The 72,089-nt window shown below is 44.7% G+C and overlaps 3 protein-coding genes across 4 annotated transcripts in view; 2 read left to right on the forward strand and 1 right to left on the reverse strand.

Annotated features, from left to right (window-relative positions):
• LOC135914663 (tetraspanin-33-like) overlaps positions 1-456 on the forward strand; it is a 1,521-nt gene extending 1,065 nt beyond the window's left edge. Inside the window, exon 1 of the mRNA XM_065447595.1 lies at positions 1-456. This exon is cut by the window's left edge and continues 1,065 nt beyond it. Coding sequence (XP_065303667.1) covers positions 1-61 — 61 coding nt within the window. The 3' untranslated portion in view covers positions 62-456.
• Positions 457-6,765: 6,309 nt separating this feature from the next.
• Positions 6,766-29,924, reverse strand: Dnz1 (DNZDHHC/NEW1 zinc finger protein 11). The gene is made up of 8 exons (XM_065447631.1): positions 29,580-29,924; positions 28,852-29,014; positions 28,218-28,324; positions 27,027-27,088; positions 26,831-26,927; positions 23,638-23,710; positions 19,548-19,656; positions 6,766-17,388 (listed from the first exon to the last, which is right to left on the reverse strand). The coding sequence occupies exons 1-8, from the start codon at positions 29,696-29,698 to the stop codon at positions 17,315-17,317; spliced, it is 804 nt and encodes a 267-aa protein (XP_065303703.1). The 5' UTR covers positions 29,699-29,924; the 3' UTR covers positions 6,766-17,314.
• A 5,451-nt stretch (positions 29,925-35,375) lies between these two features.
• Positions 35,376-37,353, forward strand: LOC135914687 (uncharacterized). Of its 2 annotated transcripts, none has more exons than XM_065447633.1 (2): positions 35,376-36,410; positions 36,486-37,353. In XM_065447633.1, exons 1-2 carry the CDS (start codon positions 35,436-35,438, stop codon positions 37,200-37,202), a joined length of 1,692 nt encoding a protein of 563 aa, XP_065303705.1. In that variant the 5' UTR covers positions 35,376-35,435; the 3' UTR covers positions 37,203-37,353. The 2 variants fall into 2 exon arrangements, with proteins under 2 accessions (XP_065303705.1, XP_065303704.1); XM_065447632.1 differs by having other exon boundaries at positions 35,376-35,918; positions 35,994-37,353.
• Positions 37,354-72,089: the final 34,736 nt, after the last annotated feature.

The raw sequence follows: 72,089 nt of genomic DNA on the forward strand, positions 1-72,089 counted from the left end.
GCCGCGGAACAAGCCAGCCGACAAAAGCCCCGACAAGGCAAACGACAAGGTGGCCCAATAGCAGAGGAGGACGGTGGGACGCTCTTGTGTTGGGCCGGCCCTACATGATGAACAATTACACAAGACATATGCCGTTGTTTTCCTTTCTTATTTTGTTCGTGACTTATTCGGCCCTAGCCTCCACTATTTTGCTGGATTTAGCAGTTATACGGATTCTTTCGTTTAGAGAATGACACTGCTGTTCAGAACTGTATGGTACTCTGCGTAATTTCCCGTGAAGAACTATGTCATTTTTTACTGTGTTCACTTATACTGTTTTGAAATGGTTAGTGTGTCACTCTTTGTCTTACTCTATAGTGACACCCATGAACGCTTATTTCGGATCGCAATGCGTTGCCGTTGTTCATCCTGGGAAAGAGGCTGTTCATTAAAGCTGGATATGTTTGCCTGGCTGCACTCCCAGTATGCTAATCCTGGTGAACGCGATCATAAATGTTACACACAAAGCACACGGCACTTAACACACACAACATGCAGAATTAAACTATCGTTGACACCTGCAGAGCCTTGCAGGGAAGTTAAAAGCGCATTCATGTTGCACAGGATGCCCAGGCTTCACTAGTTCACGGTCCAACAACATGTTGTAGCAGCAGGTGTGAACCAAGAGATTTAGCTGGGCCATTAGGACGGTCCTCTGGAGTGCAAGGAGGTTTTAATTGCAGTTTAAGTGTGCTATGTCCTGCATAGTACATTGCGCGCAGTGAACAATGGCGATACCACCCACTGGCCATTACACAAGAATTATTTTGCATAGGCAATGTTCAGACGAATATTGTCCATCATGCCTATTTTATCTTGTGAGTGCAGTGCTAATTCACATGTTTCTGCCTTTGCACTTTGGTAAGGGTCTTGTTGAGTGCACCTTACCTAGTTTTGTTGACAGAAAGTCCCAGTTACTCATCCATATTTATCGCAATTTTTTTAAGGAAAGTGTGTGTGGCCTATACTTTCCTTTCCTGTCCTTACCTTGCCTGCACAACATGACGCAAGCAGCTCTCTGCAGACCCGCCATGGCAGTCGCGAATGTTTAAAAAACAGTTGTCGCTGCCCACACCGCGGTGCGTAATTGGACCGAGTCGCTAGGTCACGAACAACCATGTCTGCTAACCACTCGCCACTTTCCCACTTCTTGTTTCTTCTCTTTATCATGTCGACACTTCACCTTTTGTTAACCTTTTTTTCGTTGTTGTTGTTTTATTGTTAACTGCGACATTGTCAGAAGAAGCTCGGCTGATGCCCACTATCCCATAATAGTAGCTAAAAACAAAAAAAAATAATAAATGAGAGAATGATACAAATAGAGGAAACAGAAATAAAACCTGTCTCAGTCAAAGTAAAAGAAAACAATCCTGTTACAAAATAAGAATTAGACAAAGTTGCAAACATATACACATTATGTGCACTGCAGAGTCATCTCTTCAAAGTCAGTTCACACCAATGCGTATAATTTTCACTAACCCGGGTAAGTTACAATGCCATCAAACTGAGGTGAAGAAGTAATCCCAGACCAAAGTCCACAAACCGTCACTGACACACGATGTACGCCTCGCACTATTTACAACGAACTAATGGGGTTATGGTACGCCAGAAAATTGTGCAAGGCCCTCACAATTTTTTATCTTAGAAGGACGACACCCGGGTCTTAGCTCATTGCAGAAATGTCAGCAGCTCAATGTTACCAAACAAGCCACTTGATATATCAAGTTTGGGATGAAACGATTTTGATTTTTTAGTCTGGCCGCAATTCACAGAACTGAACTTTGTATACAGCCCCTCGCAAACACATAGCGCACTCCACAGTCGCCGGAACGTTCCTGCTCTTCTGCATCGGCGTTGTGCTTGCTGGAAGTCGTTTGCAGAGAAAGGGGTTTCTTATATCACAACCAAGGGTTGACCACCACCGCTTAAACATGTTCGAGGTCCTGTCCAACGGGGACGTTTTACAGATTGATTGATTGATTGATTGATTGATTTCCGTATGCAAATAGACCCATTACCCGTACCACTATCATATCTGGTGATATGAGTTAATGTGGAAACATACGGGTTTTCCTGAATAATTCCTTATGATCAGACAGAACTATGAACAGAGTGCATATGCGACATACGTTTTCTTCCTTCCTTATGGGGGGGGGAGGGGGGGAGGGGGATTTTAACGTTCCAAAGCAACCAGGAGCTGCCGCAGATTTTTAGTTGAGGAGTGGAGGACTCCACACTCAGACAACTTGGTCCGCATTATGAAAAAGCTTGCTCTTAAAGTGTAAATCGAAGCCAGCGTGTTGTTTTACTTTTTTTTACTTTTATTCTTTTTTCTTTTCATTCAGCAGTCATATCATCACAATGCGTCTACTGCGGTCGGTTATCAATTCCTCGACCAGAGGGTCTACCTGAAGTTATCTTTATGCTTTCTCCAACAGATCGTGTAATTTCAGCGCACATGTCGTGTAAAACAATATAAAAATGCATAAAATTGAAGTTAAATAATTTCAGAAATAATTTACGCACTGAATGCCGTAAGAACATCTATCTGCCATATTTTCATACAAAAAAATAATATCCGACCATTTATATGCTTCCTGCTAAAGCTTTTGTAGTTTTTTTTATATATACTGGTTATTTCAGGGGCACTAAACAGCTAAAGCGAGTCAGAAAAGCACTACTATTCCATCTTACCATAATAATGACTCACATTTCGATGTTTGCCTATACTGGTTACAAGGACACAGTTCTGACCCTTTCTGTTCTATGGCAGACAACATATCACGCGACAACATGAAAAAGAAGCGTATCCAGGATCCCTATTGTACCGGACTCATTATCCCCTATCCTACTCAACAACAACAAAAAAGAAAAAAATAACCCTCAGGCACGACGCATTATCTCTTATTTTTCCCCATGTGGCCGAACCTCTCTCCGCAACCTCACAAGGGTGGAGAACGTTTTCCTGAGGATGTGGGCTGTGGTAGCCTTCACCCTTGCTGTCACCTGCAAGTGAAAGGGCTTCACCGAGGATGACGCCACCTTCCCCAACCGTACAACCCTGGCAAAATGCACCGATGTGTAACACTTGTTGTAGACTGGCCCAGGTGCGCGACACATCTACGAGACACTGCAGTGTTCCGACGGTCTGGCCTCCGCACTGGCCGCCACGCTGACTTCAGCAAGTATGTTCACGATGACCGCCATTAGAGAGCCTTACTGGACTTCTAGTAGAGTATAAAATACGTCTTTTAATTATTATATAATAAAGCAGCCAACCTAAAAAACAAGGATGGAAAAGCTTATTGAGCGTTGTTTCTGCCTCTCCAATTCATTAAAGTTCCCGGAACAATCTTCCATTTTATCTCGATCATCGAAAGAGCTCAGTCGGTGGGGAAGCGAATATAACGGTACAGTGCAATTACCTGCTCTCATCACTACACCGTCCACAGAGAGCACATTTTTCTAGGCAATCACACCATATGAAGGAAGAGGAGGAGGATGATGAGGAGGAGATAGGCACTCCACATTCTGCCATTCTTTCTAGACTCATTGTACACTGTGACCAGTACTAGTCCAGCAGACTTTCACCGTCTGCACTTACCAACAGCACTCGTAGCTGCTCAAGCTGACGAAAGTTTGTAAACCAATAGGCGCCTTCGGCGTGCACGCAGTAAATGTCGTACACTTGCAGAACTTCATAGCAAGACAGGGGTGCGGCCTTATAGGAGCGCAGACGGAAAACCCGGCGCAAGAAGCTGAAGAAGGAACATCTAAAACAAGCAGCGCTGCCTGTTTTAGTATGCAAGCTACATACTTGCGTGTTGAATTCGAAGAAAGGGAGAGAGAACGGAGGAAGGAAAGGCAGGGAGGTTGACCAGACCGAGTCCACGTGGGGAGTTGGAAGGGGGAGTGAAAGAGAGAGAAAGCATGAGAATTGAGTACCCGACTGCAGACATCCTGCGCCGAACTTAGTGCATGTGAAAGTCGAATTCGAAGCAAAACTAAACAGACAGGGAGTTAAACCTTGTTGTCCCGGCCTATGACCTCGTTCATATATTAGGGGTTGGCGCGCTCTCAAGTCGAACGTTACTGAGCTCTCACACTGTGAAGGCTTTCGAAATTCCCCCTAGAGTGCGCATAATGTAACTTGAATCGAAGAGCAGTGTCTCGCCCACTTTTAACTGCACTCGTCTTGTGTAGCTCCCCAGGTGAAATCGGTACAGACGAAACGACAATATCGGTATCCCGACACTGATTTCCTGGCAACGCCACCAAGTCTGCGCCCGTACGACGGTGCATGTGCTCCACGTTCGACTACTCTTTTATCAGCAGCAGTAGCAGCAGCAGTGCACGTGCGCCGGTACGCGCGGCAGTTCGCTGAATTCTCAAGAACAGACGAACTCTCAACCACACCAGACGCAGCCCCACACGGAGCTCGATATGGTTCGCTTTCCTGATAAGGCGTACAAATGCCTCAGTCTACGGCTCTGCCGCACAGAAATTTCGAGAAGCAAGAAGCCTTGTTTCGAGGCAAGTCATTACTCACAATCACGCGCCTTCCAAGAGCCACCATACAGTAGGCCCCGCTCCTGTACTGGGGCTAGGCGAAAGTTTTGAAATCCGGGAAGCCATCGCTTCCGGCGCCGACGGAGTCATCGCGAGGGACCTAAACTAGAATGAATGTCGCCGGTGTGACCGTAAAGCGCCACCAACTCCCGAGAGATAAGGGAGGGGATCGGAGAGGGGCGTCTGGCTGAGTGGACTACGGTGTCTGCCGTCCCGGCTTGAACGCTTTGCAACACGCAGCCGCGATCGCTCAGGCAACGTAGATGTCAATCGATATCCGGAAAATTGCTAGAAATTGCACTTAGGATAGAAAATGTTGTAAGCGTCACTACCTTTACATTGCCCTGTCTGCTCAAGAACTGAAACGAAATTCTGTGCTTTATTGTATATAAAGCTGCCCCATTCACCCCACTTGTTTATATTATATTAAGCATGGCATAGAGACCAACTTGACGAAACTTTGATAACGTTTACGCTAGACACATGAAAGGACGTTCTCGTACCGAATAAGGAAGGGATAAGTTATTATACAGTGATTCATCTATAGAAATATATCTAACTAAAAATTATATTTTTTCTCTATCGCAAACGAATCTCACGGGTCGCCTTTCTGCTCGCTATAGCGCCACAAATTGTGGTCACAAGCGAACTTCCAACAAATAGGGCTGCTAGTTTTTCTAATGTCAACATGCCTTACCTATACCTTGTGAATAGATCTATTGTTTATGTGACCATACGTATGAGCCGGTCATCTTGGACATTTCAGTAAAGTAGGACAACTTAGTAAAGTAGTAGGCGGCCCGTATAAAATTGGTGATCTAATACCATTATTGCTAAAGAAAGCAACATACTATTCTGCTTCTTATTCGAAGCTAACTTGTAGTGCCTTGATTTGAGGAACAACTACAGCAAAGAACTATGAGAAGTTATTAAACCTGCAAAAACGAGTAGTCCAAATTTTTGAAATCTACCATGGGAGGTCGCGTGACTTACCCACACACAATCTTTTTGGCAAACATTCATTGATCCGAGCAAACCAAGTTTTTTTTATTATAGATTACTTTCATATAAAAAGAACTCAGACTCCATGTTGTCAGCTTACCCTCTTTTCCTCCTCGATACCCACTACGTAATCATTTACGCATACTAACTATGGATGTCATTATTTAAGCTATCAAATACCTAGGCTACTAAACATCGTGGAACCAAAAATTGATTTTTATGCACGCCATTTTAAACAATGTATAAATACCTTTTTCCTACATTCTCAAATTAATTATAAATAAAATGCTATTGCACTAACATTTTTATGCACTATATATGTATGTTTCAATCTGCGCTGTAATGTGAATGTACACACAAAAAGCTTTTTTTTAAAGCGCAGAACATTTATTCATGTAATAATTGTATAATGTACAAACTATCTTGTTTATCTGTGTTTTCTACATCGTACTTATTTGTTCCCGTGCTATATTTTTTTTTCTGCATTGAATTATCATGTATGCCGAATGCGCTGAGAAGCGAGAGCCTCTGTCAGGCCACATGGCCATTGGCTCTTCTTGCTTCTTTCTGTAACAAAGAAATAAAAAAAAAAACTTCGAACTTCAAATTGAAGCGCTCGTGTTATCGCACAAGATACAATGTGGATGTGGGTACATTATTTTGCGAATTCCGAATACTACTGCACGTGTACCATGATTATCACCGAGCACCTGAAGTAGCATGCCTTGCAGACAATCAGCCAGGCTAACATCTCCAGCTTCTCATTAAGGTGAGCACCCCCTCTCTCTCTCTCTCTCATGACAGCTTGTCCACTTACTGCATACCCATATTATTGCGATAGCAATCGACCTTCCAGGCAAGCTTAGCGAGTGCGGTAACAGGATGAAGCACACGCCTGCCCACCTACAAGGGGGGGGGGGGGGAGGGGGAGGGGCCAGGTGAGCGCATGTCTTTCAATAAAATTACAGGCGATTTTCCCTGATAGAAGCGCAAATTCCCCGAGTTTTCCCTGAGCTTTTCTAGACTACTCAAAATCCCTGAGAATTCCTGGTTTTCACAGTTTTCCCGGTTGGTAGACACCCTGGACCTTCTGCTAACTAGAAGAATACCACAGTTGATGGGCAACAGCAGAGACAGTTTATGATACAAATGAACTACAAAAAAAAGAAAACTTTATTACCAACAATCGGGTGACACAGTGCAGGATCACGAGTGCACTACAAAATCAAGCATGCATTAGGCATGCTTGATCTTGTACCGCAACAACATCCACAACATACTTGTGACAGGAACATCTGATGTCTCGGGAAAGAGTTCAGGTGAACATTAAACAAACAGAGCAGAGGTTTAAGTGACAATATTTTTGGCAACACATCAGTAGTGGTGGCGGATGTCAGGAACCGAGACACTATTTATGAACAAATTCACTAAAGCTCAGCCACTGACTTTTTATAAATTCCTGCACTGCATAGCAATGCATTTTGCCAGACCTCATGAGTTCATTCTTTCTTTTTTTTGAAGAACTGCTCAAAGTTGCCGCTAAGTGCAAGATTTTTAACAAATGTGATATGGCTTTGTACTATGCATTGACGGGCTTCAATGTTGCAGTTTCAACATGCCCCATAAAGTTAGTTGAGAAAATGGTCAGCTTTAGTCATTCAATTCATAAATAGCTATTGCACAATTCATGTATGCTACTGTGAATTAGTTATAAAAAAAAGCCTAAAAGTATTTTCATCTCTGCAGCAGTGTGTTTCATAATTAAAACCTTCCCGAAACACATGGCATAAGAAAGCTGCGAGTACAAAATACAGAAAAATGCAATTACACGAACAAATAACACAAAGAGCTAGAATGTTTGTTGCCTACTGCCCACCTTACACATAAAAGCAAGTGAGATCAGAGCAGCTTAATAGGTAAATCAAAATACCTGAAACTCACTCATATGCAATTTTATTATTCAGACATACTTCAGTGCTAATACTCAAGCAATGCCGGTGACAGCCACTCAAGCATTAGTATTTTTCCCAACACTGTATGCCTGCATAATAACATGTTCGCAAATTCATTGAAAATAAAGAAATTTCATCAGGAACAAGTCTGCCTCATGTTCTGGCCGGCCACAAGGGAGTTGCAGCTAGGTGTGAAATGTGCATCCGACATGCAAAAAATGAAATCTGCGCCTAGTGCCACTGCAGTTCTGGCGATGATGAATTGCAGCTTTTTCCCGAGTTTTGACAACATCAAAGCAAGCAACATGATAAAAGCTCCTCCCTTTGACAAAGCAGACAGAGCATATACAATGACTTTGCACACGGAAGAGGCTGCAGCTGTAATATTCTATCAATCCACTGCCTCTCTGCTGCTTTAGGACGTTTCTAATGCGGCCGAATTTAAGAACCCAGAAGAATTTGCCAACAAAGAACAAATACAGCAGAAGTAAGATAAAGAAAGACTATTTCAACAGACTCAAATTACACCTAATGTGCACATGCCTTCAAGCCACATTCATACAACCCAACAAGATGTAATTTACCCAAGAGTAAATTACATCTTTTTTAATTGAAATGTAAAAATTAGAAATTAAAGGAAAATGAAAGTGGATGAAAACACAGCTTACCACAGGTGGAATCACATCCGAAGTTTTTGCATTGCAAATGCAATGGTCTCACCAATTGAGCTACCGCGATGCCATTTTCCCATCCACTTTCTTGGAAGCTACATAAAGCGCATGACGTCACTGATGTTATTACAGTGTTAAAATAATTTTCAAGAATTAACAGCACATAAAAGCAGCAGCTATGAGTATGCTCAAAATCAGTCACTTTATTTTCTTCCAATAAAAGTTTTTTTCTGTATTCACCTGAGCCGCATGACATCTAGGATGCCTTTTTGATATTACTGCTGTCACGCAAGACGACAGCCTTCATCTGAGTTTGCTCTCTTTTGCAACTATGCTAGGTCACGGAAGTGGTTAAATCATGTTGCGTAACTGAATATGAATGACATCATGCTGTTGAGTATATAAACTCAAGTAAGAAAGACTAATGGTTAAGCTAGGTAAGCAGATATCTGCAGAAATTCTGGCTTTCCACATCTGCAACATCCTCTGCTGGGCACCAAGATGTCATTGCATCTTGGAAGGATATGGTATTGAGGCTCCTTAATGACAATCTTCGAAAGAAATTAACAAAACATCAAAGGGCACATTTCAAATGAGATTACAGAAGAGCTGTACAAAATTACAGCTGTCCCACAAGACCATACCCCATATTGCTCCCTGGCAAAGAAATGTTCAACAGGCTGCACACCAATTTACACTACACAACACTACAACAAACTCAATGGCAATTTGCAAGAAAATACAAGGTTAAGATAGATTTGAAAGATTTGTACATACTTTTTGGTTCTAGCACTCAGAACAACAGTGGCACAGATAAAACGCACACTACTAATTCCACTGCACTCGTACATTCACAAACAAGAACATGAATATAAAATGTTTTGTGGAATATTAACACAGGTGGAATTCTTTTCTGGAGAACATTTTAATAGGGTTACTAAAATCAACATAAAGGATCATCACCGGTGTCCTTTTCAGTGATTAACTCTTTCCCCACACAATAACACATTGAAATAGATTACTCGATAATATAGCCAAGTCTTTACATTGCACAATCTTTTGTGATAAACTAAACTCTTACATCCTCTTGCTCTAAAATTTGTCTATTATTGTATGTATGCATACCAGTGCTGTTTTATTTTTGCTCCATTATCTTGTGTTTAAAGATTGCTCTGATCATTCCTTGTTTTTTTTCCTTTGTAGTTACATTGTCCTGCATTGTTCTTTTCTGTATTACCTTCCGCTTTTTTTCTATCACATGTGTGAAATTAGCACTTCATTGCAACACTCTACTATGTACTACACTCCATGCTGTGTTCATTGAAGTTTAAAAATTACACCAAAATCTACTTACTTTGCACATCATGGGATGACATATATGTGACATATTAGCTTTTCTTGCTTTTCTTTTGTGTATGTGTTTCCACTGTTTATTTGGATTGTTCTACATAAAATGGCTTGGAGCATCCTACCTTCAATTTTCTTGAAATGTTTTCTATTCACTTAGTTCTCTTATATACACTTAAAGGTTCGCACATTGCTTTCTTTTTTAGCATGTATCTTAATGTATACCTTGTACCCTCAAACACACTTTCATTTAACAAGTGCAACGCTATAGCTAGAAAGTTGCCTATTTTTGCTTTATGTCTGTATTGTTGATATGCTTTCATAATTTATTTAGATAAGTTCTCCTTTCTTGCACTACCATATCATTGTACCAGCCCCTCCTAACCCAATGCCTAAAATAAAGGCCCGCAAAGTAGTTTGAATAAATAAAAATATATCAGCTGTCTCATTTCCTCTTCCTGCTCTTTGTTCCTGAAATTACGGTGTGCCACACACTTGCGTGCCCCTCTTATCCTTACAGAAAAATAAATGAAGTGAAATATTATCAGCCTAGTTTTACAGGCTGCTGTTATACTGCAGTCAACAAAATATAAAAATGATGTACGAAATTCCCCAACTGGAGAACTCACTGGTGCAAAACGCAAACCAGAAAAATAAAAGAAGCCTAGCTCAAGCTTATCACCGGTTCCCTGTGGCACGCACAACTCTTTCAAAGTATAAAGAAAGGTTAGCTCCCCCGTGTTCACCCTATGTTCACCTTCCCTGCAGATTCTGGATGCAAGTAAGTTACAAGAAGGAAGGGAATAAATGAATTTGAGGCAATACCATAGTTTATAGCCATCAAACACAGTGTGTCACAAAACAGTGAGAGCACTCCAATGCTTCTTCGAAAACACAGGCATGTCTGATGAATATTTACTGCACAGGACCATGTGTAATTGTGTCCCATTTATACGTTAGTGTCAAAAATACTTGTGCACCTCCAGCATATGAGGACTTTGAGGCATAGCGCAAATAAGATGAGATGAAGAGGCACAGAAAAAACACCCACACACTGCTAACTTTCAACAATAGACTTAATTCAGCGATGAGCAGCACATATATCCTCCCCTAGGCACTTTACTGGACATGTGCTCCAAAAATGTCAGCAAACGTAAAAAACACAAAACGCGCAATAACAGCAGGCTCGTGGTATGCATTTATGACATGCACAAAAATTTTAATTCTTTTCTTTTTGATAAAGCAATGAAAGGTTTGCTGACGCAGGTGTCACCATACATGGCTATGTATTGTCCTTCAATGATTACCGTGTGCTTCAATGATTACCCTAGTCATTCCATTTGTGCTCTTGCCCAGAATAACAGTTTCGCTAAAGAGGGGTCAGCAGGTGCACTTATTGCAGTGAATTTCAAGGAAACCATTGGGTTAGTATGTTTCTCCGTGTTTTTTCTCACAGTTTGTTTCATTAGTATGCTCTGGCCTAGTTTACCAGCAACGACTGCTAAACCTGTTTGGTGCATAAAAAGCAGCCCTAATATTGCCACATTGTGAAATTTTCTTCAGGTTGTGTGACACATGGTGAATATGAAGGCTGACGGCTACCCTTTTCTTGTCAGAAATAGAGCGCACTTGTGCATCATCTTTTGCTCGAACCTGCTTAAGTAGTTCTGCTACTGAGATCATGATATGATATGAGTATCGGGAGTCATAGACACTTCACCTGTTGCCAGAACGTTAAGTGTACCAGATGATCACATGATTCTTTTTTCAATGTATTACTAAGGTGCAATTTTACTATTCCCCTCTTGACAAGTTTAGAATGTGCTGAATTAAATGGGAGGAGTGGATTGTTAGTCTGAGGATGATAAGACCAGCACATGTGATCATCAGTTAAAACTTGTAAGTCTAGTTGTAAGTCTAAACACAGGACGACACCATCACATGGCATTTCAAACATAGTTACAAGCGGATTTGGACACTCATGTATGACAGATCGAACAATGGCAGACGGCTTTTTTTTAGCTATGTTAGACAGAGCCCTTGAGGGAAGGTTGAAAGATTTGTCAAGTGTGTAAAATATTTTGCTACGTGGACAATTTTTTAATATTTATTGACAGCACTTCTGAACATTTCAACCATGAGTTTGCAAAGTGTGCGACTAAGAGCGCAAATGAAATGACTAGGTTAATCATTGAAGCACAATACATAGCCATGTATGGTGATGCAAGCGCCAGCAAACCTTCTATCGCTCTTTCAACAAAAGAATCGGAATTTTTGTCCATGTCATAAATGCATACCACAAGCTTGCTGTTGTCATGCGTGTTATGCGCTTTTTAGGTTAGCTGACATTTTTTTAAGGACGTATCCAGCAACGCGCCTAGAGGAGCATATATGTACTGCTCATCTCAGAATTAAATCTACTCGTGAAAGTTAGCACTGCGTGTTTTTTCAGTGCCTCATCGTCCCATATTATTTGCACTATGCCGATGGCCATCAATATCCCATAGGCAGCCAAGGATTTAATATTCATGATTTAGGTAAAGCAATTTATTATACTTGAACAGTCTCACAATGTTCTCATGTTTTTTAAGATGATGTGCAATGCTCTATTACACCTTGTACCATCACCATCTGCTAATGTACTTAGTTCCTGCGTTTCAGTAGTCATTATCATGGTGAGCAAGGTGCAATCATCTTTCAGTTGATTCTCATTTACAAGTTCCTCGGTCATTTAGAAGTCCATTTGTAAACTGCATTACATGTATCAAGTATAAGCCTGCCTCTTCTTTTTCATTTTCAACTAAACCAACTCCATGCAACCTTTTACACTTCATTTAAATATAAGGAAATATTTGGTATTTGGTCAAATATTTAAAGGTTTCTTTCTTTTTTTTGAATGTTTGCATTTGATTCAATTACTGCTAATTATCAGGCTTTGTTACACATATCAGAACAAACTTAATTTAGTAATAAAGCTTGGTTTCTACTTCACAAAACATTTGTAATTTTGCAAGTGCAGCCTGAAGGAACCAGTTGAAGATGCCAAAAAGTTTCATATTAAATGCCTGAGGAAATGTGCAGCTTTCAGTTACACACAGACTCGACAGTGTACTGATGCACCCACACGAAATGCATGTTAGGTATCATGGTAAGAATGCTATGTAAAGTGCCAAATAGAAACCTATGTGAAATCAAATTATGTGAAAACTGCTGTCGTCATGTAAATTGACTAGAACCATGTACCAGGGACTACAATTCAGTTAATTGGGCAAGTAACTTATCCTACAAATAGTCAAGTAATCATGAAATAGATTATGCATGTGGCATAAAACCACCGGTCATAATTTCTCTGGCCAAGCCATGCACAAATAAATTACAACATAAGTAAATGTCAACATAACAACATCCCAAGATTGAAATACTTACAGCTAAAATCAGCATGGTATTTTGCCAAATAGTAAGCATACTTAAAAACTCAGAAATAGACACTTTCCAAATTTTCCAAATTCTGCCATTTGCCTACCACATTTCCAAACAAATTGGCGAGGTGTGCACTGTTTTCTTAGAAAGGCAGGTGATCTTTAAAATAATCAGTTACACAGCATTCCAACTTTTCTGCTCATAAAACAAAAATTTAATCCCCAAGAATAAAGCTCAATGCACAAGACACCATAGCTGTTGTGTTTCTGTTTATTTACTCTACTGCTAAGGAAAGAATTCCTAACATTATATATGCTTGCACATTAGGAAATGGCTCAATTTCGACAACTCACCCTGCCACAATAGTGTACAAAACTTTAGTTCCAGAAATATTGTGAAATGCTCATTTCTGTTCATTTTGTGAGCAATTTCATGCATCAATCACACACCTACCTGTATGGCCATTTTTTTTCGAAACCTAACTATGACGTAAATGCAACTTCACCATGTGCACAATGTGATGAAAATTTTAAAGTGTCAAAGTGAAAAAAAAGTGTATGTGAAGTGTGGGAAGTCGGTCATGTGGTAAAGGTACATAGGTATATATACATCCATAGCATAGAAGCTGGCATTTTCATTATCTTGCAGCCTTAAACCAGCCTCTCCTATGCTGATCCGTTGGCAGCTGTAGTCAGCACAACAGCAATGCTAGGACTAGCTGCTTCGATATACGCTACCAAGCTTCCTGCTGTTTGGTGACGTCTTTTTCATTGAAAGAAGTCACTGACTGCTGTCTACAATGGTGTCAACCCTGCCTTTGAAATACTCTCCGCTAGCTTCAAAGTGCACAAATTACGGCAATTGTTAAGCTTTGCATAAAGCTATCTCCCAAAAGTCAGCTTCCCCACACTACTTCAGTGTTACATGATGAAACATATGTAATGTATTGCGGTGAAGTATACCAAGAGTAGAAAGGGGCCACTAACTCGAGACATATATATTCCTGAAGTACACATGTGTGCACCCACCGTCTCCTGTCACAGTATGAGCACCGATACACCTAACAGTTGTATCTGCAGGTCATCATAGCTATTTAACATGTGCTTGTGGCAATTTGAGCCCTTGCAGGCAGTAAAAGGCATGCATTAATTTTTCAGATGTTTTCATGGCTCCTACGGTGCCCAAAAAATCAGACGTCGCCAGCACATAAAAGACAACTCGCTAGACTCAACTAGCATATGTGGCAGCTGGCCGGCAAACTTTCTGTTATGGGAGAGCAACTATGGACTGTCTGTACTAGCTTTGCACCTTAAAATTTTCTTATAGTAAAGATTAAGCGTCCAAGCTCTTGTTTTCACTTGACAGTAGGACTCATGTTCGTTAAAAACAAAGCAAAAGTGCTGACCATATATTACAGGTCAGGAGAGCTACAACTGATGGCATCAATGGAACCAAATCAACATTTTCTCTTTGCTGCCAACAATTGCACATGCATCGATAGCTTTGTGAAAAAATTCACCGACGGTTACAATACTTCGTAATGTGAAATTTAAGCGCAGCTTATACGTGTTTTCATTTCACGATATATTGGCTGGCGTGGACAATCTGTCTTGTGTGGCACGTTGCCAATGGAGCAAAGTGTGGTGGGACTGCCTCGCCAATCGGGAGATCATGCAAGGCAGTGCGTGAGTGACGCATGGGCACAATTCGCAGCATCCACTGCAGACAGGCCTTTGCTCATGCAACGCTTTGTTTCCATATATGGAATCGATGGACACACTCGTCGCATGCCTTATCAATGGCGTCATCAGTGAACAGACGATGGAAGCTATTCCAGCACCATCCCGTAGCGATCGTCACCACAGAACACATTTTGCGTAGCACTACTACTTTTCTTCTCACGCTTTTGCCACACCCTCCTCCTCCATTTTCCTTCTCACATCCTTTTCGCTATTGCTGTCTTTCATTCCCCGCTGTTCTCTGCATTCACTTTTTCATCTTTCACTGTGCTTGTTCGCTTAGTTACGCCGAGGACGCCAACACTTGATACAGGAACAGGCTTTTAAGAGCTGCACTCTAAAATGAAGAAAGCCTGACATATGTTCGTAAAGTTAATAGTTTAAATTCTGTAATTATGAACCACCTGTACTTGTCACATTATGACTCCTGTTCACCTTATGATGTGAGAAATTTGAATTCACCAACATGTGCACACCTTACAAGTAATGCCCATGCCTTGGAAACATACTTCTACAACAGGTGCAAAATTTCATCTTCATGGTATCGGCTACAACAATAAAAGGCTTTGTGAACTGTGTATCAGACCAGATGTTTATGTATTAGCAATGAAGAACACCAAGAAAATAAAGAGGGTGTAGGAGGCAGAGCAGAGCTAGCGTCGATCGTGGTCGGAAGGTTGACACGTTAGGTGTCATTATTAATGATAATGTGCCTAATGCCATAAAAGTGCAATGAGCTCTAACTTAAAAACCACCATGCTCATACTCGGCACATGCTGAGCATAGACACGACATTTTTACAAGGTGTGCAAGAGTAATGATGCTTATTAAGAGCATTTATTGAAAGTGAACTGCGAAACAAGACTCCACTTTGAGATTTCTTATGTTCAGCAGGAACACAGCTAAACAATTTATTGTACAACAGAATTTTTAAGTGGAGTTACCAGTACAATTAATCAAGAATGTGAAGGAGCACCTCAAGTGTTTGAGTTGCATGCAGCCTAGTTGGTACAGCACCGAAGGCAATGTTTGGCACAAAAGCCTTGAGACAAGCACATAAAAAGATAGACAAAACAGCATAAACTTTTTGTTATACGTTGGTGTTTGTGTGCCTTCTCTATATACTATCCTTGTCTCAGGGTTCTGTGCTGAACATCAGTTTCTGAGTTATTAAACTCTTTTATGAGGAAAAGATGCCCTAAAACTGGGTTTACATTACTGGGAGTGGTTGAGACTGCTGAGGCTGTTACACCATAAACCAGTGCTCACTCAAAGTCAAAGGGCATTAAAGAAGTCTTGGAGAAGCTGCATTTGGCAAAGTATCTACATTAGAGATGATAGAGGAGTCGAGTGAAACGCTGTGTTTCCAGAGAACAGGTAGAGCTGCCTAAAAGTTACCAAAAGAAAAGGTAAATGCTTGGCAATGGCTGATACTGTATAGCATACTAAATTTTGCAGGACAAGCACTTAACACAAAACTCCTATTACCAGTTCAGCATATAAAATTTTTTCCTAGCAAAGGTTCCACTAAAACAATGTTCGAAACCTGCTAGAATACACCGGACATTTTTTTGAATCAGTTAAAATTTACTGGAAAGACTTTTACTGTAAACCTACTACACACCAAAAATCTATATTAGTTGTTGACATTTGTGGGGAAACCAAATTTCCACTAAATCTAGCAGGAAATTCACTGAAATGGCATCAAAGAAGAGCAATCAGTGTTAAACATTTCTTCTGTTTACCATAGGAGCAGCTAAAAACAATATTCCAAATTGCCACGCTGAATTGGTATCCACAAATGAAGGACACATTAGGAAATTCGGTTAATCAGCATGCATATGTAAGCTTCGTAAACAGTGAGCAAGTTGATAAACAGAGCATCAAACCACTTATTGTACCTCGGCATTTTCTGCTCCTTTCATGAGAAGGAATGGAATGCATACGAGAGCACTCATTAAATTATCATACACGCAGCATTCAATCAAAATCATCATCATCATCATCATAATCTTCCTATAGTTATGTCTACCGCAAGACGAAGGCCTCTCCCAGCAACCCTGTCTTGAAACCCCAGTCTTGTGCTAGCTGATTCCAAATTGCGCCTGTGAATTTCCTAAATTCACCACCCCACCTAGTTTTCTGCCATCCCTGACTGCACTTCCCTTCCCTTGGCACCCATTCTGTAATCCTAATGGTCCCCGTGTTACCTGCCCTACGCATTACATTACATCAAAATTATATGTGTCTGCAAATTCCTCATTGTTCTTAACAATAACAAAATATGACATGTGTCAAAAACTGCCGCGTGTTTGTAGGTTTTAAAGTCCAGTGGTGAGAACCAGACCGTCAAAACAGTAAAACTATTTCAAAGCGATTATTGTAAACTGACGGGCTACCCATGTTCAATAAAGTACTGCAATAGCAAACACATGTGCTACACTTAGTACTTATGCGATCAACACAATCCAACAAAAAAAACAGTCGGGAACATGGGACAGTTGAAGATGAGACACTATTTCACAGTTCACACATAAATAACTGCACGTCACCGGATACTCCACTGAGAAAGGCATCACACATCATATGACACGGCGTCGAGATTCGTGGGTGCAGAATCGCAAGGGAACAGCCACAGGAAGGGGGTCCCTACAAACAGATGATGAAACATGAAACCACTATGGCTAGGAACCAGACAGAACAAACTTAAAATTTTTTAAAATAAAGAACAGATTACAATAAATATTTGTCAATACTAATACTAGTTCAGTTATAATTCAATACTAATTCAGTCGAGTTGACTCTGAAGTGTGTGCCTACATTATATTCATATATTATTCTCCATGAGCAATAAAGCATCAATTGAACATTTGCATGTCTTTTGAAGAGACAGCACAAACTCTGTCGTTAACACATACTGGACTGAATATTTTTTACAACAAGGTCACAGTCTATTCCCATAAATAATTTTAATATATATGAACTATCAGTGCTGACAAAATAATCACCTGCAGCCAAGTGCACCACCTATGGGAGCCTTTAACCACTGCCCCCATTACACTCCGTGAAATCAGTAGCAGTTATTAAAATCTTTCATATCACTACAGGCCATGTTTTAAAAACAAGAGCACACCAGGTCAAATACACACCCCAAGAAAAGGTCCTCTTTTTATTAACAGTGTGGCAGCCAAGAGACTTCTAAGCTTGATTGGAAACTGGAAACTACACATTTAGGCAAAAAGCCTAGATAGTGAGACAGGGAAGACAAGGAGGCATTTTGGCTAATATAATTTGCAGATTTCATCTGCTGCAGCAGTCTCCACCTAGAAGCTGTGGAAGTTGATGTTATGCAAAGCATTTTACTCATAGTTGGCTATCTAGCTTTGTTCGAGGTTCTTCAAAAGGTCGCCAACATGTTTGTGTAAAGCATGCAATTGTGTGTGTGTGACATGAGCAAGACAATGACGACGATAAAATGACGGAAGCAGCATAGCGACAGTTTTGCTGTTGCTCGAGAGATGTAACGCTATGACCTTCTGTTACAACCTGGGCTCATCCTAAATGCGATACAATATCCCACAGCGTTCGCACAGAAGCATGCATGCACACAGTGTCTTCGTAGCGTTGTCTGCTACAAAGAAAGAACTGGGGAATGTGAGCCGATCGAGACAGTGGGTGCAATCGAACACAGCATCTCAAAGCGCTAGCTGCCACAAGGCAAGAATTAGAGAACCTGGCACTCTGGCACTCGTGACGCACGGAAAAGACAGCGGTCGGTCTGTGCCTGTCATCTCAAAAGGCTAGTTGGCATGGGCATGAGAGAGGCATGTGCGAGATCACGGCCGAATAATTACAGCATGGGGCGGCTATGCTGGGAGTCAAAGGCTCGATCCCATTACCAAACAAACATGAAATTTTATTTTATTGAAAAAGCTCAAAATAAGGCAAGACAGGAAGCTACTTACATACCTTGGCACTAAAGTTTGTGGGATGAGCCAATGAATGCTTCATATTAAAAGCTATCTATGCATCCGGTCTGCAGAGTGAATATCACTACTCCTGCATTGTTTCACAGATTTCAAAATAACCTTTGCTTTGCCTACCCAAATGGACTTCTGTGCTACCCCCAATTCCCTCTCACATAAATCAAATATTAATTGATATTTCCCATTCAAATTATTGTGCCATAACCTATATTAAAATGCATAGTTGACCAGAAAACAGATGCATCTACAGAGTTCAGTGCCTCATGTCATGTCCTGTTTCATGAGTAGTAGTATCACCCTCCAAACAGCTAGCTCGAACTGGTTAAAGGTGACCAATAAAATGATTTGACCGTGATAAATTTAAGCAAAGTGTTGATTTAACTATTGTTTAAGTAACATGAGTGCACTACAAAATTTGTCCTGACTGCATCTATTGGTAGGCTTAACAAAGCCCTTATCGCACATCAATTTTTTAAATGAAAAAAATATTTAGAAAAATTACACAAGCTCTGGTTTGTTTAAGTGACAAATGACTAACAGTCTTAAGAGTATAGCAAGTAGTATAAGCTATATTTCTAGTTTTTTTTAAACAGAATAGCTTTCTTTGGCTCTTTCAGTCGTTTTTGTGGTTGTTCGGTGGTTGAGTAATGGTCAGTGGTCAAACTTGGCAAGAAAAACATTCTCTCCTATCTCTCACTAGTTCATTCGTTCAGGCTATTTCCTTACATTGACAATCACCATCAATGGTTCTTGCACAAATTTTTGTTTCTCCAGAGAAATCAATTTAAGATTACAAAACAAAAATGCACTTAGCGCACTCACCACGACCACAAACTTCGCTCATAAGAGCCATTTTTGGCTTTCTTGCCCGGAAAGGTCCTTTCTTCTGTATTTGCTCGACAGCCGTTTCATCGGAAAGAATTGCCTGGAACTGAGAAATTGTAATTGTTAGAACAAAATCTGAATTCAGAACGTCTGAATAGTTCTGAAAAACAATGTCTCAATTTTACTGCCCAAGAGTAACAAAGGCCCCGTTTGAAGGCAAAGACATTCACAGGCACCTTATCTATGGCCAGTTCTCACTGGAAGGTTTGTAACAGCGCACCCAAGACAAGGACAACAGAAGGAATAAAACGACGACAACTTCTGTTGTCCTTGTCATGGGTGCGCTGTTACAAACCTTACCATGAATCCCAACCAACTGGCCCAACTTGCCGTTCTGGCTGACTGGAAGATTTGGATGCGGATGGCACAGGTAGATCTGCAAGGTAAGTCCCAAAGCCCATGACAAATTTCTGATGAAGTGTGGCCAGGAAAAGCTGATAAGAAACTCCCTACAAGCTCATAAAAACACAGCTTGAACCTCTTCCCAAGGCATACAGACCCCACTTGTGTTTGTTAATGACTCATGTTGCTTAGTGTGCCACTAGAGCCACTAGAGACGGCACAGTGGAAGGCTGAAATGCTTCAGGTTAATTTTGGTCAATGTGGAGTTGTTAAAGGTTCACTAAAATCACGGAACATAAGTGCTTTTCCATTCTGCCTCCATCAAACTGTGGCCACCAAGACCAGCAGTCTAACCCTCATACTCACATTCTCAGCATCAAGATACAATAAGTCACTAAGCTACTGCCACTAGCGTACATTTATAAGCTGGTGGCAGCTTCCCACTTCCCAATGAGCAGTTTCAGTCCTTTGATCATGAAAGAGTGGCAATGTTATAGAGTCAAACAAAATTATAAGGAACCCAAGTTGCGCTATACATCAAACTTGCAAAACTTAGTGGTATTCATGTCAAATAAATATATTAAAAGGAACTTGACTTTGCATATACTTTCAAACTCCAAGCACCTAATACCTGCACTGCAGAACCACCTGCAGTGACTCTCCTTTCTTTGTGCATATTCTTTGCAAGCATTCTTTAGCACATAACCAAGGGGTAGAGTACAATACAAAACGCATAACCAAACACAGAGATATAGATTGTACCAGGTTGCTAAATTACTTACACGTGCTGCTGTGAGAATTAGGTCACCATGGGGTGTTTCAGCACCGCAGCCTTTTCAGCAGCTTTGTTTTATCGTATATAACGAACTCATCATAAGTGTTCATAAAAGTAAATTTGTTATACCCTGGTTCAGATATATCCCCAGAAGTGGGGTAGCAGATTACCTAACCTTGTTACATTCACCATAAAACTTTTCTCATAAGGTTGCAGCACTGATACAAAGAATACTTTTTTATAAATGTTAGGATCAGTAACAACAAAAAGAGATTCCTTATTTTTATGTATTCTTGTTTACATTTATTGTTACTATTGTAATTACTTATGTTTTGAATATATTGTTTCAGCTAAGATATATACAGTCTACAATCGTTACAATGAACCAGAATGCACAGACTTTCGGATATAAAGGACCATATTTCAACCTTAGTTTGCCCTACCTATCTTATTATTGCAACAAAGTTCGCTTTTAACGGACTGTGCTACAACGCACTATTGGCTACAGAAGACAAAATCAGGGGCAATTTTTGTCAAAATCAGGTGCATAGAACGGACTTTTGCTGTGTTGTGTCTACACGGGCTTACAACTGACTTGCGAGGGTCAGCCGACGATCGCGGCTCAATATTAAGCACGTGAGGGAGGGAGGCCGTCTTCTTCTGCACATGAGGCACGGGGGTGTGGGGGTTAGAGGGGGTAGTTCTACTCCGGCGGCTGCTGCATATGGCACGGCCACACGGGCGCCACATCTTGAAAGCGGTCTGCAATGTGGAGAAAGTGCACGCTCGTGCGGGTGCCGTATCTTGAAAGCAAGCTGCGATGTCGACAAAGTACACCCAATGCCAGTGGCTTCGTATGCACTGTGCTTTCAACGTTTAGTTCGCGTTAAAGCGAGAGACAGCACGAAGGTCAATTCGCTCGCTGCTGCTACAGCGCTTCTGCCCTCCAACGTTTTGACAGCAATTTTTCGCAGTCATCAAGCAAGATGTGTTCATGTTTACCTGTGCACGCGCAACGCTGTGCTTGTTAATTTAGTTAGGAAGCAAATGTTTACAACTTAACACGGCCGATAAAAATTGCTATCCTTACTTCACATAGCTGTCTACTAATTTGCTATCGCAATCGATGCTTCGTCTCTTGAATAAAACTGCGACTTCTATTTTTTTTTACTTTAGACGTTCGTGACTCACTCTTTGCAGTAACATTGTTACACATCACAACCACAGTTTCGGAAGTGAGGCATTTCAGATATTACAGACGTCGGATAAAACGGACATCTTTTGTCGGTTTATCAGGGTCCGTTGTAACGAGAGTCGACTGTAGTATATTTTTTACTCTGTGAATTACTGCAATAATGATGCAAAATGTGTACTGTTTTATTATTGTCTGCCTCACTTCCCCTTATGTAATGTCCACTCAAGGGCCCCTAACATAAATTTATTATCATTATGATGAAATTTTTACTCCAATGAAATTATGAGTGGATGATACAACACCAAAATTAGCTCAAAGTTTTACATTCCAACTGAATACCAGCCGTTTCGACTAAGATGAACTAGTCCTTAAAAGCTGTGCGTAAAAGACAGAACTGCGACACATCATTGGCCCCAGGAAACAAAACAAAAGATTTAGCCATGATCTTTAATTATGTGTTTGATTGGCTAATAGTAATACTGAAAAGACTTTTGAAATAATCTACTCAAGAAAATCTTGCATTTTTGTGGAACTGAAGCTAGTTGCTGCTCAAGGTATGTGCCATTAGTAAGTATCCCAAAACTAGCACAAGTTTTGAGATACCCCTCCATAAACTTCTGGTACAAAACGAATTGGCATTTTATTTCGCATACCTTTTGTGGCCTGCATACAGCAAAAAAATACCTAACGAGTTATGTGGAATGCATCACAGGCTTAAAAGCACTCCACTGTCATTCCCTAGATACATGCAAGTAAAACATGAATGATATGAATTTCATGGCACTTAAAAAAAATATTTGTACAATGTAATGTTCAGATAATTCAGAAAAAACAATCGCAACACCAAAGTGATGGTAAGACATTCTTGATTATTTATTGGGGGTAACATTTGGTTGAAAAACTCCTTGATAAGCTTTCTGAACCTTTATTGCCTTTAAGGCGCCCCGCGACTTCTGCAAGGCTACCGCGCCCGTGCACGGAGAATATATAACGCCAACGAGGAATCTGCCATGCGAGTGTTTGCCGAGGAGAGGGGACAGGCTGAAAAGCTGGCTCGCAGCTTCAGTAAGCACGAGGCCGCTGTCGTCGCTGCTAGGCCACCACGGCATCAAACAAAAATAACACTTTTGTCGCGCGAAGTGAATAAATACTGCATGTTTTTTTTTCCCTTTCATCGCACTCTCTCTGAGTTCAGTTTTTGACAGGTAAGTGGGTGATCTTATGCTCGATTTCATGCTATTTCGGTTAAGCAGTACTACCGTTTAGTACGTACTTTTTCCGAGCTCCGGTAAACTACGGTTTAACGAGGTTTCAGTGTATCAAGATTCTGGGAAAAAGCACAGGTTGCACAAGAAGGCTGGTAAAAGCATTTTTCACAAAGAAAAATATCACGTCTGACATTTTGCACTAAGATGTGAGCGAAATCTGTTTGTCTGTATGGCAGAGAGGAAAAATTTTGTTTTGGCATGCTATGATGTCACAGGCTGCAGCACTTCTACACTAAGGTTTTCAGATAAACCTCACACATGAAATCAATATCATCCATACATTTTTTTTTCTTAATAAAAGCACAGATTTATGAGTAGGAAAACATTGCAACAGCAACAAGACTAATTCTAGCATTTAGTCAAAGAGTGCAGCACAATTTTCATTCGCCTCAGGAACTAATGTTCAGCATGTCTCACGCTAACTTTTGGCTCAACGTTGGTTCTTACCTGGTCACAAATGATTGCAATCACAAAGATCCCAAAAAGAATGCTTTCCACCAGGAGGCAGACGGAATGAATCCTGTTGCATGCAATGACAAAAGAGGAGGACATATAAGACAACACACCCATCGGCAGTGTACTTTGAGAATGATATTAAATTGCGCATACAAAAACCATTCCTCAAAGTTCAAAATGAAGCATTAACACTATAGAAACACCAACATATTCATTGCATTCCTTTTTAGAATGCTTTGTGAGCAATTGCTCATCATAAATCACAACACATAATATGCCAATGTAAAATTATTTAATTTACAGCACCTTCTACAATGAGGTTTCAGTTTCTTTAATGGGACATTAAAGAGAAACACTGCATTAGTTTAGATTGTTAAAGTATTATTTCCAAACTTTAATAACTTTGCCATAATAGCTTATTAAGTAAAAAATTAACAACAAATTTAAATTTTTTTCAATTTTGCGGCATAACCCAAGGGCCAGTTGTTTAGTGTGACGTCACGAATTTCGAAGTACTTCCCTGTATTTGGTTGGGTAAAAGTTCTTGAAAATTATCAGGTTCAGTGTTTGGCATCCATTTTTAAGCAGTTTAACTAGACCAGAGCAGACGTCGCCAAAATCTATGGCGTCATGACGAACTGGTGCAGGAGCCTCAAGGTGACCAACACCACCAGTCTTTCGTTATCGCAACTCTTCTAGCACCCCAAGCCTCATCTCACAGTAAGTGAGGCTTTTTTTTTTATTATAGTACACTGTAATTTAGTAATACTGCTTGAATAATTTTCTTGTTAGTGCCCCTTTAACATAAAAGCCACAGAAAATTAGCATCCCACCCCAGTGATGATGAACCAACAGTACATTTTCAACCTTTTCCCATTTGTACAGACCCAATGCTGAAACCTAAGGCAATCTAGGCAGTAAATGTACTACTGCACAAAAGTACCGCATTTAGTACAAAGTAGAATGGTTATTGTTGTGCAGCTATCACTGCACGGTTGCATCAGTATACTTTTGCACATGCTCCAGTCATCTGAAGTTCACTGGACACATACAGGAAACATAGCTAGTTGCTCAAATGTGTTTCTTCTTTCTTTATTTATTTTTTTCCAGAGGTTTCTATACAATTTCCTTGGAAAGGCTGGGTGTAGCAACATTTGCGATGCAACTTGTGCAGGTGTGCTCTTCGGTCTCACAATCTGTTTGCACAGGCTCATGCATTCAGTCAAGGCACATATATGTGTGCAAAGAGCTCAGCAGTGTCCATGACAGCAAGCTTTGAAAGTTAGAGTTTGTGGTATCAATAGAGCCCAATTACGACAATACTGAAATGCATGCAGCATCTCACTGTAGACAACAATTTGCTCAACTTGAAGAAATATCACAGTGAACATGTGACCTTCAGAAAATGAAACCAGGATTGTCTTGCAGGGCAGCATGGAATTTTTACTGATTAGGGTGTCATGGCATGGCAACACAGCAGCCATGAGAAACACCTTACTGGAGGGCTCTGGATTATTTTAGTCCATCTGGGGTTCCTTACCACATATGCAAATGTTAAAGTAGCCACGACATGACGACATGGTCGTGCAACTATTTGCAATTTATCATTCGAACTGACAGTAAAGTGGCCAATATGTTTAAACCCACAATACTGTGCTCACAGCATACATTCTAACCAGGAATTTCAAATTAAAATTGCTGCTTCTAAGCCCTTCCAACCGACATTGACAACCATTTTCGCATCACTTGTGTGTCATCAAGAAGTGCAAGGCCAGTGCTGTGTTATCTGCTCCAAAAACCACCTGTGCACCGTACTGCCATGATGCATGCCCACAGCTGTGCTAATGCTCCAGCAGAAACCTTCCCTTGAAAGTGAGCAACAGCTCCTCGATTCTTTGCACAGCGCATTGTGCCTACAATTCTTTCATTCGCAATATAAGAACAGCACAAACCAGAGAATGGCTACAGGAACTATCACAGGCTGACCATCCCGGCACACATGCAAAAAAAAAAAAAACCACACATGGCAACCATGACAAATTCTCAGCTCCTGCCAATCACTTCCAACGCTTGCAGTACCCAAAAGCATGGCTTTCGAGATTGACTTCATTTCCTCCAAGGAAGCAGTTGCTGGGGGTGCGATTTCACCTCATTACCCATTAGCGTTGCCGGACTGCTGTACAATTTAACAGCGTTGTAAAAATAAATTTCTACCACAGTGAATGCACTGACATTTTGTCAGGTTGCTGTGGGACGCTTGCATTTAAACATGCAACTCTTAATTCAAGCCAAAAGTTTGATTTCATGGCTCTTTATTACAATATCACTTTCGCACTCCACACTCATCGAAACGCAGCTGCTTTAGCAAGGGAACAAGCATTATACTCAGCAGCATGATGCCATAACCACTGAGCCACTATGGCAGGTTAATTTATAGAAATAAAGCATTGCCTTTCTTAAGGCTTATACCTTATGCCCTATGACTGCTTGCAACAGTGACAAAATGAAACTGCCAAGTAGAATGTACCACTGCTTTGTAACGACAGTGCACTACTATTATTGAAATTGGCTGTTGGTGCTTGAAAGGCAAGTGAAGGTAGTATACAAATATTACAAGGACATTAATGCTTTACCATCCTACTTTTCCAAAAGAGGTAAACTTAAACATACTTTCTTTTTTATTCTGGCAAAGTCTTTCCACACAAGGATCGCATAGCGAAGAGCCGTGCGAATGAAGAGCCAGAACTTATGTAAATGACCAAAGCTTAAGAATAGCAAAAGAACAGAAAAGGAAGCTAGGGACCATGAAAGATGCTATGGACTGGAGAATGATAGATGCAACATTAACCCTACCAGGTAGCAATTAACTTGGTCAATTGAAAATTTAGTTTCTCTACATTTAATGCCATTTTCAGAATCATTTAAATCTTAAAACAGACCACAGCAGCACAGATTAGGAATTTTCAAGTCGCCAGCGAGTTTTGTCAAGTTTACAGAATGTGGACTCCATGCAAGATTTCTCTACAGTAATGTCAGACATGAAAACATCAACTATTTCACGTTTAGCATAGCTAGAATGCACCTATCCACCTACTTGAAATATATGCCCCTTATTACAGTGTGTTCCAATGCAATAAAAGTTAGCAAACATCGCCTTATTGCAAAAGACAAATATGATACTTACACTCGGTTTTGCTTGTAAGCAGGGCTATGAACACAGTTTGCACATTCCAGGTTCCATGACACAGCCACTAATACAATTATGTACAAGCACCCCAGCCCTGTAAAGTGCAAGCACGAGTTTCAGTACGCATTATATAAGTATAGTAATTTTCAGTGAAGATCACACATCAAGAATCGACACAAATGGTCGCCCTTACCAACATACAGGAGAAACTGAATAAAATACTTCTGGTTCTGTTCTCCAACACAGTTGTTGATCCTGTGAACATAAAATTAAGTATGATGAAATGACATTGCAAGGATTAAAAGAACAAATTGATTTTCCATTGATATTCTAAGTGGCATCAAAAGGGAAATCAGAAAATTAATGTCCTCATTGCATAGTTTTCATGGGAATGCAATGTCACAATTGTCAAATGCAGTTATAATTAAACATTTTTGTACAGAAGTGTTTTGAACCTACAAAATCCTTCATTGTACAGCTTGCTTTGTCATAAAGCACGAGCCCAGTACTGACACAATAGAATAGGCTGAGCCCAATCAGAAAAAGAAAACTTTTACTTAACCTAAATTGAATAAATACTTAGAGAAAGAAATGAACAACATGCTAGCCCGCTCACTAAGGGGATAAAAGCAGTGGTGGCAAGCCCTCACAAGTTTGTCATGTCATCAGCTTCTGAATTAATCGCTGTAAAATGGCCTGCTGTGCATGCAATATTCCTCAGTGTGCTTGCCCTTGAGTTCAGAGAATTCGCCAGTGTTGGTTTCCATGATTCGTTCCTACAGCTTGCTTACTTGGCTCTGACACCCAAGTGGAAGCACGAAGATCGCTGTGCCTATATTTGTTCTATTTAGCGGCAGGCTATGATAATGCTGCTCGTTAAAGTACTTCGGCATTTGGTCGGCTGTTTGTTTGCTTTTTTTATTCGGCATATGGACAGGGCTAACATAGCCACTGTGGAGTCGAGACATTCCCACGTGGTCCTTGTTGTGGTGTGAAGTCGGCACTCTTTATTGTGCGCCGCAGCGCAATGGTGGCTGCGTAGGGCAGTGGCAATGCCAGTCTGAGTGTTTGTTGTAAATAACAAATCCGCTGTGTCAGGTAAACCTAAATTCCTTCATTGTAGTGGTACACAGAGTGGAGGTGTTGGCAATACATATAAAAAGGAATTTGGCCAATACAACTGGAATCTTTCCTCATACAGGTGACTTCCTTGTAGAAGTGTTTGTTGCAGAAGTTCTCCACTATTTCAAGCATCAAGGGAACTCACACTTATTGAATTCGCCTATGGCTCCCATATTTCCTATGGCACTGTAAATTTTCTCTAAGGAATTAGGAAAATGCTGCTATAAAAGGCACATAATGAAGTCAGCAATGTTTAACACACCAGGGACAATGGTGGTCCATCCTGCGAATGCATCGTTGGCATATTCTGCAGTGATGCGCGCGTGGCGGCCTGTATGTTTCACAGCGAGAGCATATAGTCCAGTCGCCCTGCCCAGTGAGAAAAAAAAGAAAGTGAGAACACTTTGTTGAGCATGAAAACCAGCATGACAACTGTAGAAAACCGATGAATGTTCGAAAGTACATTTTTTTCTTTAAAGGGATTCCGAAATGACCCCTCGTAAGTTTTGTCTCTCATGCACAAAGAAGACACAATAGCTTTACTCGATCAATGTCATGAGGCATAATGCATGAGCCAATGATAACTACAGTAATTCGTTAGGTTAGTGTTAAAGTGAAGTTAAGAACTAGCGAGTTGTTTTGATGGTGGCATGCAATAGCATGATCTTCGGCAGCACGCAGGGTAGTGTATGCCATTATTCTTTGATAGTGTGGCCAAACGTGAAACAGGCCAGTAATATATAATCCCAGTGAATTCTTGTTAATGTCACTTGCTGGAATCTTAGTTAAGCCAAAATTCAAAGAGGTGGCATTAACTATATATATTCATGCACCGTATATACTCAAGGTGCCAGGGAAAGGGAATTATGGTATGGTTCAGTAGCTGCAACCCTCACCTTGTCATCTATAGGCTTGTTAGCCCTCAGCGCATCCGAAAAATCTAGGTTCGTCTGAGGTAGAGGGACTGTTCCTGGGTCTGAGAATACTGCCCTCGTGTGTGCCATCAGCGTCAGGAACACGATGATGTTGAAGCACACCACATTAAATGCACCCCAAAGACTGCAAGAGAGTTTCACATATCAAATAACAAATAAAACCAGAACACGACGACGGTTACCAGATTACAGATCATTCGGGCAGAGATTCAGCACGGTTTAGCGGTGCCGTTACGAAGCGGTCATGACCATAAAGAACCCGCGGGCTAAATGCACGAGTCACAGTAACGTATTCAGACAACTGCTTTCGTTGCCAAAGAAGCGGCGCTCCGCGAACGCTACACATGTGCTGAGAATAAACCTTGTGGCAGAGTTTATTTAAATATAGAGAAGCAGAACGGGCGACTGTGATCAGAAGCGTCAGATGAATTTCATGCACTGTCAAGTGACATATGCACCGACCTAGCAATTCAACTTCGCTCATACGTATTGCATTTCATGGACATTGCCATTTCATGCTTAAGATCGGCACATCTGCACCAATTTTAGAAGTGTTACATAGAGCTGCCATAAACATAAAGCTGATTTCGCTAGTTTCATGTCTGATTCCGAAAGCGTAGAGCGGGTACTTTATTCATGGCTCACGTCGTCAGTACAAAAATTTGCGAGACCAACGCTTGCATACGCACCTTGTGTACATCGTCGGAATGACCATCCACTCGACAATGGCATAATCAGCGTAAATAATTGATCCATAAGTGGAGCACACGCAAAGCAAGCCACAGATATCGTAACGCCACACTACCATCGTTATGAAGGCAACATGTCAACACCTTCAGCTGCTTTACGAAAGATTCATATTTCTATTAGGCGGTTCGTTGACACCCCTTAGTACTCAACGATATGCTTGCATTTCTAACGATTCCCCTTGTTTCTCACGATCATCGTAACAATACAATACTCGTCGCCAATGCTAATATTTATGACACCTGCGGACCTACGTATCGCCAAATTCGCGTCGTACAAGCGGTCGCGCCCCCTGGCTTTCTTGCTAAGAAACGCCCACTTATAGTTCTAATTTCCGGCACACCTTATGCTTCAGCGCTGCAACGACATTTAGTAGTTTCGGTTTCGGACCCTACGTTTCTCGCACAGAGGTTTCTGGTAGGACTTCGTCTTTTATTCTATATTGTATATTCAGTACTGCGTTTACAGTTATACCCTTAATTGTGCCACATACGTTTTACTGCAGCGGTGTGTATTTCTACATCGTCAATGCTGTCGCATTTGTTGGCCTGAGCTGGTTATATGAACGTAGTCATGCCATGTGCGCTCACTTGTGACTCGTCCAGATAACGGATTTTTAGACACTAAGGATGCGGCTTTTAGGGGTCTAGAACAGAAACTTAAAGCCTCACTTTAGGCGCGATAGTGGCCGAAACAAGCACTATAACATTGTTCTCCAGCGAAAAGTCTCCTGATTTATCTGACCAAGAACCACGCCCCGCTGCTACCTGAGCACACAAAGGGCCGTTTTAGTTTCCTTTTTTTTTTTGTCAGTCCACATCGAATAGCCAACTTGTCTAATACATTTGTTCTGACACAATGCATGGGCAGGTAGTGTATGTCTAATAGCCAAACTTTTCTGCTTACAATGACGTATGAAGTGCAGAAACCACGGGAAGCACAAAATACACCAAGAAAGCTGCTAAACAGTTCATGAGAAAAACTAAAATCTATAATTGATTGAAATGCATGGATTGAAATCAACAAATGCACCCATTAAGAAAAGAAGCGTTGAAGAGTGTACGCTTCCAAATATTCGAAAATGTTTTAAGAAAAGTAACACATGATTATCCTCTCTAGGTGTCGGTTTTCAAGATTTCGCCTCTCTCAGTCAGAAAAAGAAAAAGAGGACTCAGCATCAACAAAGGTGAATGGAGCGCTTTTGCTTTTCTATATGTTTGACGGCTTCGCGTACTCTGGGATTCTTGAATGTCCGCGTGTAAGAACCTCTCAAATTTCTTTGAGGAGAAAAATCCATCTTCCTTTTTTAAGATTAGTTTAAGAATAGTTAAGACTAGTTTTGCTCAAAGTTTTTCTACAGCTACTGCAACGCAAAAGGGATGAAATTAATTGATTAACGATTTTAATTAATTGATTGTTGGTTAACTAATTGATCTATTTATTTAGTTATTTATATTTGTTTGTTTGTTTGTTGCTTGGTTTGTTTGTTTGTTTGTTTGTTTGTTTGTTTGTTTGTTTGTTTGTTTGTTTGTTTGGCATTAATTTAGAAACATAAGTGGTCTGCGACGGCAAGGCTAAAGGCACGGAGTATTCATCCGTACATTATTCAACAGTAAGGTAGCATTCACTGTATGCCTAAAAATATTTTAAATGTATACATTTAATACCGTTTCTAAGCAAGACAGTGTAGTTGCAACACAGTAACATGTATAAGACATATAAACAAAGTTATACAAACACTAGATCTGGTGCGGTACCTGCGTCACAATTTGCGCGAGAACTCTTGCTTAAGTGCTTCTTGTAAATCACCATAACTCTATTCTTCGCAAATTGTTTCTCCTTTTGTGGTGTTGGAGCACAGGAGTATATACTTTACGAACACGTTAAATAAATAGAGCGGCCGGGAGGGCGAGGTGAGGGGCAGAGTTTCTTGCTTTAAATGAACCGTCATCGGCTGGTTGGCTCTGTATAACTATGTACAAAGGAGCGGTGGCACCGAAAAATAGGACCATGTGACTATGCAGTCGACAGTACTTCAATAGGACTTTGCACGCTTCCACCTAACACATGCGCAAAGCGTTCTACATTCAACAGCAATTCCAAACTAAATACTGCAGTATACGTTTTTCAAAAGGCGGCGCTTTTCTCTTTGAAGTTACCGCTTGCAGTGTAACACGGAGCTGCGTGTCCACTGCCGGCGGAGTCTTTTGGTGACCTTTGTCTCTGAAATTGCAACTGTCAGGATTGGGGGCTCAATCCCATCGCTCGTGATCCGTTGTGAAGATTGGAGTCGGGCATGAATTAGAAGGTAGCTGGCCCATGCCGTCATCCAAATTATCCACGCTGAGGACGTTGATGAAGGGAAGGAATGCGCCTCATCGAGAACGAGGAATATGGGTTTATTTACCGTATTTATATAAGTCTAACATGACTGTTTGAGAAAGTACATCAGTCTAACATTACTGCTTGAGAGAGAGCGCCCTGAGCAGCCGCACAACAGCGGTCTTTAAACACTCGGTCCTCTCCCGATACAAGGTGATGCGAACGTTCGTTTAGTCATCGCAAACTAGCCGCCTCTCCGCGGCACGGTTTACACACACACACACACGCACACACACGCATACACACACGTGTTTACGGTCCGAAACCGACACCACACGAATTTCATAGAACTCGGAGCCGTTCCGGGTAGCGCGTTGTCTTGCGTCTTGGTCGGGCCGTGGGAAGGGGGGAAAAACGGCGTTCCCGCGGCAACTCGCGCACCCGTAGCAGATCAGGTCCACGTTGGGGAATTTGGTGACAATAGTTGGCCCGCCGAACTCATTCCATCACAAAGGCAATGAGGCTAGAGGTTGGCGGCGGTTTCAGCACAAAGCCTGCTTCATCGAACGCATCCTAGCTGAAGCGACGGAGAGTGGAGGAGGTGCGTATTGTTCCCCGACACTTAGTCGATTTAGTCACGCTGTGGCTAGAGGTTGGCGGCGATGCTCCCGAGATGTTGCTTCCACAGTCGCAACTGGTTGGCAAAACTTGCGCTGCAGCTGGCCGTTCTGAACACAACCAGCGTCGGGGAGATGGTGATAGGTTATCAAAACTTGAAATAAGGTTGACCACGTCAGCTCCTATTTCATTGCTAGGTCGAATTGCCAGTTGTGTCGGCATCAGCAACAGAGTTTGCCAATGGTGCCAGCTATTGTGAAAAGAAGGAACGAATCTTCTTTCGGGGGGGGGGGAGGGGAAGAGAGAAATAGCGCCTCAAGTAAGCAGTTTCAGGCTCTAAAATAAAATACAAAAGGGATGGCATATATATGGACACACACAAAAACGTGCGGCCCTGTAGCGCTGTGAGGAGGAGGAATAAACGTTTATTTTCGAAACAGTATCCCGGGGTAAGCCCCGGTTCTACTCTAGGTGGGTTTAAGTCTCCTCATTCCAGGAACCCTCTGGCCTTCGCTGCCTCCTTGGCCCTGGCGACGGCACGTCGTTGTTGCTCCAAATCCCGGAGACGAGCTTGGCCTCACACATTTGGATGGGGTCTTCGCTTTCTTTTCTGGCGTTACAGTCTTTCGGTGAAGGCGATGCGTCTTTGTCTAGATGCCATGGACACTCGAAGATCAGGTGCACCAAGGTGTCCGGTACGCCGCACATTGGGCAGTGGTATCCTTGTAGCGTTGGGTAGAGTCTGTGCATGAGTATTCCGTGGCTGTAAGTGTTACTCTGTAGTCTTCTGAGTGTGCTACTTTTTTCTTTGTTGGGCTTTGTGTGAGGTGGTGGATACATCCTGCGTTCCAGCCTGTGATGTTGGAGGATCGCTGAGTAGGTGATAAGTATACGATCTCTACCCTCCGGACCTCCGAGCCGCGGTGTGTGCCGCTTCGTTCCCCTCCCGCCCTTCGTGCCCAGGAGCCAATGTCACGCAGGTATAGGGGAACGGAGTGCTTCGCTGCTTCAATATCTTCAGTGATTCTGTCGACACACGACCCTCAGCGTAGTTCCTGACAGCTGCTTCAGAATTGGAAAAGACGACAGCTGTGTCCATGCACGTGGTAGTTGCTAGGACCATCGCCACCTCTTTTGCAGTCTCAGGGTTTTGTGGGCGGACTATGGCAGACGCTAGCTCTCTGGCCTCCGAATCTACGACGCTCAGGGCGTAGGCATTTCTTTGCGGGTATTTGGCTGCGTCAGGGTATCTGCCTTAGAGCTGTGCACGGGCTCGGGCCGGCCCAAAAGCCCGGACCCGTCCCGACCCGCGGGCCGGGCTCGGGCCATTTGGAGATTCTCTCACTCGGGCTTGGGCCGGGCCTGGACCAGGCTTTCTAGGCTCCCCGACCTCGACTGCGTACCTTATGCGAAAGTATGCTTGTCGTCTCGTATGTAGGTACAGCAGGAACTGCAATGTATTTATTCATCAAAAATGGAATCTACAGGGACGGGAGAAAAGTATCGTATTGTACGACCTTCAGAAGACAGGAGTTGCTGGGACGTGGAACCGGCACAATTACGGCGATGCCATTCACGTTACTTCTACTGATTTTGCGGATTGGTAATGTTGATTTTCGTTTTAGAGCGCAGCTCTTTGGCGTCCGTTCCTGGGTTTCGCGTCGGCGTTGTCGTCGGCCTCGTAACCAGCTCCGCCCCCCTTTCATCCCCCCAGCGCTAGCAGCGACCGACTGATACCGCTGGATGCCGCTGACGCCGCTAGAGAGTCAAGATAACGTGACTGCATAGAACACCGTCGCCGCCATGCAGAAAGAGGAGGAAAGGTTCCCCCCCCCCCTGGTTCTTAGCGCTGCGGAAGCGAGGGTATCATATTGTTTGTGTCGGCATCGGCGGCGTTGTCCCTGAAACCAACTCCGCAGCTGGGGTTGACTCACTATCGGCGTCAGCGGCATCAGTCAGTCGCTGCTATCTCTTCCCTCCTCCCTTTATCGTGTTGTCCGCTTGCTGCACGCGCTTCTGCCCCCATCGTTTGCCGCTGGGTGTACACGCCGCCCCCCTCCCACCCCTTCCTGCGAGTCTCCGGTTGTCAAAGCGCCGGCTCGAACTTTGAAGTTGGCGAACTGTGCGCCGCAAAGTTGCCCAACGGCTTGCTGGTAGTAGCTGCCTACTTCGCCCCTACCGCACTCACGAAAGACGTCGTGCACTTCCTGCAACTCGCATTAACCGTCCATCGATCCACACCGATGTTAGTAGTGGGGGACTTTAATGTTGACATAAAGACAAACAGCAATTTCCTAACACTTATGCGGGAGAACATCCCGTTCCTCTCCCTCGTAACGCGTCCCACGGCTGTGACAACCTCGCGAGGCACTTGTATAGATCTCGTCTTTGAGAATCAAGCATTGGTGTACCAAGTCGAACATATATCAGTCTATTTCTCCGACCACAAAGCTTCCTTCATGACTGTCAAGAACTGTTAGTGGAGTCTTTGTTTCTTACACGCTTTATGTTTTGCTGGTTCCCCGCCAAGAGTTCACCACCTTCGCTCGAACACCATCGGCCAGTTTCAAAGCTTACCTGATGCAGTGCATAAGCAGGCATTATGGTCATAGGCGGGGACATTAATTGACCTGATATTAAATGGGCCGGATTCTCTACCAACATTTTTTATGCCGGGAGCTTGCAACGTAGAAATCACGAATTTGTAGCGCCCACCGACGCCGCTACGCGCGGAAGCTAGAGGGCGGTGCTCTCGTTCACCGCTGCGAAGGATGAGGAAAATAAAATTGGGCGGCGCGTGCTCGCGGCGCAAGCACGGCACGCGCTGTTCCATTCTAAGAAGCTGCTACGCTGGTCGCATGGTTATGCAGGCAATGTCTGACCCTGCTTCGCTCAACCTGCAGCAGCTTCTGCATCTTGCACAGGCCATCTGTCACACAGCAGCCATCACCATCGAGCCCGCTGAAGCAGCAGCCGAGTTTTGCTACCAGGTTGCTTTGGTGAGCGACAGTGTGTTCCTGGAGGGCCTGTTGAACAGCTACCGCGAGTTCTTCGAGAAGCGAGAGGAACTGATGGGCCTGGTCGAGGCGACGAAAAGGACGCCCTACGTCTCCTCCTTGGCCGAGCTCCTGGCGGCATGTGAGTCATCGGACGGCGCCGGCGCCGATGCAGCCAGTGACACTGTCAAGGACGTCCCTGTGCGCTGGACGCCCTACGTCTCCTTCTTGGCCGAGCTGCTGGTGGCATTCGAGCCATCGGACGGCGCCGATGCAGCCTGTGACACTGTCGACACCAGAGATGGCAAGAGGCCGAATGACATCTGGAGGAGTACTGTCGTCTGGGTATGTCGCCTGGTTATGCAGACAATGTCTGACCCTGCTTCACTCAACCTGCAGCAGCTTCTGCATCTTGCACAGGCCATCTGTCACACAGCAGCCATCACCATCGAGCCCGCTGAAGCAGCAGCCGAGTTTTGCTACCAGGTTGCTTTGGTGAGCGACAGTGTGTTCCTGGAGGGCCTGTTGAACAGCTACCGCGAGTTGTTCGAGAAGCGAGAGGAACTGATGGGCCTGGTCGAGGCGACGAAAAGGACACCCTACGTCTCCTCCTTGGCCGAGCTCCTGGCGGCATGTGAGTCATCGGACGGCGCCGGCGCCGATGCAGCCAGTGACACTGTCAAGGACGTCCCTGTGCGCTGGACGCCCTACGTCTCCTTCTTGGCCGAGCTGCTGGTGGCATTCGATCCATCGGACGGCGCCGATGCAGCCTGTGACACTGTCGACACCAGAGATGGCAAGAGGCCGAATGACATCTGGAGGAGTACTGTCGTCTGGGTATGTCGCCTGGTTATGCAGGCAATGTCTGACCCTGCTTCACTCAACCTGCAGCAGCTTCTGCATCTTGCACAGGCCATCTGTCACACAGCAGCCATCACCATCGAGCCCGCTGAAGCAGCAGCCGAGTTTTGCTACCAGGTTGCTTTGGTGAGCGACAGTGTGTTCCTGGAGGGCCTGTTGAACAGCTACCGCGAGTTGTTCGAGAAGCGAGAGGAACTGATGGGCCTGGTCGAGGCGACGAAAAGGACACCCTACGTCTCCTCCTTGGCCGAGCTCCTGGCGGCATGTGAGTCATCGGACGGCACCGGCGCCGATGCAGCCAGTGACACTGTCAAGGACGTTCCTGTGCGCTGGACGCCCTACGTCTCCTTCTTGGCCGAGTTCCTGGCGGCATGCGAGTCATCGAACGGCACCGGCACCGATGCAGCCAGTGACACTGTCGACGCCAAAGATGGCAAGAGGCCGAATGGTATCTGGAGGAGTACTGTCGTCTGGTTTTGTCGCCTGGTTATGCAGGCAATGTCTGACCCTGCTTCACTCAACCTGCAGCAGCTTCTGCATCTTGCACAGGCCATCTGTCACACAGCAGCCATCACCATCGAGCCCGCTGAAGCAGCAGCCGAGTTTTGCTACCAGGTTGCTTTGGTGAGCGACAGTGTGTTCCTGGAGGGCCTGTTGAACAGCTACCGCGAGTTGTTCGAGCAAGCGAGAGGAACTGATGGGCCTGGTCGAGGCGACGAAAAGGACACCCTACGTCTCCTCCTTGGCCGAGCTCCTGGCGGCATGTGAGTCATCGGACGGCGCCGGCGCCGATGCAGCCAGTGACACTGTCAAGGACGTTCCTGTGCGCTGGACGCCCTACGTCTCCTTCTTGGCCGAGTTCCTGGCGGCATGCGAGTCATCGAACGGCACCGGCACCGATGCAGCCAGTGACACTGTCGACGCCAAAGATGGCAAGAGGCCGAATGGTATCTGGAGGAGTACTGTCGTCTGGTTTTGTCGCCTGGTTATGCAGGCAATGTCTGACCCTGCTTCGCTCAACCTGCAGCAGCTTCTGCATCTTGCACAGGACATCTGTCACACAGCAGCCATCACCATCGAGCCCGCTGAAGCAGCAGCCAAGTTTTGCTACCAGGTTGCTTTGGTTAGAGACAGCGTGTTCCTGGAGGGCCTGTTGAACAGCTGCCGCGAGTTGTTCGAGAAGCGAGAAGAGCTGATGGGCCCGCTCGAGGCGACGAAAAGGACGCCCTACGTCCGCTCCTTGGCCGAGCTCCTGGCGGCATTCGAGTCATCGAACGGCGCCGATGCAGCCAGTGACACTGTCGACGTCAGAGTTGGCAAGTGGCCGAATGGCATCTGGAGGAGTACTGTCGTCTGGTTTTGTCGCCTGGTTATGCAGGCAATGTCTGACCCTGCTTCACTCAACCTGCAGCAGCTTCTGCATCTTGCACAGGCCATCTGTCGCACAGCAGCCATCACCATCGAGCCCGCTGAAGCAGCAGTCAGGATTTGCTACCAGGTTGCTTCGGTTAGACACAGTGTGTTCCCGGTGGGCCTGTTGAACAGCTGCCGCGAGTTGTTCGGGAAGCGAGAGGAGCTGATGGACCCGCTCGAGGCGACGAAAAGGACGCCCTACGTCCGCTCCTTGGCCGAGCTCCTGGCGGCATTCGAGTCATCGAACGGCGCCGATGCAGCCTGTGACACTGTCGACGCCAGAGATGGCAAGAGGTGGAATGGCATCTGGAGAAGTAATTTGCAGTCCCTGGCCATTCAACTGATTGGCTGATTCCACGTAGTTCTGCGCCTGCCATACATGGTCAGCTTTGCCGAGATGGAGTGTCTGAAGTCAGCATTGACGGCTGCCAGCAAGGCCATGGAGCAGGCTGAGCCATACCTGATGCGTGCGGTCGACGATTACATCTATGTATCTCTGTTTCTCGCGCATATCATGGTTTTTGAACTGGCACTTATATATACGTATCTGTATGTTGGACGTTTCTTCAATGAATTATCAGTTGAGAGTCAGCGCTGTGTTGTCGTTTTTACCTTCCTTTTGTCCGTGATCTTGTGTTGCGCTGTTACGAACCTTACGATGACTACATTTCGCCGTTCCGTCTGAGGGGGGACCTCTGTTTTTGTCAAAGAGCATCAACTGAAAACACCGTAAAACTAAAATAAGTAGGCACGAAAGGAAGGAAGCGACACGATTTGCGAAGGACAGTTATCCAAATCTCTCTACATGCGGCTAAAAGAGAAAGCTAAGGAATTCTGGAAGCACGGTAAATTGCGAAGAAATGTCAAAGTAGAAAAAATAAGAACGTTGTTAGCTTTCTTGACTTTAGTGTCTTGAGATGGATGACCTTGCCGCACGAGAAAAGATATGTTGATATTCTGACATGACGGCACGAATGAGCCGCCACAACGCTTCGCCTCATCGGACCTCGCTGCGGGTTTCGTCAAGTTGTCCGATAGTGTGTTGATTTGGCTTCTCTCGTTGTATGGTCCGATGTGCTATGTTAGAAAAGTCAAAGCATCTCTGGCGTGAAATCTTCATAGGAACATTAAACCCACAAGGTTCCGGAATTGAAAAGTCAAAGCATCTCTGGCGTTAAATCTTCATAGGAACATTAAACCCACAAGGTTCCGGAATTGAAAGTACGACTTTGGAAATGTCAATGCAGCTTTCGAAACAAAAGTTTGAGACCTTTCTTCCCATAAAATTTCGGAATTGAAATCCATGCGCTCGGTAGATTCCACAGCCTCCGCGAGATGCCGCGACGTGCCCGCTCGTCATCAAAACGCCCTTCAAATTTTATGCGCTGAAGGGGCTCCTTGCTTTATGTGACTCCAGGTGTATTGACGCTGCCGCGAAATCAAGCCCGAGTTGGCAATGTTGGCGCCGAAATGTCTCTTCGAGCTTGGAAAAGGCATTCCAGACAAAACTCAGAATGATTTCCGGAGCCGGGGGTTGTTTTAGTCTGTGACGCATGATACATACATACATACATACATACATACATACATACATACATACATACATACATACATACATACATACATACATACATACATACATACGTACGTACGTACGTACGTACGTACATACATACATACATACATACATACATACATACATACATACATACATACATACATACATACATACATACATACATACATACATACATACATACATACGATATTGCCGCCAGCATAACGAGAACGAAAAGACGCATGCCGCGTCCTAGCTGTGTCCCAAAGAACCGCCACATCACAAGCGTCAAGCAAGGCACCGCAAGGCAACACTGCTGCGCACGTGCCCACACCACGGCTTGACAAACCGCCCTCTCGTCCTCGAGAATCGGATGGATGACATGCGACAGGAGGTGACGAAGAAGAGGGCGACGTTCGAAGAATCGAAGCTCGATGGCCATTTTTTTGTTGTTGTTGTTGAGTTCGCCCCTAATAAATCGATTTTTCTTAGAAACGGCTGGCGTAACTGTTGGTTGCAATATATACCGAGCTGTCTATTTTATTGGAAACATATCTAGTAGGATTTAAGCGCTGCAGCAATGCTTTATTCGCCATTCGTTCGTTCGGCACGTCGGACACTATAGATGGTGGAGTAGTAGTCGCAGGCTGTTCGCTAATTAGCTAATAATGGATAATACTATTTGTATTTCTGGCTATAACGCCTGAACATCATTGGCGGTATGTTGGATGGAGTCGTCGCAGCAGGCAATATCAGTTTCCGTGATTTCAAAAAGCCATCCGTGGTTCAGATATCCACCGACAAAAAGCTACAAAAGTGAAGGCGTTGTTTGACGCGGCTGTGACTTCGTTTTAAAGCATAACTTTCTTTGCCGAGCTCCCCAGCTATGTCACGCGAAAAGTGTAATGCCTTGTATCTGCACAAAAATTTGTAATTTGCAAAGTTAAGACATTTAATCGTTATGATATGTAAATGTAATGATTGGCAAGCTTTTAAGCGTTAAGAAATAATTTAAAGCAAAAGTAAAATAGAATAAGGAGAGAATACCCATAGGGTTCCTTACAAAATGCATGGGGCAGCTTATAGTAGTGGTCGGCTAATTGAAATTTGTGTGTGGGTGAACTTAAATTCGGGGTTGGGTCAACTTTAAATTTTGGAGGTGGGATAACGGAAATTTAGGCGTGGGCCAACTTGAACCGCAGCCGTGGTCTAACGCAGCCGTGGGCCAACCGCAGCCGTGGTCTAACGGTTAGGGCGTCCGACTCGGCTGCGGGAGGTGGTTCGTTCGAAACCCACCGCCGGATACCCACCGGTAAAATTGGGCACAGGCGTACCCCGGCCAGGCGCCCGGCTTTACTGGGTGTGCGCCTGGGAGAGGCCTCGCAAACCCCGCTGCGCCCCTCCTCCCCTCGGGGTTGGATCGGCAAAAACCCTGTTTCGAACAAAACCTCAGCCTGCAAAGGTGGTTCGTGTTACGTGGTTCTTCCACGGGTTCGAAAAAGTCACTGCGTCGCATTCGTGCGCGAGAGTTTCTCACAAAGCTTACAAAGCGCGTCGTCACTGACGTCTCACAAACCAGAAGATATCACCGCAAGTCTACAAGTCCTGAGCAGTTTCGCACTGTAATGGCTGAACGACAAGCAATGAAGAAATTCCGGGGTGGGCCAGCATAAATTTGAGGTTGGGGCAATTAACTGGAAATTTGTGCTTGGGCCAACTTGAAATGTGGGGTGGGCATACTTAACTTAGGGGTTGACCAACCTATTTCTGGGTGGGCCATGCTGGCATTTGGACATGAGCCAAATATAAATTTGAGGGTGGGCCGAAGTGAAATTTGAACGTGGGCCAACCAGAAGTACCTCGAGCGGCCAGGCGCACAGTAATATTGAGTTTACTTGCGGGCTTCATTCAAGCTCAGAAAACCACTTATCTAGCACGTATTAAGCAGCAAAAAGCTCTTTCAGGAGTTTTTCATATTGCCCTAAAATTTTCTTACTGATACTTTTCACCTCAATATAGTATTTGAGATATTGATTGATTAATTAAGATTGATTATGTATTTAAGTGGAGCGCAAAAATAATCTGAGCATCTCCAAGCGATGGTAAACAACGTTACCTTGGTTCTATCCAGCTACATATCCATTTGCATATCTTTAATTCTTGGTGCATGATAGTTGGGACACCCTGTATACTCACGAACTTTTTCTGCACACGTTCCATTAATGTGCTGCTTAAATTGATTGTTTCATTCCACGCCACTAAGGCGTGTTCAAGTATTGGCAGACATATGGATGTGAACAATTTGAGGAAGGGGAGATGGATACGGAAAATTCTTGTAAGTCTGCAGAGGAAACCAGTCGTGCGCGGTCCTCGTGTTGCTGCGCGAATAAAGTGGACGGAGAAACTTAACATATGCTATAAAAAATTGCCGAGATTGCTTACTTCAAGAACCCGGGTCAACTCTGCACGATCAACAGTATAACGGAAGACATTATTATGGGTGTCACGCTAATATGACATAATTCTGGCTTTTTCTGACAAATTTTAGAGTGAGCTCGTTCAATTGGCACCATTCAGATAATAAGGACATGTCGGACCGCAGAACACGGCTGTCCTCAATATTGTGTTTCTCCTCGATTATTTTGATGTCGTCAGCGCAAAAAAAAGGGCTCTGGCTTAGCTAAGGTTATGCCCAGGATGCGAAGCATACTAGCCTTTATTTTAACCAAGGAAGTTTATGTATCCTCCTTGATTTTAACGCGACAGCGTTAAGGAGCTCGTGTCGCAGAAAAGCCGGTGTCGTCGGCGTCGGCTCAGGCGTGCGTCGCTTGCTCAGGCGCACATTTCGTTGTCGCGCCGAACGCTGCGTTGCTCGACGCTCACCGCGTCCGATGCGGGGCACGTAGTCGCTGCGCCGTAGCCCATTGTCTTACACCCCTTGGCGGGTCGACGGGAACGCTGTCATATGGTAGCTACGCGGCCGCGCACGGCGCAGCAAGGAAGAGCGTGGTTGTGCGGCTAGTATGCTTCGCATAAAAGTAATGCAGAGTTCTGATTTGCTCAAGAAGCATTATTGATGAAAATAAATGAGAAGCGGACCAACCCGGAACCTTGCAGCACGCCAGTAGACTCCGCACAGACAAAAGATGGATCACTGACTATCAAGAAGCCGGACTTATCGAGAGATATCTGCGTAGGAAAGCCGTAAAGGTACAATTACAGCTTCGACATTGCAGTGCGCAAGCATCACGACCTGTAAGGGATGACTGACTAGGTCGAAGGTATTCCTGTGGTCGGAGTACGGAGATCAAGCAACAACACCACGTGAAAACTGGCGCAGCACTGCGGATTACTACAACGGAACAACTGGCGGTGATTCTGCTTTTTGGACCATGTGCAGCACCGGGCAATGGTACTTGGTGTGACTACCAAATGGACAGTGTCGTATCTACGACCTTCAGAAGACAGGTGTTGCTGGGACGTGGAACCGGCACAATTACGGCGATGCCATTCACGTTACTTCTACGGACTTTGCAGATTGGTAATGTCGATTTTCGCTTTTCTTACACGCTTTATGTTTTGCTGGTTCCCCGCCAAGGGTTCTTTGAGCGTAATGAGTGCAGTAGGTGCTGGTTTCACTTATTGCTTCGCCTCTCCTTCTATTTTCTTCTCCTGCGGCGATGTAGATCTCCCACTTTCCACAATGGAAATCTTGCAGCAGATTTAGGCAGGCCAAGATAGTATTAAGGCTAAACTAATTTATATTGAATCGACGCAGGCAGAAAACAAGCTAGGTATAGATGAGCCTGATTGCCGTAATAGGTCAGTACAAGAGAAGCTAACTAATCTTGATGCAATGAATTCAGCAGTCACAAAATGTGTCAAGCAATGCTGAGATCAAAGTCGCGCAGATTTCAGTTCTGTATTGGAACAAAGCACTGGTGGCATTACTCTCAGAAGTTGACGACCTTGAGAATTGTAGGCGAAGACGCAATTTCTTCTTTTACGGCGTAACTGATGCCGATGCTCGTGACACAAGCACCGATCTTGGAATTGTGGGCCTCAAAATCAGGCATCAAGTCAGTTTCATTAGAGAGGGCTCATGGGTTGATTCGATTGCAACAGGTAAAAAACGGCCCATACTTGCAAATTTGGCATTGTTAAAAAAAAAGAAGGAAACTGCGTGTTTTATATAGCGTAAGAAAGTTAAAAGACATGACTGGCATTTCCGAGGACTTCTCTGAAGCGGTACGGAAGAAAAGAAGCAATTTTATAGGGACTTTGCAAAGTCACAGAAAAGGAAGGTGGTATAAAGAGACGCTTGGTTATGATTGTTTTGTTAACTGGAACAAATTGTGTTTATGAATAAGGAAGAGAGAAAGCTGTACTGCGGAAGTGACCGTGTCAAACCAGCTCCGTTGGTCCTTCATGCCAGCTGTTAAATTACCGCAGTACAAAAAACAATATTGACGAGTTACACTCGCTCATAAGTACAGTTAAGCCTTCTGTTGCTCTAGATACTGAATCTGGGCTGTGCCAGGACATTTGCGATCATGAGGTTCGTCTAACTGGGTACATGCAACAGAAAAGATCAAAATGCACATGGTGGTGATGTATTTGTTCTTGTAGATAAGATTATTTCCCTCTATCAAATGCGAATCAATGGAGGTGCATCCAAGGCCATGTTTTGTATAAGCAGGAACTTCCAAACAGCGTGGCGATTACAGTATGAAGCTTTTATCATCCCCGAAAACCTTCGCTCGAACACCATCGGCCAGTTTCAAAGCTTACCTGACGCAGTGCATAAGCAGGCATTATGGTCATAGGCGGGGACATTAATTGACCTGATATTTAATAGGCCGGGTTGTCTACCAACATTTTTTATGCCGGGAGCTTGCAACGTAGAAATCACGAATTTGTAGCGCCCACCAACGCCGCCACGCGCGCAAGCTAAAGGACGGCGCTCTCGGTCACCGCTCCGAAAGTGAGGAAAATGAAGTTGGGCGGCGCGTGCTCGCGGCGCAAGCACGGCACGCGCTGTTCCATTCTAAGAAGCTGTTACGCTGGTCGCATGGTTATGCAGGCAATGTCTGACCCTGCTTCGCTCAACCTGCAGCAGCTTCTGCATCTTGCACAGGCGATCTGTCACACAGCAGCCATCACCATCGAGCCCGCTGAAGCAGCAGCCAAGTTTTGCTACCAGCTTGATTTGGTTAGAGACAGTGTGTTCCTGGAGGGTCTGTTCAACAGCTGCCGCGAGTTGTTCGAGAAGCGAGAGGAGCTGATGGGCCCGCTCGAGGTGACGAAAAGGACGCCGTACGTCTCCTCCTTGGCCGAGCTCCTGGCGGCATTCGAGTCATCGAACGGCGCCGATGCAGCCTGTGACACTGTCGACGCCAGGGTTGGCAAGTGGCCGAATGGCATCTGGAGGAGTACTGTCGTCTGGTTATGTCGCCTGGTTATGCAGGCAATGTCTGACCCTGCTTCACTCAACCTGCAGCAGCTTCTGCATCTGAGATGAGATCTGAGATTAGAGATGGCAAGAGGCCGAATGGCATCTGGAGGAGCACTGTGCAGTCCCTGGCCATTCAACTGATTGGCTGATTCCACGTCGTTCTGCGCCTGCCATACCTGGTCAGCTTTGCCGAGATGGAGTGTCTGAAGTCAGCAGTGACGGCTGCCAGCAAGGCCATGGAGCAGGCTGAGCCATACCTGATGCGTGCGGTCGACGATTACATCTATGTATCTCTGTTTCTCGCGCATATCATGGTTTTTGAACTGGCACTTATATATACGTATCTGTATGTTGGACGTTTCTTCAATGAATTATCAGTTGAGAGTCAGCGCTGTGTTGTCGTTTTTACCTTCCTTTTGTCCGTGATCTTGTGTTGCGCTGTTACGAACCTTACGATGACTACATTTCGCCGTTCCGTCTGAGGGGGGACCTCTGTTTTTGTCAAAGAGCATCAACTGAAAACATCGTAAAACTAAAATAAAGAGGCACGAAAGGAAGGAAGCGACACGATTTGCGAAGGACAGTTATCCAAATCTCTCTACATGCGGCTAAAAGAGAAAGCTAAGGAATTCTGGAAGCACGGTAAATTGCGAAGAAATGTCAAAGTAGAAAAAATAAGAACGTTGTTAGCTTTCCTGACTTTAGTGTCTTGAGATGGATGACCTTGCCGCACGAGAAAAGATATGTTGATATTCTGACATGACGGCACGAATGAACCGCCACAACGCTTCTCCTCATCGGACCTCGCTGCGGGTTTCGTCAAGTTGTCCGATAGTGTGTTGATTTGGCTTCTCTCGTTGTATGGTCCGATGTGCTATGTTAGAAAAGTCAAAGCATCTCTGGCGTGAAATCTTCATAGGAACATTAAACCCACAAGGTTCCGGAATTGAAAAGTCAAAGCATCTCTGGCGTTAAATCTTCATAGGAACATTAAACCCACAAGGTTCCGGAATTGAAAGTACGACTTTGGAAATGTCAATGCAGCTTTCGAAACAAAAGTTTGAGACCTTTCTACCCATAATGTTTCGGAATTGAAATCCATGCGCTTGGTAGATTCCACGGCCTCCGCGAGATGCCGCGACGTGCCCGCTCGTCATCAAAACGCCCTTCAAATTTTATGCGCTGAAGGGGCTCCTTGCTTTATGTGACTCCAGGTGTATTGACGCTGCCGCGAAATCAAGCCCGAGTTGGCAATGTTGGCGCCGAAATGTCTCTTCGAGCTTGGAAAAGGCATTCCAGACAAAACTCAGAATGATTTCCGGAGCCGGGGGTTGTTTTAGTCTGTGACGCATGATACATACATACATACATACATACATACATACATACATACATACATACATACATACATACATACATACATACATACATACATACATACATACATACATACATACATACATACATACGTACGTACGTACGTACGTACGTACGTACATACATACATACATACATACATACATACATACATACATACATACATACATACATACATACATACATACATACATACATACATACATACATACATACATACATACATACATACGATATTGCCGCCAGCATAACGAGAACGAAAAGACGCATGCCGCGTCCTAGCTGTGTCCCAAAGAACCGCCACATCACAAGCGTCAAGCAAGGCACCGCAAGGCAACACTGCTGCGCACGTGCCCACACCACGGCTTGACAAACCGCCCTCTCGTCCTCGAGAATCGGATGGATGACATGCGACAGGAGGTGACGAAGAAGAGGGCGACGTTCGAAGAATCGAAGCTCGATGGCCATTTTTTTGTTGTTGTTGTTGAGTTCGCCCCTAATAAATCGATTTTTCTTAGAAACGGCTGGCGTAACTGTTGGTTGCAATATATACCGAGCTGTCTATTTTATTGGAAACATATCTAGTAGGATTTAAGCGCTGCAGCAATGCTTTATTCGCCATTCGTTCGTTCGGCACGTCGGACACTATAGATGGTGGAGTAGTAGTCGCAGGCTGTTCGCTAATTAGCTAATAATGGATAATACTATTTGTATTTCTGGCTATAACGCCTGAACATCATTGGCGGTATGTTGGATGGAGTCGTCGCAGCAGGCAATATCAGTTTCCGTGATTTCAAAAAGCCATCCGTGGTTCAGATATCCACCGACAAAAAGCTACAAAAGTGAAGGCGTTGTTTGACGCGGCTGTGACTTCGTTTTAAAGCGTAACTTTCTTTGCCGAGCTCCCCAGCTATGTCACGCGAAAAGTGTAATGCCTTGTATCTGCACAAAAATTTGTAATTTGCAAAGTTAAGACATTTAATCGTTATGATATGTAAATGTAATGATTGGCAAGCTTTTAAGCGTTAAGAAACAATTTAAAGCAAAAGTAAAATAGAATAAGGAGAGAATACCCATAGGGTTCCTTACAAAATGCATGGGGCATGCAGCTTATAGTAGTGGTCGGCTAATTGAAATTTGTGTGTGGGTGAACTTAAATTCGGGGTTGGGTCAACTTTAAATTTTGGAGGTGGGATAACGGAAATTTAGGCGTGGGCCAACTTGAAATTCCGGGGTGGGCCAGCATAAATTTGAGGTTGGGGCAATTAACTGGAAATTTGTGCTTGGGCCAACTTGAAATGTGGGGTGGGCATACTTAACTTAGGGGTTGACCAACCTATTTCTGGGTGGGCCATGCTGGCATTTGGACATGAGCCTAATATAAATTTGAGGGTGGGCCGAAGTGAAATTTGAACGTGGGCCAACCAGAAGTACCTCGAGCGGCCAGGCGCACAGTAATATTGAGTTTACTTGCGGGCTTCATTCAAGCTCAGAAAACCACTTATCTAGCACGTATTCAGCAGCAAAAAGCTCTTTCAGGAGTTTTTCATATTGCCCTAAAATTTTCTTACTGATACTTTTCACCTCAATATAGTATTTGAGATATTGATTGATTAATTAAGATTGATTATGTATTTAAGTGGAGCGCAAAAATAATCTGAGCATCTCCAAGCGATGGTAAACAACGTTACCTTGGTTCTGTCCAGCTACATATCAATTTGCATATCTTTAATTCTTGGTGCATGATAGTTGGGACACCCTGTATACTCACGAACTTTTTCTGCACACGTTCCATTAATGTGCTGCTTAAATTGCTTGTTTCATTCCACGCCACTAAGGCGTGTTCAAGTATTGGCAGACATATGGATGTGAACAATTTGAGGAAGGGGAGATGGATACGGAAAATTCTTGTAAGTCTGCAGAGGAAACCAGTCGTGCGCGGTCCTCGTGTTGCTGCGCGATTAAAGTGTACGGAGAAACTTAACATATACTATAAAAAATTGCCGAGATTGCTTACTTCAAGAACGCGGGTCAACTCTGCACGATCAACAGTATAACGGAAGACATTATTATGGGTGTCACGCTAATATGACATAATTCTGGCTTTTTCTGACAAATTTTAGAGTGAGCTCGTTCAAATGGCACCATTCAGATAACAAGGACATGTCGGACTGCAGAACACGGCTGTCCTCAATATTGTGTTTCTCCTCGATTATTTTGATGTCGTCTGCGCAAAAAAAATGGCTGTGGCTTAGCTAAGGTTAAGCCCAGGATGCGAAGCATACTAGCCTTTATTTTAACGCGACAGCGTTAAGGAGCTCGTGTCGCAGAAAAGCCGGTGTCGTCGGCGTCGGCTCAAGCGTGCGTCGCTTGCTCAGGCGCACATTTCGTTGTCGCGCCGAACGCTGCGTTGCTCGACGCTCACCGCGTCCGATGCGGGGCGCGTAGTCGCTGCGCCGTAGCCCATTGTCTTACACCCGTTGGCGGGTCGACGGGAACGCTGTCGCGTTCCACTCTTGAAGGCGAAGCGTAAGCGTCCGCTTTGCAGCTGTTATGACGTCATATAGTAGCTACGCGGCCGCGCGCGGCGCAGCAAAGAAGAGCGTGGTTGTGCGGCTAGTATGCTTCGCATAAAAGTAATGCAGAGTTCTGATTTGCTCAAGAAGCATTATTGATGAAAATTAAATGAGAAGCGGACCAACCCGGAACCTTACAGCACGCCAGTAGACACCGCACAGACAAATGATGGATCACTGACTATCAAGAAGCCGGACTTATCGAGAGATATCTGCGTAGGAAAGCCGTAAAAGTACAATTACAGCTTCGACACTGGAGTGCGCAAGCGTCACGACCTGTAAGGGATGACTGACTAGGTCGAAGGTATTCCTGTGGTCGGAGTACGGAGATCAAGCAACAACACCACATGAAAACTGGCGCAGCACTACGGATTACTACAACGGAACAACCGGTTGCTATTCTGCTTTTTGGACCATGTGCAGCACCGGGCAATGGTACTTGGTGTGACTACCAGATGGACAGTGTCGTATCTTCAGAAGACAGGTGTTGCTGGGACGTGGAACCGGCACAATTACGGCGATGCCATTCACGTTACTTCTACTGACTTTGCAGATTGGTAATGTCGATTTTCGCTTTTCTTACACGCTTTATGTTTTGCTGGTTCCCCGCCAAGGGTTCTTTGAGCGTATTGAGTGCAGTAGGTGCTGGTTTCACTTATTGCTTCGCCTCTCCTTCTATTTTCTTCTCCTGCGGCGATGTAGATCTCCCACTTTCCACAATGGAAATCTTGCAGCAGATTTAAGCAGGCCAAGATAGTATTAAGGCTAAACTAATTTATATTGGATCGACGCAGGCAGAAAACAAGGTAGGTATAGATGAGCCTGATTGCCGTAATAGGTCAGTACAAGAGAAGCTAACTAATCTTGATGCAATGAATTCAGCAGTCACAAAATGTGTCAAGCAATGCTGAGATCAAAGTCGCACAGATTTCAGTTCTGTATTGGAACAAAGCATTGGAGGCATTACTCTCAAAAGTTGACGACCTGGAGAATTGTAGGCGAAGACGGAATTGCTTCTTTTACGGCGTACCTGATGCCGAAGCTCGTGACACAAGCACCGGTCTTGGAATTGTGGGCCTCAAAATCAGGCATCAAGGCAGTTTCATTAGAGAGGGCTCATGGGTTGATTCGATTGCAACAGGTAAAAAACGGCCCATACTTGCAAAGTTGGCATTGTTAAAAAAAAAGAAGGAAACTGCGTGTTTTATATAGCGTAAGAAAGTTAAAAGACACGATTGGCATTTCCGAGGACTTCTCTGAAGCGGTACGGAAGAAAAGAAGCAATTTTATAGGGACTTTGTAAAGTCACAGAAAAAGAAGGTGGTATAAAGCGACGCTTGGTTATGATTGTTTTGTTAAATGGAACAAATTGTGTTTATGAATAAGGAAGAGAGAAAGCTGTACTGCGGAAGTGACCATGTATAACCAGCTCCGTTGGTCCTTCTTGCCAGCTGTTAAATTACCGCAGTGTCAAAAACAATATTGACGAGTTACCGTCGTTCATAAGTACAGCTAAGCCTTCTGTTGCTCTAGATACTGAATCTGGGCTGTGCCAGGATATTTGCGATCATGAGGTTCGTCTAACTGGGTACATGCAACAGAAAAGATCAAAATGCACATGGTGGTGAGGTATTTGTTCTTGTAGATCAAATATTTTCCTCTATCAAATGCGAATCAATGGTGGTGCGTCCAAGGCCATGTTTTGTATAAGCAGGAACTTCCAAACAGCCTGGCGATTACAGTATGAAGCTTTTATCATCCCCGAAAACCTTCGCTCGAGCACCATTGGCCAGTTTCAAAGCTTACCTGACGCAGTGCATAAGCGGGCATTATGGTCATAGGCGGGGACATAAATTGACCTGATATTAAATGGGCCGGGTTGTCTACCAACATTTTTTAAGCCGGGAGCTTGCAACGTTGAAATCACGAATTTGTAGCGCCCACCGACGCCGCTACGCGCGGAAGCTAGAGGGCGGCGCTCTCGGTCACCGCTGCGAAAGATGACGAAGATAAAGTTGGGCGGCGCGTGCTCGTGGCGCAAGCACGGCACGCGCTGTTCCATTCTAAGAAGCTGCTACGCTGGTCGCATGGTTATGCAGGCAATGTCTGACCCTGCTTCGCTCAACCTGCAGCAGCTTCTGCATCTTGCACAGGACATCTGTCACACAGCAGCCATCACCATCGAGCCCGCTGAAGCAGCAGCCAAGTTTTGCTACCAGGTTGCTTTGGTTAGAGACAGTGTGTTCCTGGAGGGCCTGTTGAACAGCTGCCGCGAGTTGTTCGAGAAGCGAGAAGAGCTGATGGGTACGCTCGAGGCGACGAAAAGGACGCCCTACGTCTCCTCCTTGGCCGAGCTCCTGGCGGCATTCGAGTCATCGAACGGCGCCGATGCAGCCTGTGACACTGTCGACGCCAGAGATGGCAAGTGGCCGAATGGCATCTGGAGGAGTACTATCGTCTGGTTATGTCGCCTGGTTATGCAGGCAATGTCTGACCCTGCTTCACTCAACCTGCAGCAGCTTCTGCATCTGAGATGAGATCTGGGATGAGAGATGGCAAGAGGCCGAATGGCATCTGGAGGATTACGGTGCAGTCTCTGGCCATTCAACTGAGTGGCTGATTCCACGTCGTTCTGCGCCTGCCATACCTGGTCAGCTTTGCCACGATGGAGTGCCTGAAGTCAGCAGTGACGGCTGCCGGCAAGGCCATGGAGCAGGCTGAGCCATACCTGATGCGTGCGGTCAACGATTATATTGATTTATCTCTGTTTCTCGCGCATATAATGGTTTTTGAACTGGCACGTATATATACGTATCTGTATGTTGGACGTTTCTTCAATAAATTATCAGTTGAGAGTCCGCGCTGTGTTGTCGTTTTTACCTTCCTTTTGTCCGTGATCTTGTGTTGCGCTGTTACGAACCTTGCGATGAGTACATTTCGCCGTTCTGTCTGGGCGGGGCCGTTGTTTTTGCCAAACACCATCAACTGAAAACGCCGTAAAACTAAAACAAATAGGCACGAAAGGAAGGAAGCGACACGATTTGCGAAAGACAGTTATCCAAATCTCTCTAGATACGGCTAAAAGAGAAAGCCAAGGAATTCTGGAAGCACGGTAAATTGCGAAGAAATGTCAAAGTAGAAAAAATAGCGTTGTTAGCTTTCCTGACTTTAGTGTCTTGAGATGGATGTCTTGCCGCACGAGAAAAAATATGTTGATATTCTGACATGACAGCACGAATGAACCGCCACAACGCTTCGCCTCATCGGACCTCGCTGCGGGTTTCGTCAAGTTGTCCGATAGTCTGTTGATTTGGCTTGTCTCGTTGTATGGTCAGATGTGCTATGTTAGAAAAGTCAAAGCATCTCTGGCGTCAAATCTTCATAGGAACATTAGACCCACAAGGTTCCGGAATTGAAAAGTCAAAGCATCTTTGGCGTGAAATCTTCATGGGAACATTAGACCCACAATGTTCCGGAATTGAAAGTACGACTTTGGAAATGTCAATGCAGCTTTCGCAACAAAAGTTTGAGACCTTTCTACCCATAATGTTTCGGAATTGAAATCCATGCGCTTGGTAGATTTCACGGCCTCCGCGAGATGCCGCGACGTGCCCGCTCGTCATCAAAACGCCCTTCAAATTTTATGCGCTGAAGGGGCTCCTTGCTTTATGTGACTCCAGGTGTATTGACGCTGCCGCGAAATCAAGCCCGAGTTGGAAATGTTCGCGCCGAAATGTCTTTTCGAGCTTGGAAAGGGCATTCCAGACAAAAATCGCAATAATTTCCGGAGCCGGGGGTTGTTTTAGTCTGTGACGCATGATACATACATACATACATACATACATACATACATACATACATACATACATACATACATACATACATACATACATACATACATACATACATACATACATACATACATACATACATACATACATACATACATACATACATACATACATACATACATACATACATACGTACGTACGTACGTACGTACGTACGTACGTACGTACGTACATACATACATACATACATACATACATACATACATACATACATACATACATACATACATACATACATACATACATACATACATACATACATACATACATACATACATACATACATACATACATACATACATACATACATACATACATACGATATTGCCGCCAGCATAACGAGAACGAAAAGACGCATGCCGCGTCCTAGCTGTGTCCCAAAGAACCGCCACATCACAAGCGTCAAGCAAGGCAGCGCAAGGCAACACTGCTGCGCACGTGCCCACACCACGGCTTGACAAACCGCCCTCTCGTCCTCGAGAATCGGATGGATGACATGCGACAGGAGGTGACGAAGAAGAGGGCGACGTTCGAAGAATCGAAGCTCGATGGCCATTTTTTTTGTTGTTGTTGTTGAGTTCGCCCCTAATAAATCGATTTTTCTTAGAAACGGCTGGCGTAACTGTTGGTTGCAATATATACCGAGCTGTCTATTTTATTTGAAACATATCTAGTAGGATTTAAGCGCTGCAGCAATGCTTTATTCGCCATTCGTTCGTTCGGCACGTCGGACACTATAGATGGTGGAGTAGTAGTCGCAGGCTGTTCGCTAATTAGCTAATAATGGATCATTATATTTGTATTTCTGGCTATAACGCCTGAACATCATTGGCGGTATGTTGGATGGAGTCGTCGCAGCAGGCAATATCAGTTTCCGTGATTTCAAAAAGCCATCCGTGGTTCAGATATCCACCGACAAAAAGCTACAAAAGTGAAGGCGTTGTTTGACCCGGCTGTGACTTCGTTTTAAAGCGTAACTTTCTTTGCCGAGCTCCCCAGCTATGTCACGCGAAAAGTGTAATGCCTTGTATCTGCACAAAAATTTGTAATTTGCAAAGTTAAGACATTTAATCGTTATGATATGTAAATGTAATGATTGGCAAGCTTTTAAGCGTTAAGAAACAATTTAAAGCAAAAGTAAAATAGAATAAGGAGAGAATACCCATAGGGTTCCTTACAAAATGCATGGGGCATGCAGCTTATAGTAGTGGTCGGCTAATTGAAATTTGTGTGTGGGTGAACTTAAATTCGGGGTTGGGTCAACTTTAAATTTTGGAGGTGGGATAACGGAAATTTAGGCGTGGGCCAACTTGAAATTCCGGGGTGGGCCAGCATAAATTTGAGGTTGGGGCAATTAACTGGAAATTTGTGCTTGGGCCAACTTGAAATGTGGGGTGGGCATACTTAACTTAGGGGTTGACCAACTTATTTCTGGGTGGGCCATGCTGGCATTTGGACATGAGCCAAATATAAATTTGAGGGTGGGCCGAAGTGAAATTTGAACGTGGGCCAACCAGAAGTACCTCGAGCGGCCAGGCGCACAGTAATATTGAGTTTACTTGCGGGCTTCATTCAAGCTCAGAAAACCACTTATCTAGCACGTATTCAGCAGCAAAAAGCTCTTTCAGGAGTTTTTCATATTGCCCTAAAATTTTCTTACTGATACTTTTCACCTCAATATAGTATTTGAGATATTGATTGATTAATTAAGATTGATTATGTATTTAAGTGGAGCGCAAAAATAATCTGAGCATCTCCAAGCGATGGTAAACAACGTTACCTTGGTTCTGTCCAGCTACATATCAATTTGCATATCTTTAATTCTTGGTGCATGATAGTTGGGACACCCTGTATACTCACGAACTTTTTCTGCACACGTTCCATTAATGTGCTGCTTAAATTGCTTGTTTCATTCCACGCCACTAAGGCGTGTTCAAGTATTGGCAGACATATGGATGTGAACAATTTGAGGAAGGGGAGATGGATACGGAAAATTCTTGTAAGTCTGCAGAGGAAACCAGTCGTGCGCGGTCCTCGTGTTGCTGCGCGATTAAAGTGGACGGAGAAACTTAACATATACTATAAAAAAATTGCCGAGATTGCTTACTTCAAGAACGCGGGTCAACTCTGCACGATCAACAGTATAACGGAAGACATTATTATGGGTGTCACGCTAATATGACATAATTCTGGCTTTTTCTGACAAATTTTAGAGTGAGCTCGTTCAAATGGCACCATTCAGATAACAAGGACATGTCGGACCGCAGAACACGGCTGTCCTCAATATTGTGTTTCTCCTCGATTATTTTGATGTCGTCTGCGCAAAAAAATGGCTGTGGCTTAGCTAAGGTTAAGCCCAGGATGCGAAGCATACTAGCCTTTATTTTAACGCGACAGCGTTAAGGAGCTCGTGTCGCAGAAAAGCCGGTGTCGTCGGCGTCGGCTCAGGCGTGCGTCGCTTGCTCAGGCGCACATTTCGTTGTCGCGCCGAACGCTGCGTTGCTCGACGCTCACCGCGTCCGATGCGGGGCGCGTAGTCGCTGCGCCGTAGCCCATTGTCTTACACCCCTTGGCGGGTCGACGGGAACGCTGTCGCGTTCCACTCTTGAAGGCGAAGCTTAAGCATCCGCTTTGCAGCTGTATGGTATGGTAGCTACGCGGCCGCGCGCGGCGCAGCAAGGAAGAGCGTGGTTGTGCGGCTAGTATGCTTCGCATAAAAGTAATGCAGAGTTCTGATTTGCTCAAGAAGCATTATTGATGAAAATTAAATGAGAAGCGGACCAACCCGGAACCTTGCAGCACGCCAGTAGACACCGCACAGACAAAAGATGGATCACTGACTATCAAGAAGCCGGACTTATCGAGAGATATCTGCGTAGGAAAGCCGTAAAAGTACAATTACAGCTTCGACACTGGAGTGCGCAAGCGTCACGACCTGTAAGGGATGACTGACTAGGTCGAAGGTATTCCTGTGGTCGGAGTACGGAGATCAAGCAACAACACCACATGAAAACTGGCGCAGCACTACGGATTACTACAACGGAACAACCGGTCGTTATTCTGCTTTTTGGACCATGTGCAGCACCGGGCAATGGTACTTGGTGTGACTGCCAGATGGACAGTGTCGTATCTTCAGAAGACAGGTGTTGCTGGGACGTGGAACCGGCACAATTACGGCGATGCCATTCACGTTACTTCTACTGACTTTGCAGATTGGTAATGTCGATTTTCGCTTTTCTTACACGCTTTATGTTTTGCTGGTTCCCCGCCAAGGGTTCTTTGAGCGTATTGAGTGCAGTAGGTGCTGGTTTCACTTATTGCTTCGCCTCTCCTTCTATTTTCTTCTCCTGCGGCGATGTAGATCTCCCACTTTCCACAATGGAAATCTTGCAGCAGATTTAAGCAGGCCAAGATAGTATTAAGGCTAAACTAATTTATATTGGATCGACGCAGGCAGAAAACAAGGTAGGTATAGATGAGCCTGATTGCCGTAATAGGTCAGTACAAGAGAAGCTAACTAATCTTGATGCAATGAATTCAGCAGTCACAAAATGTGTCAAGCAATGCTGAGATCAAAGTCGCACAGATTTCAGTTCTGTATTGGAACAAAGCATTGGAGGCATTACTCTCAAAAGTTGACGACCTGGAGAATTGTAGGCGAAGACGGAATTGCTTCTTTTACGGCGTACCTGATGCCGAAGCTCGTGACACAAGCACCGGTCTTGGAATTGTGGGCCTCAAAATCAGGCATCAAGTCAGTTTCATTAGAGAGGGCTCATGGGTTGATTCGATTGCAACAGGTAAAAAACGGCCCATACTTGCAAAGTTGGCATTGTTAAAAAAAAAGAAGGAAACTGCGTGTTTTATATAGCGTAAGAAAGTTAAAAGACACGACTGGCATTTCCAAGGACTTCTCTGAAGCGGTACGGAAGAAAAGAAGCAATTTTATAGGGACTTTGCAAAGTCACAGAAAAAGAAGGTGGTATAAAGCGACGCTTGGTTATGATTGTTTTGTTAAATGGAACAAATTGTGTTTATGAATAAGGAAGAGAGAAAGCTGTACTGCGGAAGTGACCATGTATAAACAGCTCCGTTGGTCCTTCTTGCCAGCTGTTAAATTACCGCAGTGTCAAAAACAATATTGACGAGTTACCCTCGTTCATAAGTACAGTTAAGCCTTCTGTTGCTCTAGATACTGAATCTGGGCTGTGCCAGGACATTTGCGATCATGAGGTTCGTCTAACTGGGTACATGCAACAGAAAAGATCAAAATGCACATGGTGGTGAGGTATTTGTTCTTGTAGATCAAATATTTTCCTCTATCAAATGCGAATCAATGGTGGTGCGTCCAAGGCCATGTTTTGTATAAACAGGAACTTCCAAACAGCGTGGCGATTACAGTATGAAGCTTTTATCATCCCCGAAAACCTTCACTCGAACACCATTGGCCAGTTTCAAAGCTTACCTGACGCAGTGCCTAAGCAGGCATTATGGTCATAGGCGGGGACATAAATTCACCTGATAATAAATGGACCGGGTTGTCTACCAACATTTTTTATGCCGGGAGCTTGCAACGTTGAAATCACGAATTTGTAGCGCCCACCGACGCCGCTACGCGCGGAAGCTAGAGGGCGGCGCTCTCGGTCACCGCTGCGAAAGATGACGAAGATAAAGTTGGGCGGCGCGTGCTCGTGGCGCAAGCACGGCACGCGCTGTTCCATTCTAAGAAGCTGCTACGCTGGTCGCATGGTTATGCAGGCAATGTCTGACCCTGCTTCGCTCAACCTGCAGCAGCTTCTGCATCTTGCACAGGAGATCTGTCACACAGCAGCCATCACCATCGAGCCCGCTGAAGCAGCAGCCAAGATTTGCTACCAGGTTGCTTCGGTTAGACACAGTGCGTTCCCGGTGGGCCTGTTGAACAGCTGCCGCGAGTTGTTCGAGAAGCGAGAGGAGCTGATAGGCACGCTCGAGGCGACGAAAAGGACGCCCTACGTCTCCTCCTTGGCCGAGCTCCTGGCGGCATTCGAATCATCGAACTGCACCGATGCAGCCAGTGACACTGTCGACGCCAAAGATGGCAAGAGGCCGAATGACATCTGGAGGAGTACTGTCGTCGGGTTTTGTCGCCTGGTTATGCAGGCAATGTCTGACCCTGCTTCACTCAACCTGCAGCAGCTTCTGCATCTTGCACAGGCCATCTGTCGCACAGCAGCCACCACCATCGAGCCCGCTGAAGCAGCAGCCAAGTTTTGCTACCAGGTTGCTTTGGTTAGAGGCAGTGTGTTCCTGGAGGGCCTGTTGAAAAGTTGCCGCGCGTTGTTCAAGCCAGAGGAGCTGATGGGCACGCTCGAGGCGACGAAAAGGACGCCCTACGTCTCCTCCTTGGCCGAGCTCCTGGCGGCATTCGAGTCATCGAACGGCACCGATGCAGCCAGTGACACTGTCGACGCCAGAGTTGGCAAGATGCCGAATGGCATCTGGAGGAGTACTGTGCAGTCCCTGGCCATTCAACTGAGTGGCTGATTCCACGTCATTCTACGCCTGACATTCCTGGTCAGCTTTGCGGAGATGGAGTGCCTGAAGTCAGCAGGGACGGCTGCCGGCAAGGCCATGGAGCAGGCTGAGCCATACCTGATGAGTGCCCTGACTCGTCGATTACATTGTTGTATCTATGTGTCTCGCGCATGTCCTGATTTTTGAACTGGCACTTATATATATGTGTCCATATGTTCGACGTTTCTTGAGTAAATTATCAGTTGAGAGTCAGCGCTGTGCTGTCGTTTTTACCTTCCTTTTGTCCGTGATCTTGTGTTGCTCTGTTACGAACCTTACGATGAGTATATTTCGCCGTTCCGTCTGGCCGGGGCCGTTGTTTTTGCCAAACTCCATCAACTGAAAACGCCGTAAAACTAAAACAAATAGGCACGAAAAGAAGGATGCGGCACGATTTGCGAAATACAGTTATTCTGAATTTATTTAAATGCGGTTAGAAGGGAAAGCCAAGGAATTCTGGGAGCATGGTAAATGGCGAAGAAATGTCAAAGTAGAAAAAATAAAGTGGTTAGCTTTCCTGGCTTTAGTGTCTTGATATGGATGTCTTGGCCCGGAAGAAAAAAAATACAGTAAAAGCTCGTTAATTCGAACCGCAAGGGGAAGCCGCTTCAGTTCGAATTAACGAAAGTTCGAACTAACGAAAGTGAAGGAGGGCAACAGTACACTGCGATTTGGAAGCAGTGGGGCATGTCAGAAATTTGGCGTGTCAGAAAATGATGGCGTGTGCCCGCGGCACACGCCATCTTCAAGTCGAAGCTCTGGGTCCGACTGTGCTACACTACCGATGTCCACCGAAACGAACGTTAGCCGAAGCTTAACACCATCACAATGAATCGCGACGGCCGATACCTCCTACGCTGAAAACAGAGGTGCACAACCGATGAAGACTGCCGAGACAAAGACGCTCAACATGTGATGGTGGCGAAAGCCCTGATTTGTCGGTTCTTGATTGCAAGCGCAGCTGCGACGTACTTTATTCGCTGTGTTTTGGAGCTTGCAGTGCCATCTCCGCACAACATTAGCAGCTGTACAAGATTTGCAAAGCCTCCGAGATTCGCAACGCCCAAGAAATCCCGGAGGTTACGTAGAACGGGGAGGCGGCACCGCCGCTGCTTCTGGCTGACCCCGCGTCGGTTAGATTTTTTTCCGATTTTGCCTTCTCTCGCCGTTCTCTCCGTTTCGGAGGCAATGCAGCCTTGTGTGTAGGCAGTAGGCGCGTTTCTCTGGCCGTGTGCCAGGCGAGCGTAGTTCGAATTATCCGTGAGGGAACCTTCTGGCGTTCGAATTAACGGACTTCTATAAACATATATAGACTTCTGTGGAGCTTGGCCGGACCAAATCGTACAGTTCGAATTATCCATAAATTCGAATTATTGAAGTTCGAATTAACGAGCTTTCGCTGTATATAGATATTCTGACATGGCGGGACGAATGAACCGCCCGAACGCTTCGCCTCATCGGGCATAACTGCGGTAGGGTGGCTAGCTAGAAGCCACCCTACCGCCACCGTACCTTCTAGCCACCCTAACTGCGGGTTTCGTCAAGTTGTCCGACATTGTGTTGATTTGGCTTGTCTCGTTGTGTGGCCCGGTGTACGACTTTAGAAAAGTCAATGCATCTCCGGCGTCAAATGTTTATACGAACATTAAACCTACAAGGTTCCGTAATTGAAAATCTAAAGTACGACTTTGGAAATGTCAATGCAAATTTCGCATCAAAAGTTTGAGAGCTTTCTACCCGTAAAGTTTCGGAATTGAAACCCATGCTCTCAGTAGATTCCGCGACCTCCGCGAGATGCCGCGACGTGCCCGCTCGCCAAGAAAACGCCCTTGAAACTTCATGCTCGGAAGGGGTTCCTTCCGTTACGTGACTCCAGGTGCATCGGCACTGGCGCGAAATCAAGCCCGAGTTCGCGATGTTCGCGCCGAAATGACTTTTCGACCGTGAAAAAGGCATTCCAGAGAAAATCCAGAATTATTTCCGGAGCCGAGGGTGGTTTTGGTCGGCGACGCATGATACATACACACATACATACATACATACATGCATACATACATACATACATACATACATACATACATACATACATACATACATACATACATACATACATACATACATACATACATACATGCATACATACATACATACATACATACATACATACATACATACATACATACATACATACATACATACATACATACATACATACATACATACATACATACATACATACATACATACATACATACATACATACATACATACATACATACATACATACATACATACATACAATGTAATATTGCCGCCAGCATAACGAGAACGAAAAGACGCATGCCGCGTCCTAGCTGTGTCCCAAAGAACCGCCACATCACAACCGTAAAGCAAGGCACCGCAAGGCAACACTGCTGCGCACCTGCCCACACCACGGCTTGACAAACCGCCGGCTCGTCCTCGAGAATCGGATGGACGGCACGCGACAGTAGCTCACGAAGAAGAGGGCGACGTTCGAAGAATCGGAGCTCGAGGGCCTGTTTCTTTTTTGTTGGGTGTTGAATCTCTTGCGTTGACGGCACAGTTTTGCCCAGAATAAATCAGCTCTCCTTAGAAACGGCTGGCTGGTTGCAATATATAGCGGGTTGTCTATTTTACTGGAAGTATTTTTAGTACGATTTAAGTGCTGCAGTAATGCTTTCTTCGCCATTCGTTCATTCGGCACGTCGGACGCTATAGATGGTGAAGTAGTGGTCGCAGGCCGTTCGCTAATTAGCTAATAACCGCTAATTATATTTTTATTTCTGGCTAAATGCCAGAACATCAATGGTGGTATGTTGGATGGGGCTGCCGCAGGAGGCAATATCAATTTCCGTGGTTTCAAAAAAGCCATCCGTGGTTCAGATATCCACCGACAAAAAGCTACAAAAGCGAAAGCATTGTTTGTCGCGGCTGTAACTTCGGCTGTAACCCCAGCCATGTCATGCGAAAAGTGTAATGCCTTCCATGTGCACAAAAATGCGTAATTTGCGAGGTTAAGACATTTAATCGTTATGATATGTAAATGTAATGATTGGCAAGCTTTCAAGTGTTAAGGAACAATTTAAAGCAAAAATGAAATAAAATAAAGAGAGAATGCTTTAGGGTTCCTTAGAAAATGCATGAGGCAGCTTATAGTAGCGGTCGGCGAACGGAAATTTGTGTGTAGGTCAACTTGAATTTGGGGTTGGGTCAACTTTAAATTTTGGCGGTGGGATAACGGAAATTTAGGCGTGGGCCAGCTTGAAATTCCGGGGTGAGCCAGCATAAATGTGAGGTTGGGGCAATTAACTTGAAATTTGTGCGTGGGCCATCTTGAAATGTGGGGTGGACATACTTAACTTAGCGGGTGGCCAACCTATTTCTGAATGGGCCAAGCTGACTTATGGACATGAGCCAAATATAAATTTTGGGATGGGCGAACTTGAAATTTGAGGGTGGCGCAACATAAATTTGGGCATGGGCCAAAGTGAAATTTGAGCGTGGGCCAACCGAAAGTGCCTTAGAGCGGCCAGTCGCACAGTAATTTTGCGTGTACTCGCGGGCTTCTATCACGCTCAGAAAACCACTTATCTAGCCCGTATTCAGCAGATAAAAGCTCTCTCAATAGTTTTTTATATTGCCCTACAATTTTCTCACTGATACTTCTCACCGCAATATAATATTTGAGATGTTGATTGATTCATTAAGACTAATTATTAATTTAAGCGGAGCGCAAAAATAATCTGACCATCTGCAAGCGATGGTAAACAACGTTACCTTGGTTCTGTCCAGCCACATGGCATTTTCATACTATTAAATCTTTGTGCATGATAGTTGGGACACCCTGTATACTCACGAACTTTGTCTGCACACGTTCCATTATTGTGCTGCTTAAATTTCTCGTTTAATTTCGCACCCCTAAGGCGTATTCAAGTAATGGCAGACATGTGTATCTAAACAATTTGAGGAAGGGGAGATGCATACGGAAATCTCTGGTAAATCTGCACAGGAAACCGCGCGTGCGCGGGCCTCGTGTTGCTGCGGGATTAAAGTGGACGGAGAAGCCTAACATATATATATATATATATATATATATATATACACACTATCAAAAAAACTTGCCGAGATTGCTTATTTCAAGAACCCGGGTCAACTCTGCACGATCAACAGTATAACGGAAGACAGTATTATGGTTGTCACGCTAATATGACATGATTCTGGCTTTAGACAGATTTTCGAGTGAGCTCGTTCAATTGGCACCATTGAGATAATAAGGACACGTCGGACCGCAGGCCATGGCTGTTCTCAATAGTGTGTTTCTCCTCAATTATTTTGATGTCAGCGCAGAAAAGGAATGAAGAGTTCTGGATTGCTCAAGCAGCGCTATTGATAAAAATTAAATGAGAAGCGGACCAACCCGGAACCTTGGAGCACGCCACTAGACACTGTATAGTCAAAAGATTGATCACTTCTTGTAGATAAGAATATTTCCCCCTATCAAATGCACATCAATGCTGGTGCTTGCAAGGCCGTGTTTTGTAAACACAAACTTTCAAAGAGCATGGCGATTATAGTTGTAGCTTTTATTGTCATCGAAAAGTTTCGCCGAGCATCATCGGCCAGTTTCAAAGCTTACTTGACGAAGTGTATATGCAGGCATTATTGTCATAGGCGGGGACTTTAATTGACGTGATATTAAATGGGCCGGATTGTCTACCAACATTTCTTACGCCGGGAGGTTGCAACGTAGAAATCACGAAGTTGTAGTGCCCACCGACGCCGCTACGCGCGGAAGCTAAAGTACGGCGCTCTCGATCCCCGCTGCAAAAGATGACGAAGATAAAGTTGGGCGCCGCCTGCTCGCGGCGCAAGCACGGCACGTGCTGTTCCGTTCGAAGAGGCTGTGCTACGCTGGTCGTCTGGTTACGCAAGCAATGCCTGATCCTGCTTCGCTCGACTTGCAGCAGCTTCTGCATCTTGCACGGGCCATCTGTCACACAGCAGCCATCACCATCGAGCACGCTTAAGCAGCAGCCACGGTTTGCTACCAGGTTGCTTTGGTTAGCGACAGTGTGTTCCTGGGGGACCTGTTGAACAACTGCTGCGAGTTGTTCGAGAAGCGAGAGGAGCTGATGGGCCCGCTCGAGGCGACGGAAAGGAAGCCCTACATATCCTCCTTGGCCGAGCTCCTATCGTCATTCGAGCCATCGGACAGCGCAGGCGCCGAAGTAGCCAATGGGACGTCCCATTGCGCTGGACGCCCTACGCCTCCTTCTTGGCCGAGTTCCTGGCGGCATTCGAGTCATCGAACGGCGCCGGCACCTATGCAGCAGCAGCGACACTATCAAGGACATCCCTGTGCGCTGGGCGCTTTACATCTCCTCCTTGGGCGAGCTGCTGGTGGAATTTGAGCCATCGGACGGCGCCGGCGCCGATGCAGCCTGTGACACTGTCGACGCCAGAGATGGCAAGAGGCCGAATGGCATCTGGAGGAGTACTGTGCAGTCCCTGGCCATTCAATTGAGTGGCTGATTCTGCGTCATTTTGCGCCTGCCATCCCTGGTCAGCTTTGCCGAGATGGAGTACCTGAAGTCGGCAGTGACGGCTGCCGGCAAGGCCATGGAGCAGGCTGAGCCACACCTAATGCGGGCGCTGATGAGCCGACGATTACATCGATGTGTTTCTGTGTCTCGCGCATGCTATGCTTTTTGTACTGGCACCTATATATATCTATATATGTTAGGCGTTTCTTCAATAAAATATCAGTTGAGAGTCAATGCCGCGTGGTCGTTCTTACATTCATTTTGTCCGTGATCATGTGTTGCGCTGTTACGAACCTTATACGACGAGTAAATTTCGACATTCCATCTGGGTGGAGGGGTCCTGTAGCCTTACCGACGCCGCTACGTGTGGACGCTAAAGGTCAGCGTTCTCGATCGGCACTGCAAAAGATGACGAAAATAAAGTTGCGTGGCACGCGCTCGCGGAGCAAGCAAGGCACGTGCTATAGTCCGTTCGAAGAGCCTGCTACGCATGCTCCTCTGGCCCTGGCGCTCCGCTGCAACCTCTCGGTTCCCGACAAATTCAATCGCTGCATGCACTGCACCGGAATGTCCTCGAACCAAAGCATTGAAATAACATATGAAACTCGCGGTTGACTATAGTCGGCCTTTTCTCGTTTGTTCTGTGTATGCTATTCCGGACATTAGCGACCGCATGGATGCCGTGTCAGAGATGTCGTTGGCTTGCGCTCGATCATCTGTACCTGTGTTAACTGTATGGTGTATATAATTACAAAAACGAGACCTAGGAAAAAGCATGAGTGATCTGCAACCTGGGTACATCTAGTATACTTGAAACCTAAGGAGAGGTCATGTGTGTCAATGAGCTGGCGTTCTTGTTTAAGCGGAAAATATTTGAGCATCGCGATCAATTTGTACCATCGTGGATGCTAACGGCAAGACAACGCAAAAGCAAGCTTTGTTCACACACAACTTGTGTCATGTTACACAACAGTGACACAGTCTAGAGCTCTTTTTGCCAAATACCATCAAGCGAAAACGCCGTAAAACTAAAATAAATAGGCACGAAGTCAAGAATGCGGCACGATTTGCGAAATACAGCTATCCTGAATCTATTCAGATACGATTACAAGGAAAACCAAAGAAATTCTGAAAGCACGTTAAATAAAACGGTAAGGATGTCGTATCGGAACCTCAGCTGTGTCGGTACCCCACCTTTTGTTTGGTGATGTCATTCGTGCCGATATCTGTAAAGGAGAGCCTTTCAACGACTATTTGAGTTCCGTTTTTACGCCTGACACGTCATCCGATGCTCGTGCAACGATGCCGCCTACAGGGGTTGGAGATATGGATGATATTGTAATGAGTGTGCGTGGCATAGAGAGAGAGAGAAAGGAGAAAGGCAGGGAGGTTAACAAGAGGGGGAAATCCGATGTGCTATACCCTACGCTGGGGAGAAAAAGGAGGGGAGGTAAAGTGATAGGGAAGTAGAGAGAGAGAGAAAGAAAGAAAGGGAGCACAAATACACAATCACAGTCGGTCACTATAGCAGCGTACTATAACCGCACAGCACAGTAACACTTGTAGCGCTATAAACTACAGTTCACGCTATAGCCGCTTGTCCAAGTCTGTTCTGCTTAAGAATTGCAGCAATCCCCTTCTCGCGGCATAGAATTGTTCTCGCGAGGGTTAGACTCTTCGAAATCTTGTGACCTTGACAGCTTACCTAACTTTTTTTTTTTTTTCAATCTCGTGCTGTACCAGTATCGCAGCAGACTTGAAATTAAGTTACGATAAATCGCTTACGGAGACTTACCTCCAGACGACTGGAAAACCGCTAGTATTTTTCCTATTCGCAAGTCTGGCCCTCAAAGTGGTGTAGAAAACTACCACCCAATATTTCTAACATATGTTTCCTACAACACTTCGGAGCATTGCAGCGCATATAAATTGTCGCTCTCTGATTACACCTTGTCAGCATGGATTTCGTGAAGGCTTCTCTTGCTTCACACAGTTAACTAAATTAACGCATGGTCTTGTTTCTGCTTTATATAGAAGGCTTTGTGTTAACTGCGTCTTTTTGGATTTCAGAAAGGCGTTTTGATACGGTACCGCATTCTTTGCTCGTGGAAAAAAAATGATAATGTACATTATTCATCCTTAGATAGTCTCTTGGCTCACATACTATTTTACAGGCAGTACTATAGTATAGATAGTCTTCCGACGACAGTACGTGGTTATACCCGCAAATGGGTTCATATCAGAAATTTACCACCGTTTTGTCAATGGTTCAGTCGCGTTTACGGAAAGTTACGTGCGAGGTGGGGGGGGCCTCAGGGTTCCGTTGTGAGGCCCCTGTCTTTCTTATTATACATAAATGATATCACTGAAGGTATGACGTCACCTATGAGGCTATTTGCAGATGACTGCGTTTTCCACAGAGCGATTGCTATAACGGATGATGCTAAATTTTTTTAGGAGGACCTAGGTCAATTCTATAAAAGGTGTAATCAATGGTATTCGCAATTAAATCGAGCTAAATCAGTGCATATTGCGGACCATGTTACAGCCTCGCGACTGGCCGCTCGAGGCACTTTGCGTGTATTCGCGGGATTCCATCACACTCGGAAAAACACTTTTATGTAGTACGTATTGAGCAACAGAAAGCTGTATCGCGAGTTTTTCATGTCGCTCTACCATTTTCTCATTGGCACTTTTCATCTAATCATATTTGACAAGTTGATTAGCTAATGAAGATTAATTGTCGAATTAGGCGGAATGAAAAAGAAATAATTCGAGTATCTCCAAGCGACGGCAAACAACGTTACCTTGGTTATTTTTTTTTTTCAGCTACGTGGCATTCGCATAAACTCTGGCTAAAGTTAGCTGGCACACCCTGTACATAATGCAACAGCACAATGCGTTGGGGGTCTAGTTGGTGCGAATCCATGAATACTTTGTTTAGCGCAAAATGATACACTCAAGACGCCTTGTCCTGTCGTCTTTCTTGTGTGTGTCGTTTTGCGCTAAACAAAGTATTCATAATGCAACAGCATTACCGGTCGCAGCGCGTAGACCATTCGCTGAAAGTCCGCGTACGTGCCTACAAGTCAGATTTGTTCAAGATGTCGTATTTTCCGAAAACAATTCGACATTGGAACAGATTGTCTTCTGATGTCATCAGTGTTCTGTCTAGGGGCGTTTTCTTTGCGCCATTGAGGTGAATGTACGCTCTTGCTCTTATTTCGACTACATTGAAGCCCATGTTTCGGCCAGTGTCTTTTTTTTTGTAGCCCGCGTTAACTGATTCATGTTATTTGATTCAATTTTTGCGGATATAATCGTTAACATCACCCCCCCCCCCCCTCCTTCCCGGCGTGTCACTGCTGAGCTCGAAGGTTGTACTTAGATTTAGGTGCACGTTAAAAAAAAAAACAAAGAAACAAAGACAGGTGATCATAATTAATCCAGAATCCTCCACTACGGTGTGCCTCATAATAAGATAATTGTTTTGGCCTGTACAACCCCATAATGTAATTATCTTAACCCCCCCCTCCCCCCCCGCTTTTTAGTCCGTCTTCACCCTGTGGCTAAAGCATACCATAATAAACAAAAAAATCTTAAGCTTGCCCCCTTTAGAGATACAACGGAAAGGAGAAGCGTGTATTGTTGCACTATGCGAGGACAGTGTCGTGCAGGTCATGAAGGTCACGAAGGGGTGTAGCATATGTATACGAGGTAGGGTGCCTCGATTGTCCGATGCGGACGACTCATCCTCTGGCGCGCCCGGTTGGCGATTTCACGGGCGAGCGCGTCAATGGGCTCATTGTCATGGATGGACGCACGTGTATCGACGGGGCCAAGACGATGCGCACATCGGCAGGCGTGAAGGAAGGCGTGCGGAGAGGAAGGCAGAGCAGCGACGGAAAATGGTGTCCGCCATGGATAAAGGAGCTACGGGCAGCCTGGGCGTCAGTAACTATAGTGTGACACGGTGGGGGAGGTGGCCTGCCTCAGGTACACCGCGGGTGTCGTCCCCGAATACGCGCGTTTCTTGGGACGAAAAGTCGTTGCCCTGTGCCACAGCTTGGTCATTCTCGTTCAGTACGGAGGAAGTCCAGCTGCAGACCGAAGTTCGCTGCGAGGGTGAAAAAAGCAAACAGCGCAGCAACAGGATCCCTGCGCGCGCGTTCGCATGTGTTGTTTCGTCCTTCGGTGTCCCGTCGTGTTCCTGGGCTGTTTTTTTTTTTTTTTGAGGGACGTTTGTCGACCAACAAGCGCGAATTGGCACTGTTGCATGTAGAGCAAAACTCGCGCAAACGTGGTTGGAACCGAGCCATCATAAAGGCAGACGAATGAGTGTGATTGCCTCTTTTGTGCGATGATTTTCGTGACAGATCGTGCAACTAAACTCGTCGCGGTAGCCCAGTGACTATGACGTTGTGCTGCCGAGGTCGAATCCGTGAATTCCATTCCGGTCGCGGCGGCCCCATTCTTATGGGGGCGGAATGGAAAAGAAACGCACATTTACCGGGCATTGGGCGGAACCCCAGGTGGTCAAAACTAATCCGGAAGTCCGCCACCATATGGCGTGCCTCATAATCAGATTGCGCTTTTGGCGCGCAAAACTCCAGAATTTAGTTAAATTTCCAATGGTAGAAAATCGGAGCACGATAATGTCGCGATAATGATTTGTACAATGTCGACACACATCACGAGTCAAGTACCTTACGAGGCGTGGCATTTCACGCATCTGTAACCTGGGGCCCTATAATGTAAAACTATTACAATATGTTTTTGTTCCAATCTTCAGACGTCAATTTTGCGTAACCGCCTCAAAAATGACGCTAAAACGGATCCTTAGCAAAGAAGAGTTGGCAGAACCAGGTCGCAACCGTGCCGAAAGTGTTCGAAAACGTTACACGGCCCCGCAAAAAGCTTTATTACATGCAAATAAACCCATGCTCTCCGGCAGGTGCGAGTTGCCAGTGCCTGAGCGATCAGTGGCAGCCATCTTTTATTCCTTTCGGAACGGGGCAGCCTGCGGCTGTTCAGAAGAAAATTCAGTTTTGTTCTGTATATTAATGCATCTTTAACGCGTGCACGTCACTTTGACGTGGTGAGTTTTTGCGCTTTTGTGACGTCGCGTGACAGGGAGGTGAAGTGGGTGCAGCCCGAAAACTTTTGACCAATATCCGAGGGCTAATGGCGAAAAGGCTTCGAACCAGAAATAACTAGTTTTCTTTTGTCCATTAGATCATGCATAATCAGTGTGTACACGTCATATTAGATAGGGAGCTATCGCGGTTTTAGTGATGTCGCGTGACAGGCAGGTGCAGTGGGGGTGGTCCAGAAAAGTTTTTGACCAATCGCGGAGAGCTGATTGCAGAAATGGAATAGAAAAGTTTGGAATAGTTTTACGTTATAGCGCCCCTGACGTGTATATGTCTCTGCCGCATTTTTTTAAAGATAGGCTGCGAGGCTATAGGCGGGAATGGTAACCTAATTAATAAAATTGGTAAATTTTTGTTACTAACCTTAAGGCACATGTAATTGCGGAATTGTAAACGACGGGTAGTGAAATCATGTCTGTTTAGCAGACATTATAGCACAACTTTCGAGGTACGTCACCAAATTCTACTAAAAATGCCTCGGTGTTTTAGTTAAGGCTGTCCCGAACTGTCGGAGGCACTACTGTTGAAGTGAATTACAGCAAAATGGGAAAAAAAGTTGAACTTACAGAAAGGGCGAATGAACACAAGCCCTGTTCGTCCACCCTTACGGTGTGCGCGTCTTTTGTTTCTTCTTGTTGTTGTTGTTCTCTCAGTTAACTTTTCTTACCACTTATGCAAGGCTTACTAGCGCAACAGTAAATACTTAAGTTTTAGTGGTACGCTTTCGGGATACTGTTAATTGGATCGCCAATTTGTTCTGTTGCACATTTTAAGGTCCCTGAAAACTATTGAATGGAATGTTTTAGAACGCAATAACAGTTTTCCAGTCATAAGTCACGCTCTTAAATAAAAAATATATATAGCAGGCAAATTTTTTCCTCTATTTATGTAGTTCAATAGTACACAAAATATTCTTGTGGCAGAAGAGGACTCACGATCGAACACCGTAGGTCTCAAAATAGAACATTGCATCACTTTTTTTAAAAAGCTGGGTTAACGCCAGCGGGGCACCCTGTATATGTATTTGCCTGAAAAATTCCAGGACTGATATTTTTGTTCGGGATGTTTTTCTATAATGTTTTTCTATGATATAAACTCGAGTAATGCATGTTGTCCGGTCGTTATATGTGTTCTGGAAATGCTTTCATGTAAATTCACAAGGCGGCAGGGGTGTATTTAGCAACCCACCGTGCGGCTTGGCGCAATTTGTTGGACGTTACACGAGTGACATGATGGACACAAATCTCAAGCGTTCAGTTAATTTTTCTTACCACTTATGCAAGACTTACTAGCGCAACAGTAAATACTTAATTTTTAGTGGTACGCTTTCGTGATACTGTTAACTGGATCACCAATTTGTTCTGTTGCACATTTTACCCAGCTTTTTAAAAATGTGATGCAATGTTCTATTTTGAGACCTACGATTTCGATCGTCAGTCCTCTTCTGCCGCAAGAATAATTTGTGTACTATTGAACTACATAAATAGAGGAAAAAAATTTGCCTACTATACATATTTTTTATTTAAGAGCGCGATATCGCGACTTATGACTGGAAAGCTGTTATTGCGTTCTAAAACATTCCATTTAATAGTTTTCAGCGACCGTCATGTTACGATATCCCAGTAAGGCTGTGTTGAAAATCCCTAGCAAGACTCGGAGCTTAGTTCAGACGTGTGACGTGTGACGTGCTAAAACAAAAGGCGTTTCGTCACGTAGGCGGCTGCCTAGGGAGGCACTTTGTGAAGGGCGCGGCAAACGACTGTCGCTCCTTAGCCTGCTTCTTTCAGCAGCACATTGCACCATCGGGTAATAGACCACATTGGATTCCATTGGATGCATATTGGATTCTAGTACAGGAATTGTAAATCTGAACCTGTTTATGCACTCTTGAATACGGGACGAAGTGACCTAATTTGCATAGATGGGACGAGCCGTCCATTGTGTTGTCTGTGTGGTCAGTAGTTTTAATGATGAGTGATTCTAGATGGACCGTGAAGACACATTTCGGTGTGTGGCATGCGCCATCCCACTAAATGATGTGCCTAGATGTTTGCATGTGCTCCGCTAAGGCATTTGTCGGTCTGCCTCCCTCCTTGACGTCATGCTGGTGCTGCTTTGAACATGTTCTTGAGATTTCCAGTCTCACCTCTGTACACAAATTTGCTATATGCGCATGGTATCTTACATGCACTACACCAGGAAACTTCCACCGGGGCAGAGCGTCGTTCACGTTAACGAGATCCTGCCTTAGTTTACAGCTCAGTACGTCCGCTATATGCATGTCGTGTTTTAAGCATGAAATTCTTTTAGCTTCCGTTGTCGGCGACCTTCGAATGACCTTGAGCCAAAAGGCAGAGCCGCTAGTTGCGATAACAAAACGCGATCACACTTGCAACTAGTCAAAACTTTCGAAAATGCGGTCTCTGGCCTCCAACCCTTTGTACAAGAACGCATTACATACGCTAGTTACTGCCCAACAAGCTACACAATATAGTGCGTCCAGGTTGTTCCTAATGTTTGTTCACAATATCACTCAAGCTGTAACTTCTTGTACACTGAAGTTCTATTTCTCATTTCCAATAGCGACGTTAAAGAAAGCAAATACAGGGGACCACACACTTGATTGTCATCCTATGGTTCTGAGACAGTGTTGCCTGTGCTTTTTAGAACGCCAGCGGTCCATGAGTTCTGCGGCATGGGTTCAGCGTGGCCTCGAGAGATGACGCCACGCTGCGTGGCGTCTTCTTCAGGCGATTTTCTTTTTCTAGCTAGGCAGTGCGCTCTGTCTCCCTGGCGTCTTTCGCTTCCTGTCGTGCCGCCTTCAGCCGAATTTCTTATTCTAGCTGGGCAACGTCCATATGGACCACTGCACGGTGTGGCGTGGTGCAGTGTAGTGCGGTGTGGTGTAGAGGGGTGTGTCGTTGCAAACATACACTACACCCATTTTAAGATTGTGGCTAATATAATATTCAACCAATCTTCTTTGCCGGTTGCCATTTCATGCTTGCATCTACTCTCGATTACGGGAGAGCCAGCGGTTTTTTTTTTTTAAACGCGCGCGAGCGATTCCCATATCTTCGCCATATATCCACGGCACACTTTTTCGGCAGTGCAGCTGGGGTTGCTTGTGTTGAAGTTGACTCTTGAAGGCG

The sequence above is a fragment of the Dermacentor albipictus genome, chromosome 4 (genome assembly GCF_038994185.2).
Source record: "Dermacentor albipictus isolate Rhodes 1998 colony chromosome 4, USDA_Dalb.pri_finalv2, whole genome shotgun sequence".
Classification (NCBI taxonomy): Eukaryota; Metazoa; Arthropoda; class Arachnida; order Ixodida; family Ixodidae; genus Dermacentor; species Dermacentor albipictus.

Coding starts and splice junctions, on each gene's coding strand:
- Dnz1 (XM_065447631.1), bottom strand. CDS start 29,698: ATGGTAGTGTGGCGTTACGATATCTGTGGCTTGCTTTGCGTGTGCTCC. Junction 28,325..28,851: donor ACAAGCCTATAGATGACAAG/GTGAGGGTTGCA, acceptor CTCACTGGGCAG/GGCGACTGGACTATATGCTC. Junction 17,389..19,547: donor GAGCGAAGTTTGTGGTCGTG/GTGAGTGCGCTA, acceptor ATCTGTTTGTAG/GGACCCCCTTCCTGTGGCTG.
- LOC135914687 (XM_065447633.1), top strand. CDS start 35,436: ATGGTTATGCAGGCAATGTCTGACCCTGCTTCGCTCAACCTGCAGCAG. Junction 36,411..36,485: donor GGAGGAGTACTGTCGTCTGG/GTATGTCGCCTG, acceptor CATCTTGCACAG/GCCATCTGTCACACAGCAGC.